Genomic DNA, 72089 nt, shown 5'->3' with positions numbered 1-72089 from the left:
CAAAAGAATTAAAAGCAATTGGGTCCCTATATTTTTTAAAAAGCAATTGGGTCCTTTCCAAAAAAAAATAAGAAACCAATCAGGTTGCGCCGGCGACGAGCTCGCCGGAGCCAACGAAGAGACCCACGCACGTAAGCCGGCCTTGCTCTGGTGTCGGAGCTCAAGGGTGTGCCGACTGCTGCACGTGGCGGAGCTGCTGGTCCTGTTGTTCCGCCGCCGTCGACTGGCCTTCCGTGGCAGCATCTCGAGCTCCTAGGCACGATGGCTGGAGCTCCTAGGCATGGCCGGCGGCTACTCCAGCTGCTGGATGTGGCGGCCCGAGCTCCAGGGCATGGTTGGTGCGCGGCTGCCCGAGTTCTTGGGCGCGGTGTACCAGCAGCACGTAACGACGAAGAGCGGCGGCGAGCAGCACACAACAGTTGCACGAGGGGGCGGCGGCGAGCAGCAGCACATACCGGTGGCGAGCAGCAATGGCAGCGGCGGGCAACACGTACCGACGGCGGACAGCGGCGGCGGCGAGCCGCAGTGGCGGTGAACAGCAGCAGAAGCACACAACTGTGGTGGAGCACGCCGCGACAGCCGGGGTGGGTGTGGGGCTGCTCGCCAGCGCGGTGCTCAGACGGCGGGGGCGGGGGTGCGGCTGCTCGACGGGGTCTTGAAGAGAAAAGGGAAGAGTAGAAGAAGATGGCATGTGGGCCCCACCCGGTCATAACGGTCAACTAACTGTCTACATAACGGTGTTGACTTTTTTTGCCACGCGGAGCTGACGAGCAGGCCCTTCATGTCATAATCATTCAGTCACTAAGGTTTTCAAACAGCCAACCAATTTTGTGATAGATTTTTGAAAAATTAAAAACAGTGATAGTTTTTCGTAGATCTAGCTCATAATATGGTAGTTATTTTTGCTATATACTACACACAGAACCAAACCATAAAAAACAGTCTGACACGGTAATGTAAACTCTGTCATTCCAGGTACGTATGAACGGATCCAAGCTAGCCACAGCTAAGACGATCAACTGATCGATGCACTACATTCTTGGTGTGATTCAGGTAATTAAGTTGTGGTTATGGATCGGCCATCCCGTTGCATGTGTCGTGGGCATGCGCAAATTATAGAGAACAAATATGAACACAAACAGATATATAGGTTGTACTTTACAGTGCTTCACAGTTCACACAGATAGATGGCAATTTTTGACAGATAGACGGTAAAAAAAAGACGTGGCTAGCGGGCGCCCGAGCGCCTGTTGGTGGGATCAAGCGCTTGTCCATATATGGAAGGAGCAGCCAAACGTGCATTATATCTTGTCCATAGGTGCATTTATTTGAGGATTTAAAAAGTTTAAAATACTGTAACTTTTGATGTAAGCGTCAAAATCCAGTTTCGCTTTCACGGTTAGGTTTCTCGTGACGAGTTCTTCAAAACTAGATCTCATATCAATAGGTTTCGTTAAACTTTTTTTTCGAGGCAACTTTAGGTACAATGAAGGCAACTTTAGTGTTATAGGAAAGCAACTTCATTTTCTTGCCTTGTAGATGTGCCTATAAGGTTGGTTTGTGTAAAAAAAAAAAAGAGAAAATCACACAAAACATGAGGCACCTTTAGTGCTACATATAAGCAACTTCATTGCGCACTATGTGTATCAATGAAATTTTGCTATCATTATCCCAACTTGCTTATCGTGTTTGCTCAGTTGCCTACTGTGGATGGTCAGTTGCCTACCACTGATGCCCAGTTGCCAACAATACTATGAAAATTGGCCTACCATTGATGCACGGTTGCCTGCTATTGGTAATTAGTTGCCTATCATTGCTGCTTAGTTTTTTAACTTTGCAAATTAATTGCATAGAATATTTATGGAGTTGTTATCACAAGGCAATTAATGTGTACACTCGGTCTAACTTGGTATCTAGACAAAAGCAATGATATAGGGAAAAGTCTAAGTTCTCCATTGATGAGGTTAGTGGAGGCAAAATAAGGACAATGACTTTCAGATTGTTATGCACTCGAGTACCACACAAAAATCGTTAGCAACTTTTGAGGTGTTTTTGTGCAACTCTAGTGCATTCCACAAGTAACTCATGTGTTTTTTCCATTATTATATCTGAAGATCTCAATAATTTTCGCGGGCAACTCGTGCAAAAATTATGAACAACTTGCATATGTTTGTGGGCAACTGTCTGATCCATCCCTTATATATAATAAATTCTCATCACCCTAGATGCAAGTTCTCATATGCCCCCACTTATGCAACTACTCAACACCCATGACCTGGATAGCCAACATTCACACGCTCAGTAGTATTGCGGGGAGACTCCCCTAGAAAAGGAATGCACAAGGCAACCATCCATCCCAATATAGTTTTAAAATTTGGAATCATGATAGATAACTTAGATCCCACAAAAACTTTTAAAGATTGTAGGCAAATGTGACGCCCGGGTAATTAGGCTACAGTAATCCCACGTTAATGATGCCACGTCACCACGGTTACTGTTGTTAATCTCGTGTTAGTTCAAAATCGATTCGAAATTCAAACTTAAAATAAAGTCAAACGGTAAAGATTTTAAAATATTGAAACTAAAATGTTGGGGTGTTGCCAAATAATGCATAGGTAATTATTGTGGAGAAACCACCCTTTTATAAAATGTTTAAAGGCTCTAAAGTAAATAAAACAGCAGCTATGACAATTAATTAAATGCCTTTTAAAAATAATAATAATGCAAACTATTTTAATTAGTTGTCAAACTTTTTGGGGCAGTAGAATAAATTATAACATTAATTTAGGAGTTGTATTTATATTTTATAAAACAGGAATTAAAAGAATAAAATAGAAAAGAAAATAGATAAGGAAAAAGAAAAACAACTCCCCCCCCCCGACTGGGCCTTGGCCCAGTTGGCCGTGTGGCCGAGCGGCCTGCCGGCCCACCCCCCGCGCCCCTGGCCTACTAGGCCCCCACCGGTAAACCCTAGCCGTAACCCCCACTTCCCCCACTCGTCTCCCCTCTCACTCCCTCGTCTTCCCCCTCTCGATCCCGATCTGGATCGGGATGGGGACGAACCACCGACGCCCGCCGCTAGACCCTGTCGCCCACGACGACCATCGCCACCCACCGCAGGTCGGCTGAAGCTCCTCCGCCGGACCGCCGCATCGCCGCCCCGCATCTGGCTCCATGCATCGTCCCCGCGGACCCCGATCCCGTCGCCCCCGTCGCTCGCCCGGAGCCACGTCGTCGACCATCGACAACTCGCCGGACCGCACCCTCGTCTCCGTCGCTCGTCCCCATCCTCCTCGCCGAACGGCTCGTCCTCGCCTCCTCCCCGGCTTGCTTCATCGCGCCTCGCCGCCCGATCCCCTGCAACGCACGTGAGGTTCCCCTCCCTTCTCCTCTTCTCGTCCGTCGCCGCGCACACCGTCCCGTCGTCGCGCGCCCCGCTAGCTCACTCGCGCGCTGCGCCTGCTGCTTCCCCGTGGTTCGGGCCCGCCTCCGACGTGGCCACCCCACATCCTGCCTCTGCCCGTCACGACTTCGCCATCGCCCGACCGCGCTCACCGTCGTCTCCACGCTCCGGCTACACCCCGCGCACGACCGCGACACGCCTTCTCGCCTTGCTGATCGCTGCGGCCCCGCTTACCTCTTCTGTACCTGAACGCCGAACCACGTGCGCTCGTTGTGGCCGCGTTCGGCCGCCGCAACTCCACGCGCCCCCTGGCCACCTCTGCCCAGCACCGCCGCCGACCCCTGCGCCGTCGCCGCCCGCCGGCGAGCGCGTACCCCGGCTCGCCGTGCCTTCCCCCCGTTGGCCGTGCCTGAGGCAGCGGACGGGCGCCTGTTGCGCCCGTTGCGGCTGCAACCGCACGCCCGTCGCCCGTTAGCCTGCCCGCTAAGGCCAAGTGGCCCAATGACATATGGGCCCCGCCCCCAGAACAAAAAAAATAAAATAATAATTATAATAATAAAAATTAAATAATAAAAATAAATTTAATTAATTAATTAACTAAATTAATTAATCCTGTTTAAATTAATCTAATTAATTAGTTAATTTAATTAAACAGTAATTAATTAGCTAAACCCGAATTAAACTAAGCAGTGTATGACATGCGGGACCCGCACGTCAGTTTGACCCAGTCAACGCCTTGTTGACTGCTGACGTCATGATGACGTCAGCATGCACTGTTCTGGATAATGCTGTTTTAAATTAATTAAATAAATGCTAAAATTAATTTAAATCTTTTAAAATTCATATAAAATAAACCGTAGCTCGGATGAAAATACTTTGTACATGAAAGTTGCTCAGAACGACGAGACGAATCCAGATACGCAGCCTGTTCGTCCGCCACGCGTCCCTAGCATAGTGAACCTGTAACATTTCACCTCCGGTTCATCTGTCCGAAAACGCGAAACACCGGGAATACCTTCCCGGATGTTTCCCCCCTTCGTCGGTATCACCTCCTACCGTGTTAGGGCACCCCTAGCACCGCATATTGTCATGTTACGCTTTGTGTTGCTTTGATTGCTCTGTTATTTATTGTGTTCCCCCTCCGTTACTTCTTTCCGGTAGACCCCGAGACTACCGGCGACCCCCAGTTCGACTACGGAGTTGACGACCCCTACTTGCCAGAGCAACCAGGCAAGCCCCCCCCCTTGATCACCAGATATCGCCTATTCTTCTCTATACTGCTTGCATTAGAGTAGTGTAGCATGTTACTGCTTTCCGTTAATCCTATCCTGATGCATAGCCTGTCATTGTTGCTACAGTTGTTACCCTTACCTGCTATCCTACTGCTTAGTATAGGATGCTAGTGTTCCATCAGTGGCCCTACACTCTTGTCCGTCTGCCATGCTATACTACTGGGCCGTGATCACTTCGGGAGGTGATCACGGGTATATACTATATACTTTATATACATGACACATGTGGTGACTAAAGTCGGGTCGGCTCGTTGAGTACCCGCAAGTGATTCTGATGAGGGGGCTGAAAGGACAGGTGGCTCCATCCCGGTAGAGGTGGGCCTGGGTTCCTGACGGCCCCCGACTGTTACCTTATGGCGGAGCGACAGGGCAGGTTGAGACCACCTAGGAGAGAGGTGGGCCTGGCCCTGGTCGGCGTTCGCGGATACTTAACACGCTTAACGAGTTCTTGGTATTTGATCTGAGTCTGGCCATTTGGTCTATACGCACTAACCAGCTACGCGGGAACAGTTATGGGCACTCGACGTCGTGGTATCAGCCGAAGTTCTTCTTGACGTCAGCGACGGAGCGGCGCGCGCCGGATTGGACTGGAACGCCTGCTAGGCTAGGTCTGCTTTCGGCCGCCCTCGCAACGTGTAGGTGTGCAATGGGCGATGGGCCCAGACCCCTGCGCGCATAGGATTTAGACCGCCGTGTGGACCTCTCTGTTGAGCCTAGGTGGGGCTGCGACGTGTTGATCTTGCGAGGCCGGGCATGACCCAGGAAAGTGTGTCCGGCCAAATGGGATCGAGCGTGTTGGGTTATGTGGTGCACCCCTGCAGGGAAGTTTATCTATTCGAATAGCCGTGTCCTCGGAAATAGGATGACCCGGAGTTGTACCTTGACCTTATGACAACTAGAACCGGATACTGAATAAAATACACCCTTCCAAGTGCCAGATATAACCCGGTGATCGCTCTCTAACAGGGCGACGAGGAGGGGATCGCCGGGTAGGATTATACTATACGATGCTACTTGGAGGACTTCAATCTACTCTCTTCTACATGCTGCAAGATGGAGGTGGCCAGAAGCGTAGTCTTCGACAGGATTAGCTATCCCCCTCTTATTCTGGCATTCTGCAGTTCAGTCCACCGATATGGTCCTTTACACATATACCCATGCATATGTAGTGTAGCTCCTTGCTTGCGAGTACTTTGGATGAGTACTCACGGTTGCTTTTCTCCCTCTTTTCCCCTTTCTATACCTGGTTGTCGCAACCAGATGCTGGAGTCCAGGAGCTAGAGATCCCGAGGATGATTCTACATGGAGTTCGGCTTCGAGGAGTAGTTAGGAGGTCCCAGGCAGGAGGCCTTGCCTTTTCGATCGTTGCTACTTTTCTGCTAGCCTTCTTAAGGCAATCTTGTTTAACTTATGTCTGTACTCAGATATTGTTGCTTCCGCTGACTCGTCTGTGATCGAGCACTTGTATTCGAGCCCTCGAGGCCCCTGGCTTGTATTATGATGCTTGTATGACTTATTTATGTTTTAGAGTTGTGTTGTGATATCTTCCCGTGAGTCCCTGATCTTGATCGTACACATTTGCATGCATGATTAGTGTACGGTCAAATCGGGGGCGTCACAAGTTGGTATCAGAGCCAACTGCCTGTAGGAATCCCCCTTTCCAACTCCTTGGCCGAAGTCGAGTCTAGGCATTGCAAAACTTTTACTAACATGGCTGTGTGTCTTACGGGCCCACATCGCCATTGGGTGGTATTAGGATCTTTTACTCCTTGCCTATACTCTGGGACTCTGATCTCTCTTCTATTCGGGTTAAGTGAATTTTGCTAAATCTAACATTAGGATCTCGTTATCACTTTCACCCGGAGAGCCCCTTATTACTGATGATCGTCTGCTGCACGTGAAGACCCTAAAGATACTCTCCGCTGATAACCCGAGAACTTGTGTTCATCGCTTTTGCAATTCCCTTTCATCGATAAACTCCTATGGATAACCGCGTATACTCGCCATTCATACAATGTTTCCCAGTTGATCTTGTTATTACAAGATACCCCGAAATTATCTCTGTTATTCCGAGAATCCTTGAACTTACTGCCTTGCTGTTCTTTGTCACCTGAATACCCCTACGGATAATTCTCGCACTTACCGAGTATCCGCTCATCCCCAGTTGAATTCAAGTATATCACAAAAGTGTTCAGAATACCATTCGATCTTTCGAAAATCCTCAGGAGCCTATTGCTCTTGAAATTCTTGCTTACTAGCATTATGATTAATCCCATAAGTCTCGAAATCTTATTGGCAGCCTTTGTCATTATCTTTTTGAGTCCATTGATTCAATATGTTGCGAATGCTCGCAATCCTCAATCAGATCCTAGAATTCATCCTTCCGGCTCAGACATCATTTTTAACATGAGCTGGATCTCGACCAATCAAATCGTCATCGATTGTACCCCTAAGCCTACTCAACTTATCCATCCTTGATCAGAGCGTTGCTTCTGACCCCCTGATTTGGAAATCATAATTCTTTTGCATTTGAACTTTGAGTTAGTCCGTTGTTTCTATAATCAGATCTCCTTGCATTCTTCCTCCTCTGGTTGAGTACCGATGCTCACATCAGATCCCTTGTGGACCATCGGTTCCTTTGTTGGATTTTATCCGACAGTGTCCTTCCTATTGAATAACCTTGTGAGCCTTTCCATGGGTATATAATGCCTTTGGTAAATTGTATCATCTGCTTTTGAACAATGCTCTTCTTTCGAGCTTGTAATATTTACTCCGAAGTTTGTGGTATATGTTCCTAAAATGCCCCGATGGGTTGAACCTATGCCTTTCATAATATGTGTGAACTCGAAAGTTTTCATGAGTCATACTCTTCTGGTATTTTGCCAGATAAAAATTTTCAACACTGCAACTTCATCAAACGCGAGAAGTGAATGAAAGGTTATGCATTGAAGAAGTGGGAGTCGACCTTGAACTTTGTGTTCATGCCCATGAAAATGATTTAGACCGTCTTGGAAGCTTCTTGCAAAATGATTATCCAGCTGTATGATTCTTTCGGTATTCTTGAAATTGATTCCTTACAGTTACGGTTTCGCCCATGCTGTCCTGATCTGGTATATCTGAGGGAAATCCATTTCCAGTGCCTCGTCTATTTTTGGCAATGTTGAAGTATCTACTGTCATAGGTCAATGACCCGGTTCTACCTCTATCATGTCCTACCTTCGAGTATTACCCCCCTGGTATCTCGGAAATGTCTTGCCATTGCACCACATCTTACTAACTTTGTTGAAGTAATGTTTTTCCTTGTCGCAATCACTCTACGGGTTCTGGGTTGTTATCAACCGAGGACACCAAATAGTGAAATTATTCCGCACTACAAGTCAAATACCCCTAGTAGTTTTACTAGGAAACTCTGAACTCAATCCGGTCATTCCTAGACTATCGGCTGCATCCTGGTCTTGCTACCTTGGACTGTGCTACCTCGTCCTTCTCTGGTGCACGAATTCTTTAGTGTGTGAGCACGACTTACGTCAAGCTTTCAACATCATGTTGCTTGACTTGAAAGGCAACTTTGGTCCCGAGCTTGCATCTTATATATTGATCCTATAAGTTGCCACTTCGTCATTCCCTTGCTGGTTGCCGTTGTTGTTTGATTGCATCCTCTTGAAACCTCCCGGCAAATGTGTCGGATCACCTTCAACACTTTGACTTCTTCCGAGATGTCAACTGTGTTCATGATGAGAAATACCCTCCTTGCCCTCGATGATTTTTATTATCATCGTCAACACCCTTGACTTCCTTTTCATCGCGAACTTGTCCACATTATGAATACAACTTGCTCTCCAGCTAGTGTTGTGTTCTTCCTTGAAGTATTACCGTCTTTTCTGTCGAGAATGCTGCGGGGATTGCTCCACCTCTTAGAAATTCTCGGTATGATGATACTTCTCACCATCAACATTCTTCCTTGGTCCCGGTGTTGCTTTTAACCAGGATACCAATATGCTAACGATGTTGTTTGAGTTCTGTACTTCTATTAACCCTATTGCTTTGAAGTTAACGATCTACAGTTCATTCTTAGACTGTTGGTTATTTATTCGTCACTCTAACGTTGATCTTGCTACCTAAGCCCATATCTCGCGTGCACCGTCAACCAATGTTTAATCATGTATGTTTCCTCGAGCATACCTCATTATATCATTTGAACTGACAAAAGCTATCTCCTTGTTCACATAATTGTGGAAATCCATCTTCTGGAAATCTCGATGAATTGTCACTGAGTCCATCAGCCACCTCCTAACCCTCCCCTTGAATTAATGATGAACTTTTGTTTCAGAACTAGCTTCCATGGTTCATTTCCTGAGAAATCTTACGATGTCTTATCGTCAATTTGTGTCGCACCTTTTTCTTCTCAGGCATCCTAAGTCTGAGGTATCGTGACACCAATCAGATCTGAATCTCAGTCAGATATGATGGTTGGAACATATTTCCAAGAGTTATAACATTGGTCTCTACATAACCCGGTAAGGTGGTGTCTTTGCTTAGCACCCCTAGCCAGAGGACCTTTTGTTATAATTTCCTTTTTAGCAAGGTTAACTATTCTTCCATGAGGAAATTGTAAGACTTACTCTATAAGTTGTTCCTGATGGATCCTTTGTGTATCCATGGCCTGATCTTACCTATTCACCATGTCAATGCTATCTCGAAGCATGTCTATGGTACTCTGATTTTCAACAGGAACATTTGAAGCCCAAAGCTAATTGTTTCCTGCTCAATTATCCAAACACCGTTGTATGGGTAATGTCATGAAATTTCTCTCCCGTACCTAAAGAGTTTTCTACATTATATCATGTCATGGATATCATGCTCTACTTGTCCTTGGGAAGGATATACCATTGAAATATGTGTTTAAACACATTTTCCTTTCCATTCTTCTGTTTAATCTGATAATCATATTTTCCTTTCCATTGTTTGGTTTAACCTTTCTGGTGATCTATATGATCTAAGCAGTAATATTCTCCTGCTTATGTAAACACCTCGGTGTACAACTCTGTCAGTAAGACCCTGTTACTATTGTTGGTGACATTTCGGTAACCACCGATGGACGAGAACTTTGCCTAATGGTCCGCCTCGTTTCAACGAGCAGGAAAATGGTTCTCTTCGTCCCTCACCCTTGGTACCGACGATGTTACTGACAGGCTACCCTCTGACATGCCGTGTTATCATGATCGTGCAAGATGTCACCGCCCTTCCTACTTTTAACCCACATGGTGGGCCCATAACCCACAGTTCCACAGGATCGAAACCTGACTCTCTTGTGCACCCCCTGTTCCCAAATTTATTCATCGCGCGTGGCCTCGTATGTAATTCACGGACCACCGTCCTACTGACCTATACTGGCATCAGACATAATACTTATTCTGATTGCTTTGAACCCCTTTCGCACTTTGTTTCAGGCTTCGAACGATTGCCTACCCGTTTGAAACTTCTCATGGTACTTTCTTACTTGCTCTCGGTTTTTCTTAAGATTTAGTTCGAGAGTTACTTTCCGCCACCTTCCCCGATGATATTGACCAGATAGTAAACCTTGCAGAGGTCCGTTCTTCCAGAATACCCCCGTACTCTGTCGTAAGTACGATGGAGTTCCCAAAGAAAGGACGACAACTTTATCATGATGACCTGAAACAGCAGAATGAAGACATCAATGTAATGGATCAACCTCTTCGAGAAGAACAACCAAGACCAAGAACACTCTCTAGAATTTCGTAACCAGATCCCTTCCCCCTTATAACCACTCCTAAATCTCGGGATGAGATTTCTTGAAGTGGAGGAGAATTGTGACGCCCGGGTAATTAGGCTACAGTAATCCCACGTTAATGATGCCACGTCACCACGGTTACTGTTGTTAATCTCGTGTTAGTTCAAAATCGATTCGAAATTCAAACTTAAAATAAAGTCAAACGGTAAAGATTTTCAAATATTGAAACTAAAATGTTGGGCTGTTGCCAAATAATGCATAGGTAATTATTGTGGAGAAACCACCCTTTTATAAAATGTTTAAAGGCTCTAAAGTAATTAAAACAGCAGCTATGACAATTAATTAAATGCCTTTTAAAAATAATAATAATGCAAACTATTTTAATTAGTTGTCAAACTTTTTGGGGCAGTAGAATAAATTATAACATTAATTTAGGAGTTGTATTTATATTTTATAAAACAGGAATTAAAAGAATAAAATAGAAAAGAAAATAGATAAGGAAAAAGAAAAACAACTGCCCCCCCCCCTGACTGGGCCTTGGCCCAGTTGGCCGTGTGGCCGAGCGGCCTGCCGGCCCACCCCCCGCGCCCCTGGCCTACTAGGCCCCCACCGGTAAACCCTAGCCGTAACCCCCACTTCCCCCACTTGTCTCCCCTCTCACTCCCTCGTCTCCCCCCTCTCGATCCCGATCTAGATCGGGATGGGGACGAACCATCGACGCCCGCCGCTAGACCCTGTCGCCCACGACGACCATCGCCACCCACCGCAGGTCGGCTGAAGCTCCTCCGCCGGGCCGCCGCATCGCCGCCCCGCATCTGGCTCCATGCATCGTCGCCGCGGACCCCGATCCTGTCGCCCCCGTCGCTCGCCCGGAGCCACGTCGTCGACCATCGACCACTCGCCGGACCGCACCCTCGTCTCCGTCGCTCGTCCCCATCCTCCTCCTCGCCGAACGGCTCGTCCTCGCCTCCTCCCCGGCTTGCTTCATCGCGCCTTGCCGCCCGATCCCCTGCAACGCACGTGAGGTTCCCCTCCCTTCTCCTCTTCTCATCCGTCGCCGCGCACACCGTCCCGTCGTCGCGCGCCCTGCTATCACTCGCGCGCTGCGCCTGCTGCTTCCCCGTGGTTCGGGCCCGCCTCCGACGTGGCCACCCCACATCCTGCCTCTGCCCGCAGCGCCCGTCGCCCGTTAGCCTGCCCGCTAAGGCCAAGTGGCCCAATGACATATGGGCCCCGCCCCCAGAACAAAAAAAATAAAATAATAATAATAATAATAATAATAATAAATTTAATTAATTAATTAACTAAATTAATTAATCCTGTTTAAATTAATCTAATTAATTAGTTAATTTAATTAAACAGTAATTAATTAGCTAAACCCGAATTAAACTAAGCAGTGTATGACATGCGGGACCCGCACGTCAGTTTGACCCAGTCAACGCCCTGTTGACTGCTGACGTCATGATGACGTCAGCATGCACTGTTCTGGATAATGCTGTTTTAAATTAATTAAATAAATGCTAAAATTAATTTAAATCTTTTAAAATTCATATAAAATAAACCGTAGCTCGGATGAAAATACTTTGTACATGAAAGTTGCTCAGAACGACGAGACGAATCCAGATACGCAGCCCGTTCGTCCGCCACGCGTCCCTAGCATAGTGAACCTGTAACATTTCACCTCCGGTTCATCTGTCCGAAAACGCGAAACACCGGGAATACCTTCCTGGATGTTTCCCCCCTTCGTCGGTATCACCTACTACCGCGTTAGGGCACCCCTAGCACCGCGTATTAACATGTTACGCTTTGTGTTGCTTTGATTGCTTTATTATTTATTGTGTTCCCCATCCGTTACTTCTTTCCGGTAGACCCCGAGACTACCGGCGACCCCCAGTTCGACTACGGAGTTGACGAACCCTACTTGCCAGAGCAACCAGGCAAGCCCCCCCCCCTTGATCAACAGATATCGCCTATTCTTCTCTATACCGCTTGCATTAGAGTAGTGTAGCATGTTACTGCTTTCCGTTAATCCTATCCTGATGCATAGCCTGTCATTGTTGCTACAGTTGTTACCCTTACCTGCTATCCTACTGCTTAGTATAGGATGCTAGTGTTCCATCAGTGGCCCTACACTCTTGTCCGTCTGCCATGCTATACTACTGGGCCGTGATCACTTCGGGAGGTGATCATGGGTATATACTATATACTTTATATACATGACACATGTGGTGACTAAAGTCGGGTCGGCTCGTTGAGTACCCGCAAGTGATTCTGATGAGGGGGCTGAAAGGACAGGTGGCTCCATCCCGGTAGAGGTGGGCCTGGGTTCCTGACGGCCCCCGACTGTTACCTTATGGCGGAGTGATAGGGCAGGTTGAGACCACCTAGGAGAGAGGTGGGCCTGGCCCTGGTCGGCGTTCGCGGATACTTAACACGCTTAACGAGTTCTTGGTATTTGATCTGAGTCTGGCCATTTGGTCTATACGCACTAACCAGCTACGCGGGAACAGTTATGGGCACTCGACGTCGTGGTATCAGCCGAAGTTCTTCTTGACGTCAGCGACGGAGCGGCGCGCGCCGGATTGGACTGGAACGCCTGCTAGGCTAGGTCTGCTTCCGGCCGCCCTCGCAACGTGCAGGTGTGCAATGGGCGATGGGCCCAGACCCCTGCGCGCATAGGATTTAGACCGCCGTGTGGACCTCTCTGTTGAGCCTAGGTGGGGCTGCGACGTGTTGATCTTGCGAGGCCGGGCATGACCCAGGAAAGTGTGTCCGGCCAAATGGGATCGAGCGTGTTGGGTTATGTGGTGCACCCCTGCAGGGAAGTTTATCTATTCGAATAGCCGTGTCCCTCGGAAAAAGGACGACCCGGAGTTGTACCTTGACCTTATGACAACTAGAACCGGATACTGAATAAAATACACCCTTCCAAGTGCCAGATATAACCCGGTGATCGCTCTCTAACAGGGCGACGAGGAGGGATCGCCGGGTAGGATTATGCTATACGATGCTACTTGGAGGACTTCAATCTACTCTCTTCTACATGCTGCAAGATGGAGGTGGCCAGAAGCGTAGTCTTTGACAGGATTAGCTATCCCCCTCTTATTCTGGCATTCTGCAGTTCAGTCCACCGATATGGTCCTTTACACATATACCCATGCATATGTAGTGTAGCTCCTTGCTTGCGAGTACTTTGGATGAGTACTCACGGTTGCTTTTCTCCCTCTTTTCCCCTTTCTATACCTGGTTGTCGCAACCAGATGCTGGAGTCCAGGAGCTAGAGATCCCGAGGATGATTCTACATGGAGTTCGGCTTCGAGGAGTAGTTAGGAGGTCCCAGGCAGGAGGCCTTGCCTTTTCGATCGTTGCTACTTTTCTGCTAGCCTTCTTAAGGCAATCTTGTTTAACTTATGTCTTTACTCAGATATTGTTGCTTCCGCTGAATCGTCTGTGATCGAGCACTTGTATTCGAGCCCTCGAGGCCCCTGGCTTGTATTATGATGCTTGTATGACTTATTTATGTTTTAGAGTTGTGTTGTGATATCTTCCCGTGAGTCCCTGATCTTGATCGTACACATTTGCGTGCATGATTAGTGTACGGTCAAATCGGGGGCGTCACAGCAAATTAGGTCCCTTGATGGACAACTTAGGTCTCATCTTCCCTCACTATGCAACCGGTCCTCACATTTTGAGCAACTCCTTCTCATTGTGCGAGCAACTCATTCCCATCTTATGAGCAACTCCTGTATGCGTCAACCTCTCGACCCCGCTCCTCTCCAACCCTGCTCATCACATGCGTGATAGTTAAAAAACCTGAAAGAACTCTAGCATTACTACTTTAGGCACAAAAGTAGTGAAACGTCACATCATAGAAAGAGTAAAAAATGGCATCACAAAAAAACATAGGGTTATCTAACTTATACTATTTTTGCAGGGAACTTCGTGCGAAAAATATGATCAACTTACATAGATTTGTGGGCAAACTTTCAGATATGCCCCCTATGCAACTCTTGATCCCCCCTAGCAACTCGATGTCACACTATGTGCAACTCCTACTCATCTTTTGTGTATGCAACTATACATATCTGCATATAAAAATTGTTCTTGCAAACTCTCAGCAACTTCCCCCTAGCAGAAATCCACACAATTTTTCTAGCAAAGATCCAAAGCAACTATTCCTATATACAATTATCCTAGCAAATCCTAGCAATTGTATTACCAAAAAACAATGCTTGTTTCTAGCAAACCAAGCACATGTATTAGCAAACCAGAATGCAAAACTGAGCAATTCTCCTACAAAACCAAGCAACTGCATTACTAAAAAACATATATGGGAAAATTGTCCTAGCAAAACCAAGCAAATTGTCCCTAGCATTACTACTTGAATTGTCTACTTCAGGCAGAAAAAACCTATGACCAACTTGAATAGGCTTTGTGGACAACTATCTGACCCCCACCCCCCTCCCAATGCAACTTATATATTCTAGCAAAAATCCAAAACAACTCAATTACAAAGAAAACACAAAAATGAAAATCTGTTCTAGCAAAAAAAAGCAACTGTTCTAGGAAAACCAAGCAACTGCATTAAAAAATGCAAAAACCTGTTCAAAACAAATCCGAGCAACTGCCTAACAATGATGCCCTCGCTAATTAGTTGGCTAATATACTAGGAGAAGTTGTCTATCGGCGTAGCTCATATTGCCTATACTCTGAAACATAGTATTAGCATACTTGATAGTGTGGTAGACAACTTATATGTCAATTTAGTGAACATGATAGTCATGGGAGGCAACTTATAAGGACTTCTCGTTGGTTGATAGGCAATCATAGTAGGCAAACAAAGAATAAGTTGCTTTTCTACAGCACTAAAGTTGCCTCATCAGCACTCAAAGTTGCTCTAAAAATAAAGTTTGCCTAAACATACCCATGTGAGATCTAGTTTTGAAGAACTCGTCGCGAGAAACCCAACCGTGAAAACAAATCTAAATTTTGATACTCGAACCAAAAGTTATGGCTTTTTAATTTTGTAAAACCCAAATAAATGCACATATTTTTTCATTCTTGACTGATTTATGTAAAGTAGGGAGCATTCGAAGGGATGGAGACAAGATACTTTCCTTTTTTATAGTGTAATGATGACAAGGGATGCTAATTACCTTTTATGGTAGGCCTGCTCGGACGCACCGCGTGCCATGTAAGTTTTTTTGCCGTATATAGCGTGCGCTCGCGAGGTCCATTGGGCGCAGCTGCACGATTCAGTATTTGGGTAAAAAAAAGCCTTGATGTTCAGATAACTAATTAATCAGCCAGACAGAGCTCAGGCAGCGGCTCGGTGCCAAACACCTTGAGGTAGGCCTTCCTGTATTCCTTGGTGTATTCCTCGTAGTCGGCGGGGAGCTCGGCGTAGCCCTTCTCCTCCACGTCCTCCTTGATCTGCTGCTGGTACTCGAAGAGTTCATCCCTCAACTTGTTGAAGAAGCCAGCGGACTTGAACATTGTGAAGCGGGGAGGCTTTTCCCAGGACAGGATGTCGTTCACCATCTCTGCAGGCATCTTCTTCTCCTCCTCCTCCGAACCCGCCTTGGGAAACCGCTTCTCTTTGCCACGGCGCGACGATCCCTTCTCGCCACCACGACGCGGCGGTGCTGCCTTGGGAAATCCCTTCTCTCCACCACGACGCGACGCCATGGGCACCTCCACCTCCACCTCCACCTCCTGCGAGCCGGCACTGGAAGAAGACCCCTTCTTGTTCTTCGCCGGTGGAAGGGGAGTAGTAGACTCCTCCTTTTGCCGCGCCGGTACGGTCATCGCCACTGCCGCCTCCTCCTCCTCCGGCACACCCGCCAACGGATCTTTCTCGCCGGCAGTTGCCATCGCTCGATCCAAGCAGGTTAGGTTGGGTGTTTTGCGTTCAGGAGTCTCCATCTTATAGACAATGTCGGACAAGGCGATCGTGGAGTCTGTCCCGTCATCTCGGCCAAGACTCCAATTGGTCTCCTCAGGCCGCACGAAGTTGGGTTAGGATGCGTCTGGGCATTGGTAGATTTTTTTATAAGGGGAATATATTAATATCGCAAAAATACTAATTACATCCAGCATCTGCATCAACAAGACATCAAAAGACATTAAGGATGCACACAGCTAAGAACAAAAATATAAAAAGAGAAATATAAAAAACAAAGACCCCGTTGCAATGATGAAACACTCACAACAGCAACACTTTAACCACCACCAAAAACAACAGCCGGACTACATAAGAAGTCTCCAAAAGCGACATCTCCAAAAGGAAAACAATGCACAAGCGTTGTCGTCGCCCGATCAAGGATCTTGAGTTTTCACGGAGGAGAGAGTCCGAGATCCCAAAACAATGCATTTACAAGACCATTGTCAGTAACAACCAATGAAGGCCAGACCTTGGGCTTTCACCCTGGAGATCGCGGCTCGGTACTCGGGAAGCACCCCCAAAAATGTTGTCCACCTGTGTTGCCGCCCCCTCCTGCCAAGGCCACCGCTGCAAGTCTTCACCACCCGACACATAGGAAAAAGGTTGTGTCGCCTTTCTTCAACGTAAACAAAGCTCCTCTCTGTCGTTACAAGTCTCCAATCGCAGCCACCATGACTTTCTTCACCATTATCAACGTCGTGAAAATCTATACTTAGACATGTCCCATGGAACTGGCAAGGCAGCGACGCTTCATGCCATGCCCTCATGAAGCCTCTCTAGCCGAAGATGAGGGCACGGCCGGCCGGATCAATTCTTATCTAGCTATTCAGTGGCGTCATGCGCCAAAAGCTGAGATCTCCGAGCGGAAGACCAGAACCCGTCAGTGTCCAGATCGAGGAGGCCGGCATGAAGCAGATCAAAATTTTGGAGCACAAAGAACAACAAGGCCAACCACCGCAGGACTCCCCTGGATCCTGACGGGTCAGATCTGGGTCGTGCCGCCGCCAACCCAGGCGAGAGCCGCCGCAGCGACCATCCCTCCATGACCGGGACGAAGAACCGAAGACCGGCCGCCTCCAAGCTCTTGGCCAGCGCCGCCGCGCCCCCGCCCGGGATCGCCGGCCTGCGCCAAGCCCCCACGTGCGGAGAGGAGAGAGGACGCCGCCGCTGCCAGCACCAGCTAGGCTTTGGAGCACGAAGTTCACTAGTCTCTGTCAACAAGTGTAGTTGATGTCAATCTTGAAGTATTCATGTCCAGACAAAGAAGATAGTGTTGGGTCGGTCACACCTAGATGTACGGTTTGCTCGATGGAATACCAAAATCGACGCCGCTGGTGCTAAAGCACCAACGGTCCAATGAACACACAACCCACTCCCCCTGCATTGTCCACTAGGGAAAGGCAAACATGTCCACCCGATTTCGTCGCTAGATTCGAGGACAAACACACCATCAAAGCCAGAGAAAGTCGATTGAGACCTATGGCACACCCCCACCACCACCGTGAGAAGGGCCAAAGTGAAAGACATATGAGACGTACATGTCCATCCGAACTAGCCGCAGGTTCCAGCGTCTCACGAGTCACCGGAATCGTAGAAGAAGTTGAAGGAGTCCTTATTAAGCGATGTCGTCACCACCCTAGGAACGGCCGAAGCGGTGGACAACGAAGACCTACCAAAAGATCCCTACCAAAAGATCCAAGATGGGAGGAAACTAAAACTCCCACTCAAATATTTTTAAGTGCAGATCATGCCCAGTCAAACATCGCATACTTTCACTTAATACACAAGTAAGGTGGTCGTGCGTCACAATGGATCACCCATTGGTGTGATGCCAATTACACGTTAAACTCACATGTACAGAATACATAATCTTAGACTACTTGAAAATATTAAAAATAAATTTATTTTTTCGATGAATCAAGGAGCGAATCAATTTTCCTCTGTGTCGTGATATGGCCGCCGCAAACAAAGAACATCTCCGGGGTCCCTCACCTCCACCGTTGTTTCGATGGCGGCGAGAGGAAGGGTAACCCGTGACTTTGTTTCCGCCCGTGTCACTACTAGGAAAACCCTTACCAGTAGCGCTGGTTTTTTGGCTAGCAGTAGCGCGGGCAGGCGCGCTACTGCTATGGTGCTATAGCTATTTTTTAGCAGTAGCGCTTGTTTGAACCAGCGCTACTGCTATCTATATCTAGCAGTAGCGCGCCTCTGCCCATCGCTACTGCTAATACTAGTAGCGTGCCCCTTCAAAAAAACGCTACTGGTAAGCAGCGCTGCTACTACTCCAATACCCCACGCTACTGCTAGTATTTCTTTTTTATGTTGATGTATTCGTATTTTTACAGGTTTTATATAGTTACAACATACACATACACTGGAACTATATGAAAAAGGAATGTCTCATGATCATCATCGAAGTGGTACAACATAGTCTCATCATATCAACATAGTCTCAACACAAATGATGTCGATCTCATCATCATCTCGAAATAGCGTTACAAGTTAATGATCACATGTCTCTTACATTGTCACCGTAGACACATGTTTCATCATCTACCTAAACTAAGACATACACGATAAGAGCGATCACGATGATCAAAAGCGATATTATGTAGTAGTTTTTGCAGCGGCGCTGGTTCTGAATCCCCTGTTGTGCTATGAACCTCAAGTAACTAGTTCGGCTTCCGCTCTGCTATCAAACCCTTTCTGGCTTCCGCCGGAGAAGCCAGAGACTTGGGCCTGACACTCTGGCCATGAAGGAAATATGCCCTAGAGGCAATAATAAAGTTATTATTTATTTCCTTATATCATGATAAATGTTTATTATTCATGCTAGAATTGTATTAACCAGAAACATAATACAGGTGTGAATACATAGACAAACAAAGTGTCACTAGTATGCCTCTACTTGACTAGCTCGTTGATCAAAGATGGCTATGTTTCCTAGCCATAGACATGAGTTGTCATTTGATTAACGAGATCACATCATTAGGAGAATGATGTGATTGACTTGACCCATTCCGTTAGCTTAGCACTCGATCGTTTAGTATGTTGCTATTGCTTTCTTCATGACTTATACATGTTCCTATGACTATGAGATTATGCAACTCCAGTTTACCGGAGGAACACTTTGTGTGCTACCAAACGTCACAACGTAACTGGGTGATTATAAAGGTGCTCTACAGGTGTCTCCGAAGGTACTTGTTGGGTTGGCGTATTTCGAGATTAGGATTTGTCACTCCGATTGTCGGAGAGGTATCTCTGGGCCCTCTCGGTAATGCACATCACTTAAGCCTTGCAAGCATTGCAACTAATGAGTTAGTTGTGGGATGATGTATTATGGAACGAGTAAAGAGACTTGCCGGTAACGAGATTGAACTAGGTATTGAGATACTGACGATCGAATCTCGGGCAAGTAACATACCAATGACAAAGGGAACAACATATGTTGTTATGCAGTCTGACCGATAAAGATCTTCGTAGAATATGTGGGAGCCAATATGAGCATCCAGGTTCCGCTATTGGTTATTGACCGGAGACGTGTCTCGGTCATGTCTACATTGTTCTCGAACCCGTAGGGTCCGCACGCTTAAAGTTCGATGACGGTTATATTATGAGTTTATGTGTTTTGATGTACCGAAGGTTGTTCGGAGTCCCGGATGTGATCACAGACATGACGAGGAGTCTCGAAATGGTCGATACATGAAGATTGATATATTGGAAGCCTATATTTGGATATCGGAAGTGTTCCGGGTGAAATCGGGTTTTTACCGGAGTACCGAGGGGTTACCGGAATCCCCCCCCCCCCCGGGCTTAATGGGCCATAGTGGGCCTTTGTGGAGAAGAGGAGAGGCGGCCAGGGCAGGGCTGCGCGCCCCTCCCCCTAGTACGAATGGGACAAGGAGAGGGGGGCGGCGCCCCCCTTTCCTTCCTCTCTCCCTCCTCTTTCCCCCTTCACTCCTAATCCAACTAGGAAAAGGGAGGGAGTCCTACTCCCGGTGGGAGTAGGACTCCACCTGGCGCGCCCCTCCTGGCCGGCTGCACCTTCCCCCCTTGCTCCTTTATATACGGGGGCAGGGGCACCCTAGAGACACAACAATTGATCGTTTGATCTTTTAGTCGTGTGCGGTGCCCCCCTCCACCATAGTCCACCTCGATAATACTGTAGCGGTGCTTAGGCGAACCCCTGCGTAGGTAGAACATCATCATCGTCACCACGCCGTCGTGCTGACGAAACTCTCCCTCAACACTCGGCTAGATCGGAGTTTGAGGGACGTCATCGGGCTGAACGTGTGCTGAACTCGGAGGTGCCGTGCGTTCGGTACTTGATCGGTCGGATTGTGAAGACGTACGACTACATCAACCGCGTTGTGCTAACGCTTCCGCTTTTGGTCTACGAGGGTACGTGGACATACTCTCCCCTCTCGTTGATATGCATCACCATGATCTTGCGTGTGCGTAGGAAAATTTTGAAATTACTACGTTCCCCAACAGTGGTATCCGAGCCAGGTTTTATGCGTTGATGTTATATGCACGAGTAGAACACAAGTGAGTTGTGGGCGATACAAGTCATACTGCTTACCAGCATGTCATACTTTGGTTCGGCGGTATTGTTGGATGAAGCGGCCCGGACCGACATTACGCGTATGCTTACGCGAGACTGGTTTTACCGCCGTGCTTTGCACACAGGTGATTAGCGGGTGTCAGTTTCTCCAACTTTAGTTGAACCGAGTGTGGCTACGTCCGGTCCTTGTGAAGGTTAAAACAACACTAACTTGACGAACTATCGTTGTGGTTTTGATGCGTAGGTAAGAACAGTTCTTGCTCAGCCCGTAGCAGCCACGTGAAACTTGCAACAACAAAGTAGAGGACGTCTAACTTGTTTTTGTAGGGCATGTTGTGATGTGATATGGTCAAGACGTGATGAGATATAAGTTGTTGTATAAGATGATCATGTTTTGTTGAAGTTATCGGCAACTGGCAGAAGCCTTATGGTTGTCTCTTTATTGCATAAGATGCAAGCGCCAAATAATTGCTTTACTTTATCGCTATGCGATAGCAATAGTTGGCGAGACGACCATGTGACGACACATTGATATAGATCAAGATGATGGAGATCATGGTGTCATGTCGGTGACGATGGAAATCATGACGATGCTTTGAAGATGGATATCAAAGGCACAAGATGATGATGGCCATATCATGTCACATATTTTGATTGCATGTGATGTTTATCTTTTATACATCTTATTTTGCTTAGTTCGACGGTAGCTTTATAAGATTATCTCTCACTAATTATCAAGGTATAAGTGTTCTCCCTGAGTATGCACCGTTGCAAAAGTTCTTCGTGCTGAGACACCACGTGATGATCGGGTGTGATAGGCTCTACGTTCAAATACAACGGGTGCAAAATAGTTGCACACCCGGAATACTCAGGTTAAACTTGACGAGCCTAGCATATAACAGATATGGCCTCGGAACACTGAGACCGAAAGGTCGAGCGTGAATCATATAGTAGATATGATCAACATAGTGATGTTCACCATTGAAACTACTCCATCTCACGTGATGATCGGACATGGTTTAGTTGATATGGATCACGTGATCACTTAGAGGATTAGAGGGATGTCTATCTAAGTGGGAGTTCTTAAGTAATATGATTAATTGAACTTAAATTTATCATGAACTTACTCCTGGTAGTATTAGCATATCTATGTTGTAGATCAATAGCTCGCGTTTAGCTCCCCTGTTTTATTTTTGATATGTTCCTAGAGAAAATTAAGTTGAAAGATGTTAGTAGCAATGATGCGGATTGGATCCGTGATCTGAGGTTTATCCTCATTGCTGCACAGAAGAATTATGTCCTTGATGCACTGCTAGGTGACAAACCTATTGCAGGAGCAGATACAGATGTTATGAATGTTTGCTAGCTTAATATGATGACTACTTGATAGTTTAGTGCACCATGCTTAAACGGCTTAGAATCGGGACTTCAAAGACGTTTTGAACGTCATGGACCATATGAGATGTTCCAGGAATTGAAGTTAATATTTCAAGCAAATACCCGAGTTGATAGATATGAAGTCTCCAACAAGTTCTATAGCTAAAAGATGGAGGAGAATAGCTCAAGCAGTGAGCATGTGCTCAGATTGTCTGGGTACTACAATCGCTTGAATCAAGTGGGAGTTAATCTTTCAGATAAAATAGTGATTGACAGAATTCTCTAGTCACCATCACCAAGTTAGTAGAACTTCGTGATGAACTATAATATGCAAGGGATAACGGAAACTATTCCCAAGCTCTTCGTGATGCTGAAATCGACGAAGGTAGAAACCAAGAAAAGCATCAAGTGTTGATGGTAAACAAAAACCACTAGTTTCAAGTAAAGGGACAAAGGGAAGAGGGGAACTTCAAGATGAACGGCAAGCAAGTTGCTGCTCAAGTAAAAAAGCCCAAGTATAGACCTAAGCCTGAAACTGAGTGCTTCTACTGCAAAGGGACTGGTCACTGGAAGCGGAACTACCCAAAGTAATTGGCGGATAAGAAGGATGGCAAAGTGAACATAGGTATATTTGATATACATTTTATTGATGTGTACTTTACTAGTGTTTATAGCAACCCCTCAGTATTTGATACTAGTTCAGTTGCTAAGGATAGTAACTCGAAACGGGAGTTGCAGAATGAACAGAGACTAGTTAAGGGTGAAGTGACGATGTGTATTGGAAATGGTTCCAAGATTGATATGATCATCATCGCACACTCCCTGTACTTTCGGGATTAGTGTTGAACCTAAAATAAATGTTATTTAGTGTTTGCGTTGAGCATGAATATGATTGGATCATGTTTATTGCAATACAGTTATTCATGTAAGTTAGAGAATAACTGTTGTTCTGTTTACATGAATAAAACCTTCTATGGTCATACACCCAATGAAAATGGTTTGTTGGATCTCGATCGTGGTGATACACATTTTCATAATATTGAAGCCAAAAGATGCAAAATTAATAACGATAGTGCAACTTATTTGTGGCACTGCCGTTTAGGTCATATTAGTGTAAAGCGCATGAAGAAAATCCATGCTGATGGGCTTTTGGAATCACTTGATTATGAATCAGTTGATGCTTGCGAACCATGCCTTATGGGCAAGATGACTAAGACTCCGTTCTCCGGAACAATGGAGCGAGCAACTGACTTATTGGAAATAATACATACTGATGTATGCGATCCGATGAGTGTTGAGGCTCGCGGCGGGTATCGTTATTTTCTGAACTTCACAGATGATTTGAGTAGATATGGGTATATCTACTTGATGAAACATAAGTCTGAAACATTTGAAAAGTTCATATAATTTCAGAGTGAAGTGGAAAATCATCGTAACAAGAAAATAAAGTTTCTATGATCTGATCGCGGAGATGAATATTTGAGTTACGAGTTTGGCCTTCAGTTAAAACAATGTGACATAGTTTCACTACTCACGCCACCTGGAGCACCACGGTGTAATGATGTGTCCGAACGTCGTTACCGTACTTTATTAGATATGGTGCGATCTATGATGTCTCTTACCGATCTACCACTATCGTCTTGGGGTTATGCATTAGAGACAGCTACATTCACGTTAAATAGGGCACCGTCTAAATCTGTTGAGACGACACCGTATGAACTATGGTTTGGCAAGAAACCTAAGCTGTCGTTTCTTAAAGTTTGAGGTTGCAATGCTTATGTGAAAAAGGTTTCAACCTGATAAGCTCAAACCCAAATCGGGGAAGTGCGTCTTCATAGGATACCCAAAAAAATATTGGGTACACCTTCTATCACAGATCCGAAGGCAAGATATTCGTTGCTGAGAATGGAACCTTTCTAGAGAAGGAGTTTCTCTCGAAAGAAGTGAGTGGAAGGAAAGTAAAACTTGATGAGGTAATTGTACCTTCTCCCGAATTGGAGAATAGTTCATCACAGAAATCAGTTCCAGTGATGCGTACACCAATTAGTGAGGAAGTTAATGATGATGATCATAAAACTTCGGATCAAGTTACTACAGAACTTCGTAGATCAACCAGAGCACGATCCGCACCAGAGTGGTACGGTAATCATGTACTAGAAGTCATGTTACTAGACCATGCTAAACCTACGAACTATGAGGAAGCGATGATGAGCCCAGATTTCGCGAAATGGCTTGAGGCCGTGAAATCTGAGATGAGATCCATGTATGAGAACAAAGTATGGACTTTTATTGACTTGCCCAATGACCGGCGAGCCATTGAGATTAAATGGATCTTCAAGAGGAAGACGGACGCTGATAGTAGTGTTACTATCTACAAAGCTAGAATTGTCGCAACAGGTTTTTGACAAGTTCAAGGTGTTGACTACGATGAGAGTTTCTCACTCATATCTATGTTTAAGTTTGTCCGAATCATGTTAGCAATTGCCGCATTTTATGAAATCTGGCAAATGGATAAACAAAACTGCATTCCTTAATGGATTTATTAAAGAAGAGTTGTATATGATGCAACCAGAAGGTTTTTTCAATCCTAAAGGTGCTAACAAAATATGCAAGCTCCAGCGATCCATCTATAGACTGGTGCAAGCATCTCGGAGTTGGAATATACGCTTTGATAAGTTGATCAAAGGATATAGTTTTATAAAGACTTGCGGTGAAGCCTGTATTTACAAGAAAGTGAGTGGGAGCACTACAACATTTCTGATAAGTATATGTGAATGACATATTGTTGATCGGAAATAATGTAGAATTATTCTGCAAAGCATAAAGGAGTGTTTGAAAGGAGTTTTTCAAAGAAAGACCTCGGTGAAGCTGCTTACATATTGAGCATCAAGATCTATAGAGATAGATCAAGACGCTTGATAAGTTTTTCAATGAGTACATACCTTGACAAGATTTTGAAGTAGTTCAAAATGGAACAGTCAAAGAAAGAGTTCTTGCCTGTGTTACAAGGTGTGAAATTGAGTAAGACTCAAAGCCTGTAACGCCCCGGATTCGATGCGCCAGGTGTCTTCCAGTTATTCGTCGTCGTTGCCATGTCTTTTGCTTGCGTGTTGCATTTTGCCATGTCGTCATCTGCATTTCATTTGCATGTCTTTCAAAACTTGCATCCGGTCCTTTTCCCCGTTGTCCGTTTCGCGATCCGACACTCCCACACGCACCCGTCGCCCCTCTCAGACCTTGTTTCGTGAGCGGGAGAAAAACGTTCTCGAAATGGGCCGAGATTTGCCGAGTGGCCTTGGTATAGCACCGACAGACCGCCGGTCAAATTTCGTTCCATTTGGAGGTCGTTTGATGCCTCAACGGTTAACCGGGTAACCGTAAAGCCCCTCTTGTCTTGCAGCCCAACACCCCTCCAAATGAGCCCACTAACCCAACAAAATCCCCTCCATGCTCTCGGTCGTTCGATCACGATCGCGTGGCCGAAAACCGCACCTCATTTGCACTCTCCTAGCTCCCTCTATCTATAAATATGCCCTCTTCCCCAAAATTTCGCGAATGAAACCCTAGCCATCGTCCCACCTCGCAGCCGGACATGTCCGTCCGCCGCCAGACACACCGCGCCGCCGCCCCGAGCGAACCACCGCCCGCCACATGTCACCTCCGCCGCCACCCGTCCCGCGCGCCGCCGCGGCCCGTCGCGGGCCCGCGCGAGCCCATCCGCCGCCGTCGCCCGAGGCGCCCCGCACCCGAGCGCCTCCCATGCCCTTCACCGGCGCCCACCTCCGCCGCCGCCGCCGCCTCGGGCGACCCCGCCGCCCGGCGCCGCCCCGACCATCGCCGGCGCGCCACCCTTCGCCGGACCGCGCCGCCCCGCCGCCAGCTCCGCCTTTCGCCGCCCTCCGGCCTCCTCTCGTCGCCACCCGTCCCCACTCCGGCCACCGTCGCCCTTCTTCGGCGGAGATCCGGTGAGATCCGCGTTCGCCTCGGGATCCGTGCCGCGGTCAAACCCCAGATCTGAAGGTCGAACCCCCCCTCGTTTTTTCCACTAAGTCATTTTCCTGTGATAGTTTTATGCCCTGTTCATCATGCCATAACTTTATGTGTGCTACTCTGTTTTGTGCGTGTAATATGTCAAAATGTTCATCATGATGTGCTCTTCATTTTGTTCCATTGTGACATGCTTGTTTAAGGTCATGTTGATGCCCTAATCATCGTTGCAAGAGTGCTATATGATGTTAACTGCTGCCTGTTATCAGAACTTGGTGATTTGTCTTTTTCATTGCATTTTGTGTGTGCATCCTATGCGCATGAGCCCTACATGTGTTTTGAACTACATCATGCCATATTTACAGTGGTGCTAGTCTTGTATTTTTAGGATCTCTGTGGTGACTAGCACAAGCATGCAAAGTAGCCTCCATGATGTTGCTGATTTCTGTGACAGTGATTTCTGCCAAGTCTGAGTATCATGCTCCAAACTTGCTAAATAATGTTGCTGTCAGCCTGTTAATATTAAGTTCAGTTTTGACATGTGTTTTGCTAGTGATCTGTGCACCCTATGAACTTGCTCTTGCCATGCTTAGCTTGACAATTATGCCATCTTACTGTTGGATTCCCTGCCATGCCATGTAATGCTCTGTGGTGAGTGGTTCAAGCTCACCAACATGCCTACTTATCGTTGTTTCTGCCATGAACTGTTATTTTCTGTAAGTCTGAATCTGTTTATGAAACTTGCTATGTTTACATGGGTGCCATCATATCTTCTGTGCCTTTTTGGCTCATGATCAGTAAGGGACTTTTGTTCTATGCAATTAGTAGATTCATTCCATGCCTTTGTTTGCTAAGATCTGTTTCTATAGCATGTTGTTTGATAGCGCTAAACTTTGCAACCTGATGTAATTTCTGCCATGTCCAGTAATTTCTGCAGTCTGTGAAACTGTTATTATATGTAATCTTGCCATGTCCTTTTGAGCATATTCTAGTGATTTCTGGAGGTAGCTCAGTGTTGATGTTTTGTAATGCTTTACCTGTACATCATGACCATGCCTTTTGTTTTCATGTTGGGGTGCTGTAGCATATGTTCATCATGCTTGCAAGATGCCTAGTTGCTGTTTTGGACAGATTGTTGTTATATCTTGTTTGGAGTGTATGTGTTGCACCGTTGCTCCGTTTTGAGCATGCTCTATATGAAACTTGCTTAGTTTTGCATGTAGTTCCATATTTTCATGTTGCATCCTTGTTTTGAGGGTGTTTGCTTAATGTTTGAATGCGTTTTGCATCAATGCCACGTTTAACTTGTTTTGCTCATTTCTTCTAGGCCGTAGCTCCGAACTAAATGAACTTTATATGTAACTTGACTAGAATATTTCGTGTAGATCATCTTGGTGCATTTTAACTTGCTGTTTAACAACTTGAACATAAGGCTTATTCAGATCTGGACCAATTTCGAAATTTGCATATGAGGACTTACCGGATTTGTTCTATGTTGTTTCCGGCCTCATTTAAACTTGCTTTGATGTGTTGTTCTTGTATGCATCATCTCTTGCCATGAGTAGCCTCATGTAACCTTGTCATGCATCATACTTGGTTGAGCATCATGCCTTGTTCATGTGTGGTGTGTTTACCATGTTGTGTGCTTCTTCTCGATAGTTCTTGTTTCGTTGCGATCGTGAGGATTCGTTCGTCTATGCTTGGTTCGTCTTCGTGGCTTCATCTTCTTCATGAAATCGTTCTTCTTCCTAGCGGGATTTCAGGCAAGATGACCGTCACCTTGGATCTCACTACTATCATTGCTATGCTAGTTGCTTCGTTCTATCGCTTTGCTGCTCTACCTATCACTTACTCTTCAAGCCTCCCAAATTGCCATGAACCTCTAACCTTTGTCACCCTTCCTAGCAAACCGTTGTTTGGCTATGTTACCGCTTTGCTCAGACCCTCTTATAGCGTTGCTAGTTGCAGGTGAAGATGAAGATTGCTCCATGTTGGTTTATGTTTATGTTGGGATATCACAATATCTCTTATATTATTAATGCATCCATATACTTGGTAAAGGGTGGAAGGCTCGGCCTTATGCCTGGTGTTTTGTTCCACTCTTGCCACCCTAGTTTCCGTCATACCGGTGTTATGTTCCTTGATTTTGCGTCCCTTACGCGGTTGGGTGATTTATGGGACCCCCTTGACAGTTCGCTTTGAATAAAACTCTTCCGGCAAGGCCCAACCTTGGTTTTACATTTGCCTCACCTAGCCTTTTTCCCTTGGGAGTCGCGCACCCCGAGGGTCATCTTTATTTTAACCCCCCGGGGCCAGTGCTTCTCTAAGTGCTGGTCCGAACTGAGTAGACTGCGGGGCCCCCTCATGAAAACTCGAGGTCTGGTTTTACTCGTAGGATGTCTCATCCGGTGTTGCCCTGAGAACGAGATATGTGCAGCTCCTATCGGGATTGTCGGCACATCGGGCGGCTTTGCTGGTCTTGTTTTAACATTGTCGAAATGTCTTGTAACCGGGATTCCGAGACTAATCGGGTCTTCCCGGGAGAAGGAATATCCTTCGTTGACCGTGAGAGCTTATGATAGGCTAAGTTGGGACACCCCTGCAGGGTATAAACTTTCGAGAGCCGTGCCCGCGGTTATGTGGCAGATGGGAATTTGTTAATGTCCGGTTGTAGAGAACTTGACACTCGACTTAACTAAAACGCATCAACCGCGTGTGTAGCCGTGATGGTCTCTTTTCGGCAGAGTCCGGGAAGTGAACACGGTTTCTGGGTTATGTTTGACGTAAGTAGGAGTTCAGGATCACCTCTTGATCATTGCTAGTTTCACGACCGTTCCATTGCTTCTCTTCTCGCTCTTATTTGTGTAAGTTAGCCACCATACATTGCTTAGTCGCTGCTGCAACCTCACCACTTTACCCCTTCCTTACCCATTAAGCTTTGCTAGTCTTGATACCCATGGTAATGGGATTGCTGAGTCCTCGTGGCTCACAGATTACTACAACACCAGTTGCAGGTACAGGTTTTGCGATGATCATGACGCGAGAGCGATGTTACTTGTTTTGGAGTTCTTCTTCTGCTTCTTCTTCGATCAGGGGATAGGTTCCAGGTCGGCAGCCTGGGCTAGCAGGGTGGATGTCGTTTGAGCTTCTGTTTGTGTTTCATCCGTAGTCGGATGTTGATCTTATGTATGATGTATTGATGTATTCTTGCGGCATTTGTATGCCTTGTATGTATTCCTTTCTATTATGTAATGTCGATGTAATGATATCCACCTTGCAAAAGCGTTTCAATATGTGGTTCTATCCTTGGTGGGACCTTCGAGTCTCTTTAGGATAGTATCGCATATTGGGCGTGACAAAGCCCGACCACGGCAGAAGATAGAAAGAGAATGAAAGTCATTCCCTATGCCTCAGCCATAGGTTCTATAAAGTATGCCATGCTGTGTACCAGATCTATTGTATACCCTACACTGATTTTGGCAAGGGAGTACAATAGTGATCTAGGAGTAGATCACTGGACAGTGGTCAAAATTATCCTTAGTGGAATAAGGATATGTTTCTCGATTATGGAGATGACAAAAAGGTTCGTCGTAAAGGGTTATGTCGATGCAAATTTTGACACTGATCCAGATGACTCTAAGTCTCAATCTGGATACATATTGAAAGTGGGAGCAATTAGCTAGAGTAGCTCCGTGCAGAGCATTGTTGACATAGAAATTTGCAAAATACATACGGATCTGAATGTGGCAGACCCGTTGACTAAACTTCTCTCACAAGCAAAACATGATCACACCTTAGTACTCTTTGGGTGTCAATCACATAGCGATGTGAACTAGATTATTGACTCTAGTAAACCCTTTGGGTGTTGGTCACATGACGATGTGAACTATGCGTGTTAATCACATGGTGATGTGAACTATTGGTATTAAATCACATGGTGATGTGAACTAGATTATTGACTCAAGTGCAAGTGGGAGACTGAAGGAAATATGCCCTAGAGGCAATAATAAAGTTATTATTTATTTCCTTATATCATGATAAATGTTTATTATTCATGCTAGAATTGTATTAACCGGAAACATAATACAGGTGTGAATACATAGACAAACAGAGTGTCACTAGTATGCCTCTACTTGACTAGCTCGTTGATCAAAGATGGCTATGTTTCCTAGCCATAGACATGAGTTGTCATTTGATTAACGAGATCACATCATTAGGAGAATGATGTGATTGACTTGACCCATTCCGTTAGCTTAGCACTCGATCGTTTAGTATGTTGCTATTGCTTTCTTCATGACTTATACATGTTCCTATGACTATGAGATTATGCAACTCCAGTTTACCGGAGGAACACTTTGTGTGCTACCAAACGTCACAACGTAACTGGGTGATTATAAAGGTGCTCTACAGGTGTCTCCGAAGGTACTTGTTGGGTTGGCGTATTTCGAGATTAGGATTTGTCACTCCGATTGTCGGAGAGGTATCTCTGGGCCCTCTCGGTAATGCACATCACTTAAGCCTTGCAAGCATTGCAACTAATGAGTTAGTTGTGGGATGATGTATTATGGAACGAGTAAAGAGACTTGCTGGTAACGAGATTGAACTAGGTATTGAGATACTGACGATCGAATCTCGGGCAAGTAACATACCAACGACAAAGGGAACAACGTATGTTGTTATGCGGTCTGACCGATAAAGATCTTCGTAGAATATGTGGGAGCCAATATGAGCATCCAAGTTCCGCTATTGGTTATTGACCGGAGACGTGTCTCGGTCATGTCTACATTGTTCTCGAACCCGTAGGGTCCGCACGCTTAAAGTTCGATGACGGTTATATTATGAGTTTATGTGTTTTGATGTATCGAAGGTTGTTCGGAGTCCCGGATGTGATCACGGACATGACGAGGAGTCTCGAAATGGTCGAGACATGAAGATTGCAATGTTGGAAGCCTATATTTGGATATCGTAAGTGTTCCGGGTGAAATCGGGTTTTTACCGGAGTACCGAGGGGTTACCGGAACTCCCCCCCCCCCGGGGGGGGGGGGGGGGCTTAATGGGCCATAGTGGGCCTTTGTGGAGAAGAGGAGAGGCGGCCAGGGCTGGGCCGCGCGCCCCTCCCCCCTAGTCCGAATGGGACAAGGAGAGGGGGGCGGCGCCCCCCTTTCCTTCCTCTCTCCCTCCTCTTTCCCCCTCCACTCCTAATCCAACTAGGAAAAGGGAGGGAGTCCTACTCCCGGTGGGAGTAGGACTCCACCTGGCGCGCCCCTCCTGGCCGGCCGCACCTTCCCCCTTGCTCCTTTATATACGGGGGCAGGGGGCACCCTAGAGACACAACAATTGATCGTTTGATCTTTTAGCCGTGTGCGGTGCCCTCCCCCCCCCCCTCCACCATAGTCCACCTCGATAATACTGTAGCGGTGCTTAGGCGAAGCCCTGCGTCGGTAGAACATCATCATCGTCACCACGCCGTCGTGCTGACGAAACTCTCCCTCAACACTCGGCTGGATCAGAGTTCGAGGGACGTCATCAGGCTGAACGTGTGCTGAACTCGGAGGTGCCGTGCGTTCGGTACTTGATCGGTCGGATCGTGAAGACGTACGACTACATCAACCGCGTTGAGCTAACGCTTCCGCTTTCGGTCTAGGAGGGTACGTGGACATACTCTCCCCTCTCGTTGCTATGCATCACCATGATCTTGCGTGTGCGTAGGAAAATTTTGAAATTACTACGTTCCCCAACAGGCCACTCATCATACACAACCGGAACATGCCCTACATACACGGCATACCACTTCCTCGCCATCGTTGATCTATATACCTGTCAGAGATGCACATATATATACCATGAAGCGAATTCAACAAAACAGTTACGAAACAGAAGCAACATATATAGTAAACATAGTTAACAAATTTCATCGTACCGAAAGTAATTAACTAGAGCGCGGCACCATACATCTAATAGTTTCGGCGTACTAAGAGATTCGAAGTTTCGTCGTACAGAAAGTAACAAGTAACTAAACAGACACATTGTTTTAAGCAGTGCACTCTTCCCATCTCTCCATATCCGGAAGGGTGCACCCAAGCTTAGTGAAAGGCGTCATGTCCTGACGCTGTAGGGCAATGTGGGTTCGGACGTCAGCTCGCGATATTGGGCCGCCGTAGAACATCCCATTCTCTTCGTGGACATCTTTCATGATGATGGATGCAATTTCCTGTTAGATCCGGTAGATATCATTTCGAAGTCGATTATCTGGCACAGCTCCAAAGGCTTCGGCCCATCTCTGGATATGGGTATCGGATGAAGATTTCATGCAAAGTGATTGCACATCCCTTCTGTACTCCATCATTAGATGGATGACGTAGAATCCATCATTCTCACTTCTTGCTGGTTGCTGGATGCAACAGAAGTCAGTCTTGTGGTTGAAACAAAGCCCGGCCTTATTTGTTTTTTTGCATTGGATGTAGCCACCCCGCATGCTGAAGCCCAGCATAGCTCTGTCCAGGACATACTTTATGTGTGTGTAATCTTTCTTCTGTATTTTCTTCGACGGGTCCAAATATAGAGCGCGGGAGTAACGCGGGTAAAGAACAATGAGAACGGCACAACACCCCCCGCTGCGCAAAATACACGATCAAGTTTAGCCTCCATGCGTGCAAAGTAACTATTGAAATGCACGAAAGGATGTATGTGTTATAGTGCTATCCGCGGATGACTTACCTGGGATGATAAGGTAGGAGAATCATTTCTTTGTCCTTATTGCTGACCAAGAATTCTTCGATGTACTGACTCGCATACTGACGGTTGGCGTCGTTGATTGACAAGAAGCCCTCATGCATGTAGTATGAGTCCGCGACCGCAAGACCGGTGACTTGCTCTCTCCTGACGATGTAGTTCATGTGCAGCGCATACAGGCGGACGAACGTAAAATCGAGTGTCCTCATTTGAAACATCTGGAAGATGTAATCAAACCTCAGGAAGAAGAGGTCCGCGGGGCATGTCTGGACATACATCTTGTAACTGCTCGGCCAGTGAACTCAGCCAATGGGTTTGGGATCCCCTGACGTTCACGTTCTGCGTCCTCCTTAGCCCACACGGGCCTCTTTCCCGTGTAACCACGACTTCCAAGGCGGTGGTTCCCCATGTTCTTTGCCTGCAGCTGCTTGCCTCTCTCCGATCTGGCCTTGGCAGCTTCATTGCAAGTCTCCTTGAACTTTTCAAAGTCCTCTATCATAATTTTCGGATTGTCTGCAACAATCTCGGCGTAGGTTTCATGGTCTACTTGAATCGCCTTTTTCACCCTAGTTTTCCAAGCGCTCAATGCGTTGCTGAACTTCCCTAGGGCTTTGTTGTTGATTTTTTTCATGGCATCATCATCCGATGGGTCGACTTCGTCATTCCGACCGGGGAACAGGAATCTTGCGTGCAACCTAGTTAGAAGCAGCTTCTTCAAATGTTCATTCTTCCGTATTTTGTGGTGTTGATGTTAGCGGTATCCCGTAGGATGCATGCTAGTTGGTTGCCGTAACACGCTGCCACTTCTCGCGGCTCTATTGGCTCGAACTCGCCAGGGTGCACCGCCGTGACCACCAGTCTTCCGGTGCTGAGCTCATTTGGGCGTCGTGTCCTCTTTTCCTTCTTTCCCTCACTGGCTTGGGAGGTCCCACCTTCCGTGCTATAGTTAGGAACATCATCAGCGCCAGTCTCAGTGCCGGTGTCGTTGGTGGCATCAGTGTCGGCGCCATCCGTCATGACAAGGCGGTCCGGACACCCATCTTCCTGTCTCTCCTGATCCGCCAGAAAGTCGAGGTAGGCGTGTGCTCGACCTAATTGGGACTGAGAACCTCCGGCCTCATCGGTGACGGTCATGTTTCCTAGGGTTCAATTATCGAGCTTTATATAATAAAGTAAATAATGAAAAAAAAGTGACCTTTGTTTTGCCGGAAATGTCGTTTCATTCCCTTCGCGACAAATCTCGAGCACTTGATATGTCCAACTTTCTAGCACAAGTCATGTCGAAATTCACGGAAAAATTCGGCATGACCTTTGCTAGTAAGTGCACATATAGAGCGCCTGAAATTTGACGGAATGGAAATGAATCAACATTTCCGGCAAAACATAGGTCACTCGCAATCGGGAAATGAATCAACAACCAAAGTCCGGTAGAACTACAGCAGCACAACAATATAGGATGCTCACTATAGCAGCACAACAACCACATGCACATGTACTCTCCTCTAGCATCTGCATGTACAGAGCTCTATATAGTGTGGGTTTTGGGATGCTCACTATCTGCCTGTCGAGGATGAGGGTGTGGTGTCGATGATCTTCGAGCGGCGTTGTCGAGCGGCACGTCGGTGATCTACCTGTGCGTCAAGCATTCACAAGATAAATTATTGTAGACACACAAGATAAATTATTGTAGACACACAAGATCAATTGTGGACCTACAATCTGCCTAATAAAATGTTCATTTTCATTTTATTTACTCTATAAACAAACTAAACACTCATTTTCATTTACTCTAGCAACAAAATCCAAAACAAGCATATTAACAACATTCTAACAATAGGCATTTTAACAGCAAGTATTTGAACAACATGCATTTTAATAGCAAGCATTTGAACACTCTAACAATAGGCATTTTAACAGCAAATGAACACTCTAACAACACACATTTGAACACTCTAACAACAGACATTTAACACTCTAACAACATGCATTTTAACAGCATTCAACATTTAAACAGCAAGCATTTGAACAAAACAAGCATATGAAAAGGGAGGGAAGAGGGGGTGGCACACCTCGTCCGGGGTTGGGATCAGGGTCGGGGTCGCCGGGGCAGAGGGGCCGGGTGCACCTAGGTCGGGGTCGCCGGGGCAGAGGGCCCGGGGTCCTTCTCCTCCTCGTCGATCTGCAGGGAGACCAAATTTGGTCAGAGAGAGAGCAGGGGCGACACGGGGGGGAGGGGTCGGGCCAGGGGTGCACCTAGGGCAGGGGGCAGCACGGGGGGAGGGAGCGTCGGGGTGGCCAGTGGCCGGCGTCGAGGTCGGGTGCGGCGCGCGTCGACGGCGGCGTGGGCAGGTGCGCGCGTCGGCGGTGGCGTGGGCGGGTGCGGGCGTCGGCGGCGTGGGCGGGTGCGGGCGTCGGCGGTGGCGTGGGGGGTGCGGGCGTCAGCGGTGTGGGCGGGTGCGGGCGTCGGCGGTGGCGAGCTCAGAGAAAGGGGAACGAGCGAGAGTGAGAGAGAGGAAAGAGATAGGATCTAGCGGACGGTGCTGTAGGCAACTTAGCTATAGCGCGTGTTGGCAAAACGTGATACAGCTAAGTTAGCTATAGCGCTGCCCCAGCCAAAACGCGCTACTGCTAACTTTTTTCTTTATTTATTTTTCTTAGCTATAGCGCTGCCCAAGCCAAAACGCGCTACTGCTAATTTTTTTTTATTTTTTTTTTCTTAGCTATAGCGCTGCCCAAGCCAAAACGCGCTACTGCTAATTTTTTTTTCTTTTTTTTATTTTTCTTTTTATTTTTCATATTCCACAAACTTTCTTCCTTTTTATTTTATTTATATTTCTCTTTTTATATCTATTATTCTTTTTCTTTTACTTTTTCTTTTTCTTTTTCATATTCCACAAACTTCCTTCCTTTTTCTTTTTTATTTTTCTTTCATTTCAGTTTCCACAACTTATTAGTTCTTTTTTCTTTTTTTCTTTCATTTTGCAAGACTTCCTTTCTTTTTCTCTTTCTTCTTCTTCTTCTTTTTCTTTCATTTGCACTTTTATTTTTCTTATCTTTCTTTTGCACTTTCCTTCCTTTAATTTGGTCTGTCGTTAGAGCAATACCACTGTTACCTTCCGGATAATAATTAGTATAATATATATTACATGATTTGACCGCTAACACCGGTATACAAAAAAGACACACATAAAATTTGTGGATTAGTTTGTCAGCTTGGGCGACGACGACGCTTTAGACTGATCTTCTTCCCTCTTTTGTTCGTTGTCGAATAATTGAGCCCATGGTCGTGACTTTTCCTTCTCCAGGGATTACGATCTTTCGTAGGTAATGTAGTCTTCATTCTTCTTTTGATGTATGTTTCATCGTCATCAGCATCATCTTCCCTCATCGGATCACCGTACTGGTCGTAGTCTTCCTCGTTGGCGACTCCATCCATTCCGGCGATGCTCCTTTCGCTTCTCCTCGCGACAAAACGGCTGGGATTGATCGGATCAGTTATGAAGAAACATTGTGTCACGTGTTTAGTGTGTACCCATGGCTCATTTTTGGCGATGGCGTTGACGGTACCGCTATCGGAGTCGGGTATACACATGGTAGTGAAATGTCGGTTTTCTCTGTGTACATTCTTAGCCCATCTGACACGGAACATCGTCGCGCTATGCAATCCAGAGTAGTTAAGCTCCCATATCTCTTCGACCCTTCCGTAATATCTTTCAATTACATTCCCGGTCATGGCTTCCATCATCACCCCTGAGTTTTGGTCATCACTGTTTATATCTTTCTCCTCCGTGTAGAACGTGTATCCGTTGATATCGTATGCTTGATAAGTCGCGAGGTTGGTCGAGGGGCCATGTGCTAAGGCGTATATGAGTGTTCCGTTCGGAAAACCGTCTTCCGGGGGATTAGCCAGAACTCGCTCTTTGAACCAACACACGAAAGTGGAGTTGTGCTCTCTAATAACTTCAGCGTCCGTCCTGTGCACCCCACAGTCACGGTACTTCTTTGCGATGGTCTCTTTGTGCAGTGTCACGAAATTTCTAGCACATCTAGGTGTTGTAGCACTACTAAGTTTGCCCTGTCAAGGTCGTTTTGTCGGCCCGAGCGTAACACATTCACATCCCTATGACCGTTGGTGTGACCTTCGCCTTCGAATCCTTTGATGACCCCATTCATTCTCTCGAACGGCATCATGCAATGTAGGAATGTCGGCCCTAGGTCGATGATGTCGTCCACGATGTGGACACATAGATGCACCATGACATCAAAGAACGCGGGCGGGAAGTACATATCTAGCTCATGCAGTATGACAATGATCTCTTCCTGTAGCCTATGGAGTTGCTTCACACTGATCGACTTTCGAGAGATAGCATCAAAAAAGTGGCATAGGTCAGTAAGCGTCTCACGCACATGTGTGTCCATAATCCCTCGAAGTGCAACCGGGAGTAACTGCTTCATCATCACATGACAGTCGTGAGACTTCATCCCACTGAACCTTTTTTTTCTTACTGTCCAGAATCTGTTTATCTTCCCACAGTATCCGGAACTAACTTTGATTCCGGCAAGGCACTTGAACAATTGATCGACCTCCTTCGGATCTAAGGTGAAGCAAGAGGGGGGCAATATTGTTCTTCCTTCTTGTTTACTTTTTTGCCCCTATCTTCCGTCTCCGTCTCCGTCTCGGTCTCCTCTGACGACCTTTTACCGGGCATTTGGAGATCTTTCCTGATTTTCAAAAATTCCAAGTCTTTTCTTGCCTTCGGCCCATCCTTGGTCCTCTCCAGCATGTTCATCAATGTTCCAAGCAAACTCTCAAGGATATTTTTTGTGATATGCATTTGATCAAGGCTATGAGGCATGTCGAGTATGGGCCAGTATTCCAAGTCCCAGAAAACAGATCTCGTCTTCCATACCTTCAGCAGGGGCTCCGGCGCCTTTTTCTTCGTCTTTCCCGGCGAGGGGCACTCTTCCTAGTTCTTCAATAACTCATATATTTCTGCACCGCTACGCTTATGTGGAGGACCTCGATGCTCAGCCTTACCATTGAATAGATCTCCACGCTTTCTCCATGGGTCATCCTTCTCGAGCCATCTTCGATGCCCCATGTACACGATTTTCGAAGACCCGCCATCTTTCGATAGCTGCAGAGAAGTTGTATCATCCATGGACCTCGTGCATCCGCAATATCCGTGGCACACCTGGCCGGAGAGATAGCCGTAACCGAGATAGTTCTGCACCGTCGTGATCAGCGCGGCTCTCATGTAGAAATACTCTCCTTTGCTTGCATCCCATGTCTTGGCCGCCGTTGTCCATAAGGTCTGTAACTCCTCTTTTAGTAACCCGAGATACAGATTTATATCATTTCCCGGTTGTCTCGACCCTTGAATAAGCATAGCCATGTGTATGTATTTTTCCTTCATGCACAACCAGGGGGGAGGTTGTACATCCATACAAACACGGTCCATGTGCTATGATTGGTGTTCTGGTTGCCAAATGGATTCATGCCATCACTACTAGCGCCAAGCACGATGTTCCTTGGATCATTTGCGAAAAATTCAAATTCGGCATTTAATGCTCTCCACTAGCTAGCATCTGCGAGGTATCTCAGCTTCGGCTCATCTCCGTCATCTGGCTTCACCCTCTCCGCGTGCCAGCGCATAAGCTTTGCTTCCTTAGGATCTACGAAATACCGCTGTAGACGCGGAGTGATCGGAAAGTACCATACAACTTTCTATGGAGCTTTCTTTCCGGCCTTTTTATATCGTGAAGCATTGCACTTTGGACAGATGGTTTTTTCTGCATGCTCGTTCCGATATATGATGCAATCATTGATGCATGTGTGATATCTAATATGTGGCAGATCAAGAGGGCACACGATTTTCTTTGCCTCCTCGACACTAGTAGGAAACAGGCTTCCCGCGGGAAGAACCTTCTTTAGGTACTTCAGAAGCTCATCCAGGCTTGTATCTGTCCATTTGTTTTTTGCCTTCATCTTTAGAAGTTCTAGTGTGAAACTCAAGCGGGTCACCTCGGGATTGCAACCATCATACAAAGGAGTCATCGAGTCTACCTCCAGTTGCGCCAGTTTGGCCTCCTCTCTAGAAGCAGCTCTATCACTAGTCGTCTTCTTGCGAAGCAGGTCTCGAACATGCGGGTCCCGCATGGCTGAACTTAGTAGCGACGAAGACGACGGCGTGTCCGCGTCTTCTCCGCCTTGAACTGCCTCTTCGCCATCGACATTTCCGAGGCCGTCTTCCTCTTCGGGCACATAATCGGTCATCTCTTCGTCTGGTGGCCCCATGTCGTTATTTCCTGCCCCGTCGATGTCCTCCTCCTCCTCATCATCATCTTCACTTATCCACCGAGTATGGCCATGCATGAAACCATGCATGAGCAGGTGCGCCTTGAATTTACCACCCTGAAAGGGGTCAAGCCTGACTCTTCCTTTGCATTTTCGATACGGACATAAAACATCCTTCAGTCTTTTTTCATACATGTCATCCACAGCGGATTGCCAGTATCTTTCCACCTTCCTTCCATTGACCTTCATGATCACCTGCGCGCGAAGCAAATATTTTAAACACGTATATATGCATGCATGGATCAAATTCATACAAAAATTCGGCATGACCTTCCCTAAACATAGGACATATTGAGTTTGCATGCCCGAAATTTGCCGAAAAGGAATTGAATCGACATTTCGGCAAAACATAGGCAACTCATGTCACTCACATGCCACACACAATTCGGTATATTCATATCGCACATAGTTTCGGTCCTAATCGCAAACACACATATTTCCATTCTTGCACAACCCTTTTTTTGCTCACCTATTTGTCGAGAGGAATATCGAGCACCTTCTTATAATTAGCTAGTAGCTCTAGATAGAGCTATGAGAGGGAGGAGGGAGGGCATTAATGGAGGGGGTGGTGGAGGGGCAAAGAAGAGAAGGGGAGAAGGGGCAAAAGAAAGGAAGAGGAAGGAGGGAGGGCATTAATGGAGGGGGTGGTGGAGGGGCAAAGAATAGAAGGGAAGGAGGGGCAAAAACAAGTAAGAGAAAGGAGGGAGGGCATTAATGGAGGGGGGAGGAGGGGCAAAGAAGAGGGGGAAGCATTGAAGGACAAGCAAGTGCAAGAGGGAGGGGGAGAAAGAAAGGGGGAGGAAGAAGGGGGGGGGAAGGTGGCAGATATTTTGGCCAAGGGGTGTGGTGTGGCTAACTTACCAGTAGCGTGTCCTCTAGAAACCAACGCTGCTGCTAAGTTCTACCAGTAGCACGGTTTGTAACACACGCTACTACTAATTATCAGTAGCCTGGGCTCCAAAACACACGCTACTGGTAAACTTCTATGTATAAGCCTTTTTCTAGTAGTGTGTCTAGTACTCTAGTGTCATAGTTAGGTCTCTTTGTCCAGTGTTTCGTCTCCAGAGGTGATGGTGGTGTTGTATAAGTTTCCTCTGGATCTCTCACCGAAGTTATGATTCTCTCGGCTATGGATGGTGCTGGATTTGGGAGACGATGTCTACGTCGTCTCGGGTCCTTCGTATCTGGGCAAGCGCTTCCCGTGCCTTTTGTGTTGTTTTTGAGCTAATGATCTTTTCCTTCCTACCAGTGGCGGAGCTTTCACAAAAAGGTAGGGCAGGCTCGGCTATAAGGACTGCTACTAACTGGCATTTTGTGATCCATGGGCTGGCTATAATAGGAGTAGAAGCTCCAAAGTTGGACAGGCCATGGCCCATTCGGCCTTGCCTAAGCTCCGCCAGTGTTTCCTACTCTTTGCGGTGGTGGTGTTGCAGGCATCCAACGGCTTCGATAACAGAAGGACGGCCCTTGGGGATTGGGTTGATGTTCTCCTGACTGTATTATGGGCAGCGACAAGTTGTGGCTTCATTTTCTTCCCTTGGGTATCTCCCTGATGCGACAGGTCGCTCTCTGGTGGTCCATGCCCTCTCTCCATATCGCAGCGACATTTCTTCTGCGTCGTTGCAAAGCTGGCGGAAGTTTTGTTCAGGAGATGGTTCGGCACTGCGTTTTCAATCTATACAAGGCTTCTAAATGGTGCCTTCTTCTTCGAGGTGTTGGTCCTACTAGACCTTAGTATGACGACTTCTGGACCGTAGGATACAATGTCAGGCTGACTTTGGTGATGGAGTGGTAGCGGCTGCACGCCTTCGGTTCATACTGGAGATTTAGTTTATTTGGCTTTTTGAGAACCTGGTTGTCCTTTCCTTGTTCTTTGAGATGTCTTATATCAATCTATATCTATACCTAATCAGTAATAAAGGGAGAAAGATTTCTTAATTCTCCTTCCATCATCCATTTATATTAGTTAATTTTGTGTTAACAATAAAGATTGATGGTTGAGATTTAGAAGGAGGAAGGCTTCTCTATACCTAAAAAAAGTTAAGGTTCCCTGTTCCGTTTGGTTTCGTCAATCCCTTCCCATGCGATACCGGTACCTCACATACGCCTGGTTTTCCTTTGTTAGTCCTTACTTTCGAACTCGGTTTATACATATCCCATGCACGCCTAATAATTTGGGCTAGCTGCAACATAATTTCATTGTTAGGAATAATAAGCATAGGAAAAGCAATAGATGATAGACAAAGTTGCTTGTAGATAAAAACGACCGAAGATGTACAACTGGATCCAAAAGAACAACAATGGAGCCGAAGAGGTACGGCCGGATCCAAAAGAACAACAACTGAGTTGCAAATTGAGGTGAAATTTGCACGAGTGTGATTTTTAAATTATGTGAGCAAATAAAGAAATTCATGACTTACAAAATTGCCTCACTACGCAAACCAGTGTTGATCAACTATGCCTAACTATGTCGTATAGAAATCAAACATACTCCCTCCTTCCCGTAATATAAGACGTTACGGAGGGAGTATTATATATTGCACATGAAGCAAACAGCATGTCTAGGCACAATGGAATACATATTAACTATCATTACTTTATATAAGGTGTATTTTTTGGACACGGTGAGACCAAGGTACATAATTGAAAAGAATTTTGGACGAAAATATCCTTCACTAATTAGGAAGTTAGCAGCTTAATTAGCGGCAACTAAACAACCAGCGAACTAATGAAAAGCAACTGCATCTCGAAGCACCAGAATAAAATCAATTGGTGGGATGAGAGAGAGAGAAATGTGAGTGCATGCAATGAGCGAGAGAGATCCCATTTTTACTACCTTCCTATTGGGGACTACGTAGTAGTACTTCTTATGAGAGGCATGTACTGGATGGTGGAAGGGCACGCACAGAAAACTGAGAGAAAAAAGAAAAACACACACCTTACATTATGAAAATTTTGGGGAAAAATACAACTTATTATATAAAGGAACAGAGGGAAATACACTTCGGAAGGGAGTAATAACATAGAGAGATTGCTCCAACATATGAGTGCATGACAGGCAGATAAGGTAGATGGAAATTTTAGTGCAGATATTAATAGTACATACAAATACTGCAAAGTGCAAACTATAGTTGTTCTCCAGTCACAACTACTAGGGAAACGTTTGAAACCGGCACGCCGGCCGAAAGTTCAGCCGGCCAAGAGCACGTCGTTAGATCAGATGCAAATCAACCGTCCTTATTGCTCCAGCAACTGCCCATCGCTTTGCCTGGACCTTATCTTATCTCTTCACGCGGAGAGTCCTCAGCCACTTTCTTCTCTCTCACACATGATGCATATCCTCTCTCGTTCTTCTCCCCGCCCACCTTTTTGGCTGCTGCAGATGCGGTCACCGGCGGCAACGCGGGACGACTACCACGGGTGCTACAAGGCCACCGCTGGCGCCGGCCTCAGCGACCATCGGCGCCGCGTGCAGAGGAGCAGCGCATACGCGTGGAGACAGGCAGTGGATGCAACTGGGGGCCTCGCTTCTGCGACGAGGTGCCATGACTTGATGCTCCCGGCGGCGACAGGACTTGCAACCCCAGCTTCATGGAGCTGCAACCGCGGTGACGAGGAGCTGCATCCGACAGCGATTTTTGCTGGAAGTAGTTCTTTTCTTTGCTACAATCGACACATATATTTGGTGATGAGATTTTTTTTTTGCTAGAACCATCATCAAATTTTGCTGGAACCGGCTTTTTCTGTTGCTACAATCGACCAGCAGTGTTTTTGCTGGGAAGAACTTTTTGCTGGAACCAGTGTTTTTTTTGTTGGAACTGGCTTTTTTGTTTGCTACAATCGATCTTTTTCCAGATTTGTTTCTCTGAGATTATTTTTGCTGGAAACGTCTTTTGCTATCATCGTAGTTTTTTTTTTGCTGGAACCAGCATTTTTCAAAGGATCCAATGGGACGTTGACTCACATCTACCTTGGGTAATTTTGTTGCCAGCGTCGCTGGCGAGCATCGACGACGAACATTTTTGCTACCACTGTAATCTATTTTTGCTACAACCATAGTCTGTTTTTTGTTGCGAGCGTGGCACAAGCGACCGGCGAGCGCGGCTGGCGGGCGTGGTGGCACGGGTGGCCGGCAAGCACGAAAAACCAAGGACAAGTGCGGGCGGCCGGTGAGCACGCGCGGAGTCCGGCCGGCTAGTGTGGCTGAGCTAGTTCGCTGCCTTTTTCCCCTCGATCCACTTTTCATTCGCGTTTGACTTTTTGAGGGACGGAGAAAGGTTGTATCCTACGGTTAAAAGAAGCTCTATCGTACGTTCGACAGCCGACCGGCCCAAATTTGGGCCGGTGCGCCGGCGCCTAGCACTGGCCCAACTACTAGGGATAGATAGACGGTGAAATAACAGTGCTCCTCCGATCTAGAGCTTAGCTGGCGGTTCGGTGCCAAACACCTTCAGGTACGCCCTCCTGTGAGCTTCATGGTTGATTCGCTTGTTGTCTTCCCGGAAGTTGTCAGGGATCTCCACGTAGCCCTTCTCCTCAAACTCATCCCTGATCTGCCGCTGGTACTTGAAGTTTTCGTCCCTCAACTTGTTGAAGAAACCGGCGTCCTTGCTCTTCTTTCGGTCGAAGGGGGCAGTCCTTTTCCACGACAGGATGGACCTCACCTCCTCTTCAGACATCATGTTCTTCGCCGGAGGAAGAGGGCAGTCCTTGCACTTGCCATGCCCCCCCTGCGAACCGGCCTTAGGAAACCCCTTCTGTCGACCATGACACCCTGGCATGATCGCTGCCTCCTTCTCCTGCGAACCGGCCTTAGGAGGAAGAGGAGCCTCCTCCTCGCAGCGCGCCGGCGTGGTCGCTGCCACCACCACCTCGTCCTCCTCGTCAGACGTAACGGTGAACCGATCTTCCTCGCCGGCAGTTGCCATCGCGCGATCTAGCTGAGCAATTTGGGGTACTTTTCGTTTTCGATTGGATTCATCGTCCCCGTGTTATTATAGTCGGTGTCCGACGAACCAAACCACGATCGATGGAGTCTGTCTCGTGTCTGTCCAGGGCTCCGATTGGGCTCTTCAGGCCGCACGAGCGCCATGACGCGACCCAGCCCAACGCGCATCGCCCACGGGTATTCCAAGAAGAGCCGGGGCAACACTATGTCTCGCTTACAGCGAGACCTAGCGTGCTCTCCCTTGAGACGCGTCCCTAAATGGCCGGCCCAGACGTGCACGAAGCCACAACCCCGTTTTTTTACGTTTTCTATTTTCGTTTTTCTTCTTTTCGTTTACTATCATTTATGCTTCCAAATATTTTAAGTAAATATATTACAAAAAAACTTCCCATAAAATATTTGAAAAAAGTACTAATCAGGAACTAAAAAAATGTTAAATGTGTATAAAGAAAACGTTTCTCATGTATAATAAAATTATATAAAAAAAAAATATGTGTGAAAAATTTGATCATGTATTTAAAAAATATTAATCAAACATTTGAAAATAATCTTGAGCAACTATTTTTAAAAAGGTGAAAAATTATTAGCATTTTTAATGAAGCATTTGAAAAAAAAATCAATGTGCATACAAAAAATGTCGACCATGTGTTAAAAAAATGTTATTCAAGCATTTAAAATAATAATAAATATGTATAAAAAAAGTTTTAACCACGTATTAAAAAAACATTAATCTTTTATTGTATTAAAAAAATGTTAAACTTGTATTTGATAATTTTATACTCAAGCATTTACAAAATGATAAATGTATATATCAAAAATGCTGGCTATTTATTCAAACCTAGTTAATATTTCATTTGAAAACAAATGAGCAAGCATTTAGAAAATGTTAAATGTGTATAGAAAAATGTTGACCGGGCATTAAAAAATAATATAAATCTTGTATTTGAAAAATGGTAATCTTGTATTTGACAAATGTAATCAAGCATTTGAAAAATGTTAATGCCCGTTATAGCATACTTAAAAAAACTGAGTAGAAAAAGGGAGCACACACAGATCGATCCCAGGATCTCTTGGTTGCTCTGTAGTCCTGCTAGCCACTGAGTCACCAGAGGGAATACTCCCTTCGTTCCAAAATATAGTGCTTCCTTTATTCACGTGCTTCAATTTTGACCATAAATTAAACAACGAAACCGACTGCGGTGGGAGCAAAAGTTATACCAGTGAATTCGTATTCAAAAGAAGTTTTCAATTACATAATTTTTTCTCCCGCCGCATTCGGTCTCGTTGGTTAAATTAATGATCAAATTTGGACCTCAGGAAGCGCGGGCGCATTATATTTTGGAACGGAGGGAGTATTCCCTCTGGTGACCGGGCATTAAAAAATAATATAAATCTTGTATTTGAAAAATGGTAATCTTGTATTTGACAAATGTAATCAAGCATTTGAAAAATGTTAATGCCCGTTATAGCATACTTAAAAAAACTGAGTAGAAAAAGGGAGCACACACAGATCGATCCCAGGATCTCTTGGTTGCTCTGTAGTCCTGCTAGCCACTGAGTCACCAGAGGGAATACTCCCTTCGTTCCAAAATATAGTGCTTCCTTTATTCACGTGCTTCAATTTTGACCATAAATTAAACAACGAAACCGACTGCGGTGGGAGCAAAAGTTATACCAGTGAATTCGTATTCAAAAGAAGTTTTCAATTACATAATTTTTTCTCCCGCCGCATTCGGTCTCGTTGGTTAAATTAATGATCAAATTTGGACCTCAGGAAGCGCGGGCGCATTATAGTTTGGAACGGAGGGAGTATTAAATTAGTAGGGCGCAACCTACTTGAAGGGAAAAAGTTGGTTTTCCACTTGTTTCCAGTTTTTCTATTTTGTTTTTCTTGTTTTTTCACCAGTATTTCTTCGGTTCTTTCTCTTTTTTACTATTTTTTCCTTTTCTTTGTTTTTCATCGATTATTTTGTTTCTTTCTCAGTCTTCACTGCCTTTTTTATTCCTCTTCATTTTTATTCAGCTTTATTTTTATTCGGTTTCGTTGAGACCCATGTAGAAACAGTAGATCTGAAAAGAATGAAAAGAACAGTCAAGAACAAAGCTTCAGACTAATTAACTGCACGAGTCTCCACCTAGTTTTCTTGGACGTCCTCCACATTTTTGCTAAATTTTAAAAAGAAACCAAGCTTTTCATATATCTCATGAGCAGGAAAACACATATGCTCCCCGTCTTTTGTGATAAGACATAGGGATCAAGCCGTTTTATCTAGAGAATTTAATCAGTCCAACGTGCTGATGATTAGAGCAGGAAAGTTTGCGATTTAGCAAAAAAGAAAATATGATGGGCTTTGAACTGAAATAGCGTTGAGGATGGCAAACCTGGCTGACCGATCATGGCTGACACTGGTTTGCTTTAAACCCAATACTGTGCATTTCATCAAATTGATGAATGATCCTGGGCATGGTTTGCCAAAAGTGATATGCCAACCGCAGCTAGCTTTGATTATTTGTGTTTTCGTATGCTGATAGCGCATGGATACGACCATGGAATTGACAACGATGTCTCCGCGGGTATCGACCGTGAGGACGTTGGATCGGTGCCAATGCCTGCCAAGCCAATTTTTGGCATTGGCTACCTGCATGGGCAACCGCTTGGACGAAGCCAATTAGTTGGCACGCCATCGAAAGCCCATCCCGCCAGTTCACTTTCACGTGAACTTTTGTGACTCATGGGCGGGCGAAAGCTTCGCCAATTTTTTGGCACGCCCATACATTGGCAGGGCTAACTTGGGCGAATTCCAAACACGCCCTTAGAATGCCGAGCACTCTGCGGGCCTAGCACCACCAGGTCTCAGAGTTGTCGTGCCGCCTTCATGCCACCCACGAACTCCGCAGCGGCAACCCGCTCGACCAATATGATCCCATCATGAAGCTGTTGGTCGGCCGGGTCTATCATGACCCACACGCGTTGCTTGTTTAGTCAGTTCTCCATGGACACATGCATGTATCACACGGTCACGATCTCCTAACCACGCTAATTAATCACAATGACCTCCCACGATTTTCCCCTGCCTTTTTATGAGGAAATTACAGTCAGGAAGTCGCCTCGTCGGCTCCCAGCACAGCCTTCGACGCACGGTGTTGTCCATTGCATGGTCCATTGGAGTGGGGTGACTGAGGCCACATCCAGCGAGCGACGCTGGCGTTTGCCTAAGGTGACAGACCGGCCTCTCCACCAACGGAGCACGCCAGCAACACGACAATCGGTGCAAGGAAGATGGTGCGGTGCGCACGCTCGGCTGTACGAGAGTTCACTGCCACAACGTGAAACACAGGGCGTCCCCGATTGAGTTCCCGCCTGTTGGTCCCACTTGGTGCGCTCCTTCGCCGACACAACATGTTGCTTGCTCCCGCCAGCCATGGCTAATCCTCCCTCGACTCCGGCCACAACAGATTGGCGAATACGGTTCACTCTAGATCTACGCCTTGCAATTCGGTGCTCATTGTTGGCCCACTCTTGATGTCGAGTACTTCAGGCGACGGCGATACGACCGGCAACGAACACGGCGAACAACTCGAACACGCAAACTGTTTCCTGATCGATCTACTCAGTGCAAAGCTAGCCTCCTGATCATCATCACCCAATCGATCTACGCGAAGCTGCCGTGAACCAATACCAAAGACCCGTACGTGCACAGCGGCCAGCCAGCTGGAACACAACACGCACGCACACGAAAGTTGGCTTGATTGCCAATGGCTCGTACCGAGCCTGTTGTTGATCTGTATTGCTACACACGGTCTCCCTAGTTACAGGCTGGGGTACATAGTTACTCCCTCTGTTTTAGAATAGTTGTCGCTGGAGTGAATTTCCGACCAGGTGAAAAGGGGAAATGTACCAAAGTACCCCTAACTTGAAAACAAAATTGTCTTAATCGTCGTCTTCCCTCTGCCAGGCTCCTCCCATCCGCCGTGGCCGCCCAGCCTCCAGGCCCCGTTGTAGCAGCACAGCCGTCGGCGACTCGTGCCCGTCGCGCCCGCACCTCCAGCCACCCGCGGCTCCTGCCCGTAGCCCCCGTTGTAGCAGCAGCGCCTCCAGCCGCCGGCGACTCCTGCCCGTCGCGCCCACTGTAGCAGCAGCGCCTGCAGCCGCCGGCGACTCCTGCCCGTCGCGCCTGCTGTAGCAGCACAGCCTCCAGCGCCTGCAGACACCTGCCCGTCACGCCTGCTGTGCGACTCCTGCGCCGGCGACTCCAGCACCTCGGCCTCCCAACGCTGGAGCTCCGGATCCGGCCAATTGACCTCGTCGGCGAGCAGCCAGGTCGCCTCGTCGCGCCTCTCTTCCTCACTGGTTCTCATGCTCTCGCTTCCTCCAAATTGTGACTGGCGGACCAAGCAAATCGAGCAAGAACAACGACAGGGGTTCTCCTGTTTGGAGGAAGAACATCAACATAGGTTTGTTTAGAGGAAGAACAGCAACAGGGACCAACCAAATTGTGAATTGCTACCTGTAACAGGGCTCTATTTGTGAACAGCAACAGGGACCAACAGGTGTATGTGTTTGGATTGATCAATTGCTTGGATTGATCAGAAGTGTTGCAGCAACATGGGTCCTCCCATTGTGTTACTCCACTTGATCAGAATTGCTTGGATTGACCATTGTCCATCTGTCCACCTGTGAAAACAAAAGCAAGATTGACAAATCAGCACAAAATTGACAAAGCAAGATCAACAGTAGGTTAGCTACTCCATTTTTAATCCAAGTACTTTTAATGATCAACAACAAGGAGTAGATTCTTGGGATACTAATTGGATTATTATCCTGAAACCAGGCTCATAATTCAGTTTTTGTCTGGATTGTTTGAAAGCAAACTGTACATGCTCACCAATTATTTTTGCTGTCTTTCAACATTGGCAACTCTCTCGTGTAAATTAACATAAAGAGAAAATGAAACTCCTTGCTGGAGTATGTGTAACTCCTTGATGCATCCTTGAATTTAGTTTGAATTACTCCAAGTTTTTTATCTTAGTTTTATTTAATTGATTTTTGAATTATGTTGGAGGAGAAGAGTAGAGAGGAAAAGGGAGGAGAGGAGGGGAGAATTTCCATTTTAAGTTTAATTAACTTAAAATTTCCATTTTAGTTTAGTTAACTTAAAATTTTCATTTAGTTTTAATTACCTTAAAAGTTTCATTTAGTTTTAATTAACTTCAAATTTTCATTTGGTTCATCTCACTCACCTTAATTAACTTAAAAGTTTCATCATACTGCACCTTAATTAACTTAAAGGTGAGTGGTTTCTTGTAACGCCCCGAGACCGACGCTCCAGACGGCTTCCATGTTCTTCGTGATCGTCGCGTATATTTATTTGTTTGTTGCATTCATCATGTCATCATTTGCATCCGCATGTTTTCTTAAACTCGTGGTCCGTTCGTAGTTCCTGCTTCTCCCTGTTGCCTTCGTTGTCCCTTTTGAGACCAACCGTTCTTTTGTTGTCCGACCGTTTGAGCCTCTCTGCACAATGCACAAAACCCCTTCTTGCGCGCGTCCGAAACCTGTCCCGAACCCGACCCGCTCAGTCATCAACGTTGGGTCTGGATCATCCCCAAACATCTATAAAACATCTCCGTTTTCTTAATTGAACTTCCCAACCTATATTTTTCTCGACCGTCCGATTTAAATCGGAGGGTCCTAACCTAATTCTATTTCCCTTTATATAGTCCACCCACCTACCCAAATTAGTCTAACCCTAGCCTAACCCTATTCCCCCTTGCGCCGCCACCCACTCTCGCATGTTCCTCGGGATCCTTCCCTGACCAGCCTCCTCCTTCCTCGGGATCTTGCCCGATCCAATCCAGCCACCACCGAACCATCCATCTCGTCCTCCATCCAATCGAACCAACCAGCCACCTCGACCCCCTCCTTCGTGCGCCCCTGTGCCGCGAGCGCCGAGACTCCAGCCTCCTCTCGTGCCCGAGGGGCTCCCCGAGCACCTCGTCCCCGCCGTCGCTAGTCGCCGGAACCAGCAGGCTGTCCTCGCCACCCCTGCTTCCTTCCCCTTTCTCTTTTCTTCGGTGAAGCTCTCAGCTCTCCCTCTCCCTCTCTGTGAACCAGGGACACAGCACCGAATCCTCCCCATGGCGCTGTCGCACGGGTCTAGGCGTCCCCCACCTCTGCGTCGCCGGAGTCGCCAAGTTCCTGGTGCCGTCGCCGCTCCCTGCGTCAGCCCCGCCATGAACGTCGTGGAGTTTTCCTCCGCTCCGGAGCTCCTTCCTCGACGCCGAGCTCGCCAAGCCCCGCCGCCAGGGACCTCCTCTGCGCCCCATTGACCTGCGCCCGTCCGCCTCGGAGCCGGCCTCCACCGCCTCCTCCGCATCTGCATCGCCTCACCGGAGCTCCGTACGCGTTGCTGCCGTCGTCTCCATGCCGCAGTCCCAAGCGCCGCACCGCGACGTGCTGCCTCCTTTTGTCGGGAGCAGACAAAGGAAGCCGCCCCTGCCGCGTTGACCGCCAAGTCCAATCGCCGCCCAGATCCGTCAAGTCCCGGCCATCTCCGCTGTTCTCGGTCCTCCCCGCCACCCAAGACCCTCGCCGGAGTCGCGCCCAAGTCCCTCGGCTCCGCCGCCTCGCCATCCCCTGCTGCGGCCTCTGCTTCCTCTACAATGAGCAGGTCGCTCGTACCGCGCCCGCTCGCGTTGACCAAGCCAGCGCCAGGCTCAGCCTGCTTCTTCGCCAAGGCCCCGCGCCTCTACATCCCCCAGCCGGCCAGTTTTGGCCCATGGGTGAGCTCCCCGCAGCCCCTCCTGTTCAGCCCAGCAGTGCACCAGATTCAGCCCAGTGCATGTTTTTTCCCCTGTCTGCGAATTTTCCCAATTATCCAGAGTGTGCAGTTTTACAGAAAAGTCCCTAGTCTTCATGCATATAATAACTCATTAACTGTGCATCATATGTAAATAATTTATATATGAAAAATGCTTAGAATTTCATCTAGTTTCATAATATGCTGCTTACATCCTTGTTTAAAATGTTTAAAATGCTGCTTGCATTTAATTTGCTAAATGCCATGTTAAAATGATTTATTTCATAACTAAATAACCGTAGCTCCGAATTTAATAAACTTTATATGTAAATGGGGTAGAAAAATGCATAGATTAACATGTTGCACTTTATTTTCCTGTTTAACAACAATAAAATATGGTTCTAGACAGAACAGTACCATAACCAAAATATGCAAATGGGGATTTTCCGGAATTGTTGTTTGTTGTTCCGGCCTCATTTAAACTTGCCTAGATAGGTAGTCTTACTATGCTTCACCTCTTGCCATGTTTAATAACATTTAATATTGTTGAGTACATAAACGAGAGAGAACTAAATAATTGATGTGGTGTTTCGTCAATATGCAACTCGTTGCATATTGAGCTCCACTTAATTTGTAGTGTTGTTTGTTGCACTTTGTCATGCCATGCCTCATTAAATCGGACATGCATCATACTTGATTTTGCATCATGCCATGTGTATGTGGTGGTTGTTTACTATGTTGTTTGTTTCTTTCCGGGTTGCTTCTCTCGTTAGCTTCGGTTTCGTTCCGGAGTTGTGAGGATTCGTTCGACTACGTCCGTTTGTCTTCTTCATGGACTCGTTCTTCTTCCTTGCGGGATCTCAGGCAAGATGACCATACCCTCGAAATCACTTCTATCTTTGCTTGCTAGTTGTCCGCTCTATTGCCATGCCGCGCTACCTACCACTTGCTATATCATGCCTCCCATATTGCCATGTCAAGCCTCTAACCCACCTTTCCTAGCAAACCGTTGTTTGGCTATGTTACCGCTTTTGCTCAGCCCCTCTTATAGCGTTGCTAGTTGCAAGTGAAGATGAAGTTTGTTCCATGTTGGAACATGGATATGTTGGGATATCACAATATCTCTTCTTTAATTAATGCATCTATATACTTGGTAAAGGGTGGAAGGATCGGCCTTATGCCTGGTGTTTTGTTCCACTCTTGCCGCCCTAGTTTCCGTCATACCGGTGTTATGTTCCTTGATTTTGCGTTCCTTAGGCGGTTGGGTGATTTATGGGACCCCCTTGACCGTTCGCTTTGAATAAAACTCTTCCAGCAAGGCCCAACCTTGGTTTTAACATTTGCCACCTAAGCCTTTTTCCCTTGGGTTCTGCAGACTCAAGGGTCATCTTTATTTTAACCCCCCCCCCCCCGGGGCCAGTGCTCCTTCGAGTGTTGGTCCGAACTGAGCTGCCTGCGGGGCCACCTTGGGGAAACTTGAGGACTGGTTTTACTCGTAGCTAGTCTCATCCGGTGTGCCCTGAGAACGAGATACGTGCGACTCCTATCGGGATTTGTCGGCACATCGGACGGCTTTGCTGGTCTTGTTTTACCATTGTCGAAAAGTCTTGTAACCGGGATTCCGAGACTGATCGGGTCTTCCTGGGAGAAGGAATATCCTTCGTTGACCGTGAGAGCTTGTGATGGGCTAAGTTGGGACACCCCTGCAGGGTATAAACTTTCGAGAGCCGTGCCCGCGGTTATGTGGCAGATGGGAATTTGTTAATGTCCGGTTGTAGAGAACTTGACACTTGACTTAATTAAAATGCATCAACCATGTGTGTAGCCGTGATGGTCTCTTTTCGGCGGAGTTCTTGAAGTGAACATGGTTCTTGTGTTATGGTTGTGCGTAAGTAGTTTGGGGATCACTTCTTGATCACTTCTAGCTTCACGATCGTTGCGTTGCTTCTTTTCTCGCTCTTATTTGCGTATATTAGCCACCATACATGCTAGTGCTTGCTGCAGCTCCACCTCACTACCCTTTCCTACCCATAAGCTTGAATAGTCTTGATCTAGCGGGTGTGAGATTGCTGAGTCCTCGTGACTCACAGGTACTTCCAAACAGTTGCAGGTGCCGTTGACGTCAGTGCAGGCGATGCTACCCAACTCAAGTGGGAGTTCGATGAAGACCTTGGTCGTTACTATGTTTCGTTTCCGGTTGATCAGTAGTGCAGCCCAGTTGGGACGATCGGGGATCTAGCAGTTGGGTTATCTTCTTTTCTTTTGGCTTTGACCATAGTCGGTCTATGTGTGTACTCTGATTAATGTATGATTTATTTATGTATTGTGTGAAGTGGCGATTGTAAGCCAACTCTCTTTATCCCATTCTTGTTCATTACATGGGATTGTGTGAAGATGACCCTTCTTGCGACAAAACCACAATGCGGTTATGCCTCTAAGTCGTGCCTCGACACGTGGGAGATATAGCCGCATCGTGGGTGTTATATTTCTAAGGAGTAGAATTTGTGTTTACTGCTACTGGAATTGCTACTGGAAATCCAAGAAAAGGAAGGAGAAGATAAGAGATCCTACACCATGCTCCTACTCCAAGAACTAAGTTTTAACTATTGCACTTGTGTTTCCCTAAATATGAGGTAGTTGCTGTCAAGCTTATCCTATCCAAAATTATTTGCAGTGCTCTTGTTAGCAGAGAAGAGAATGAGAAGAAAAAGAGGAGAAAAAGAAGCTGCAGTGTACTCCTTCAAGCTACTCCTAAGAATAGAAATTTTGTTTACTGAATTTGCAAAATTCTTCAATACTTCATTTGACAAAGTAGGAGTACCATTCTGAACATTCTCCAACTTAACAAAACTAACTGTTTTGATACAATCAAATTTTGCTATCACACAAAAGTACTCCAACATGTAGCTACTGAAACATGTACTCCAGCTTGTTCAGAATATCAAGCTTTTTTTATATCTAATGTATACCTACTGTCCTCACAAACTCCAGCATTCAAGCAAAACAAACATTCAGTAAACACACATTCAATCAAAACAGGTGTTGACTTAACCTACAACATTCTATGTAAACACACACTCAAGCAAAATACACATTCAGTAGACACACATCCAAGCAAAATAGGCTGAAGGAGTATGTTGCACATACCGGAGATGGCTGGTCGGCGTCGGGACTGCGTGGTGGTTTGGCGCCCGGAGGCCTTCAGACCACCACAATTGGCCGGCATTGCTCTCTTGCAGCTCCTGGGAGTTCTGCTGGAGCACAGGAGGAAATTCAGTTAAGCACAGGAGGAAACTCAGTTAAGCACATGAACTACTCCTGCAGTTAAACGCATCGCCGCCCATGAAATTCAGTTAAACACACGAAATTCAATTAAAGGCTGAGCTAATACTAGCAGCTGCTCACCGAGTCACCGAAGCAGAGGTCTGGCACCACCGCCAGGGAAGAAGATGCCGTCGTCCCACCCGTGCTCGCCGAACCCGCTGTCGTCTGGTCCATGGCCGCGCCTGCCCCGCTGGGCCTCGGCCTCGGCGGCGGTGATGTGCTGCCGAATGAAGGCCTCGAACTCCAGCTCCGACACGCTCTGCTTCGGACCAGCACCATCATCTTCCTCCCGCTGCTCCGGTCCAGCACCGGTGTCCTCCTCCCGCTGCTCCAATTCAGCACCGCCGTCCTCCTCCCTTTGCTCCAATCCAGCACTGTCGTCCTCCTTCCGCTGCTCCAGCACAGATCGAGCACTGCCGCCCATGGATCGAGCACCGCCGCCCATGGATCGAGCAACGCCGCCCACGGACAGAGCACAGCGGCTCTAAAAATGTTACCTTTGACCAAGAGCTAGCAGGCGGGATAATAGGGTTAGGGCCTTAGGGGTACGAATCGGGGTGGTAGAGGAGCAAGACGACGGCGAGGAAGACACCGACGAGAGGGAGTGGACGGCGACTGGCCGGCGAGCGATCTGGGCTCGGGAGGAGCGACTGGGGAGAGAGCGAGTGGTCGCCTGGTCGGTGCAGTGGGAGGGCAAAATGGGAAAGGGAAGAAAACTGGTAGCGTGACGGAAATTGTACTAAGATTCTAAAACGACAACTATTTCGGTACAGAGGGAGTATATATTAGGTAGCTAGCCAATACTAATCCTACTCGGCAACGGCTAAAAGCCTAACACGGACAAACACCTACACGTGCATCAAAATCAGTTGAAGGCGAGAAGAAAGTCAGACATGCCTTCTATTAAATCTCATCCATCAATCCTTATGATTAAGGATAAAATCAACGGATATAAAAGGATGACGTATGGAGATCTATGAAAGCCTCGTCTAGTTTTTCTTTGTTAGTCTTTATACTTTTGGACTCGGTTTATACCTATCCCACGCACGCCTAATAATTTGGGCTGGCTGCAACATAATTTCATTGTTAGGAATAATAAGCATAGGAAAAAACAATAGATGATAGACATAGTTGCTTGTAGATGAGAACGGCCAAAGATGTACAGCTGGATCCAAAAGAACAACAATGGAGACGAAGAGGTACAGCGGGATCCAAAAGAACAACAATGGAGATGCAAATCGAGAAAGGCAAATACTGGCTGTGAAATTTGCACGAAAAATTATGTGAGCAAAAACTGAACTTCATGACTTACATAATATATATTGCCTCACTACACGAACCAATGTTGAACTATGTCGTACTGAGATCTATGTCATACCGAAATCAAACATACTCCCTACGTCTCATAATGTAAGACGTTACATTATGGGACAGAGAAAGTATTATATTGCACATGAAGCAAGCAACATGTCTTCGCACAAGGGGATACATATTAAATATTATTCCCTCCATTCCTAAATATAAGTTTTTTTTTTGAGATTTCAATATAGACAACAGACGGGGCAAAATGAATGAATCTACGCTCTACAATATATCTATATACATCCGTATGTAGTTCATATTAAAATCTTTAAAAAGACTTATATTTAGGAACGGAGGGATTACTAGCATAGAGAGATTGCTCCAACATATGAGTGCATGAGAGGCAGATAAGATAGTTGGAAATTTTTGGGTAGATATTAATACAAATACTGCAAACTACAGTGCTCCACTCAATACTACTAGGGATAGATAGACAGTGAAATAACAGTGCTCCTCTGATCTACTCGAATTTAGCTGGCGGTTCGGTGCCAAAAACCTTGAGGTACGCCTTCCTGTGAGCTTCACGCATCATTCTGTTGGTGTCTTCCCGGAAGTTGTCGGGGATCTCGACGTAGCCCTTCTCCTCAAACTCATCCTTGATCTCCTGCTGGTACTTGAAGTTTTCATCCCTCAACTTGTTGAAGAAACCGGCGTACTTGCTCTTCTTTCGGTCGAAGCGGGCAGGCTTTTCCCAGGACAGGATGGACCTCACCTCCTCTTCAGACATCATGTTCTTCTCCTGAAGAGGACCCTTCTTGCACTTGCCATGGCCCCCCTGCGAACCGGCCTTAGGAAGCCTCTTCTGTCGACCATGACGCCCTTGCATGGTCACTGACTCCTCCTGCGAACCGGCCTTCGGAGACCCCTACTGTCCACGACGACGACGCGTCGGCTTGGTCGCCGCCGCCACCAACTCCACCTCCTCCGACGAACCGGCCGAGAAAGAAGGCCCTTTGGAACCCTAGCTTCCGACTCGAGGCGACTCAGATTTTTTTTTTTAGCATCTGTAACCTTTATTAAATCTGGATGTCCATAGGGATACAGATGATGTCGGGCGTATTAGCAAGCCACAGGTGGCGCCCGGGAGACAAAGAAACCACAGCTTTTGCAAGAGCATGCGCTTCGAAATTATGCTTCCTATTCTCATGAATAAAACGGATATTAGGAAAAAATCTAGCCCTATGATTTATCTCACTCAAAACCGAGGCAAACTGGCAGGGAACATCCGAGCCTATCATGGAAATAACAGCAGCACAGTCTGAAGCCACGCATATAGAGTCGAGATTGAGATCCATCGCCAAAGCAAGGGCTTCATTGCATGATTGTGCTTCCAACGAGGGCGGATCCGTGAGACCCTCAAAAACTCTGGCTGAAGCTCCAAGAAAAGCTCCCGCTCTGTCACGGCAGACCACAGCTACTGCGCCCCTTCTACCAGATCTGGACACGCCTTCATCAATGTTTAGCTTCACTTCTTCATCGGTTGGAGGAAGCCAACCAGATGATGTCGCTCTAGTCCTCGAGTTTCCCGCTGATACATGCAGGTCCTTTGGCTTTGCATGCATGCAAGTCCCTCAGGCGTGACTTGTGCACAGCCATACAATCAAGATCCACCAGAAATTTCTTGATGAAAACCGAAGTGCTCAGGGGGCTTTGGTACTGCTCATCATGGATAGCACGGCGTCGCGCCCACCATATGGCCCACATTGTGATCAAAATACGAACAACTTCCTGCTCTTTTAGAGTATGCAGTAACCAGAACATCCACAAGTCGAGCATCCTCTGTTCGGTTTGAGATCATTACTTTTGTCAGTTCCTCATCAGCCAGAGCCCAGACACAACATGACATATGGCAATCAAACAAAGAATGTCTCCACGTATCCACTGCCGCTTGGCAGAGCGGGCAAGCCGGTGAGTCTGTCATCTTCCTGTGCTTCCTAACCTCGCCGGTGGGGATCGATGTCTTGGCTGGCCGCCAAGCAAAAATTTTGATTTTGGATGGGATGCTCAAATTCCAGAGTTTGCCCCAAGACTTCTTATCTGCATCCGAATCTGAATGCCCCGGACCATGCTCCAACCAGTCTGTTCTTTGTTGCTTTGTGGTCGCCAGTAAACAGTATGCAGACCGTACTGAAAAAGTGCCTCTTCTGTCATAGTGCCAGGCCCAAAAATCAGATTGAACTCGTGTACTCAAAGGGATATTCAGTATCGCTTCCTTGTCCATTGCATAAAAGTGCTCATCGAGAACATCAATATTCCAGCCCGCAGTAGTGTGGTCAAGGAACATCGAGGCGATTCAGATTGGGGAGGAGACGATGCCGCGTCTTCCATCTTATAGGGAGCGGTGGAGGCCAGCCTAGTCGGTGTCGGCTCGCTCTTGGGCTCCAGCTGGGCTTCTCGTGCCACGCCAGGTAAGATGATGAGCGCCCGATGCGGCCCGGCCAGCCCAGCGCCCAGACGAACGATTCTCATACGAGACAGACCATCCATCCTCTCTCTCGCCTGAAGAGACATTGTAATGGGCCAGCCCAGTAGCGCTGTTTGTTCATCTCGTTTTAAGTTCGTTCGCTTCGTTACTATTGTATAAGTTCACTCACTTTTTTTTTCATTTATTACTTTTGCTTATATTCTAAAAAATATATCTAAATTCCTAAAGAAGTACTTAAGTATTGAAAATGATATTTATGCAATTTAAAAAAGTAGACATAAAAAAATATCTAAATACACATATTCCTAAAGAAGTACTTAAGTACTGAAAAATAATATTTATGCAATGTTAAAAAAATGCCGGTGCAACTTTAACCAAATTTTGATTGCATTTGAAAAAAATGTTTCAAATCCGTATTGGAAGAAAATGTTTAACACAAATTAAAAAGCATGTGTTTGAAAAATGTATAACCATATATTTTAAAAATTATAAACTTATATAAATAAATGTTTCAATGTATGCAAAAAGTACAATGTGTATGAAAAAAGTAGAAATCAAAACATGTATTTGACAAAAATTCATGGTCTTTGAAAAAAAAATAGTAAAAATATATTTTGTAATTGCTAAACATTTATGAAAAAATGTTTCTGACATATACAAAAAAAAGAACAACGTCTATAAAAAATAGACATCAAAACATATATTTGAAAGAGGTTAATACTGTATTTTAAAAATGTTAACACAGTGTAAAAAATTGTTAGCGTAGTCTAATCAAATGTGGATATGCTTCGAAAAAGTGTTTTATATTTTATTTGAAAAAAGCTTAACATTTATTCAAAAACATGTATTCGAAACAATGTTAACCATGTATTGAAAAAGAATTTACATGCAAAAACATTGTTTCAGGTAAATACGGAAAATGTCCAATCTATATGGAAAAAAGTAGACATGAAAACATATATCTTAAAACATGATTAACATATATATTTTTTCATGTGTACAGAAAAATAGAAAATACGTACAAAAATGTAGAAATCAAAACATATCTTCAAAAATAATGTTAATCATATATTTAAAATATGTTAAACATGCGTAAAAAATGTTTCTTGTGTACAAAAAAATGTACAATTTGTATGAAAACAGCAGGAATGAAAACATATATATTAAAAACCCACAAAAAAACCCAAAGAGAACTGAAGGAAAAAATCAAAAAAAAACCAAAGAAAAAAGCAAGCTTATGAGAAACATAAAGAAAACATGTAGAAAAAGAAGAGAAAGAGAAAACAGTGAAAACCGTAAAAGGAGTAGACAAAATAAAGAAAAAAATCAATATATTGAACGAGCCCAGCCAATGTACATTAAATAATAAGGAAAAACTAATAGAGAACAACGTCCGAGCGAGCGAACGAACCCAGCAACATAGCAAGCGGCCGAGCAAGCATTCACTCTAATGGGCCAGCCCATACCTGCCGATGCCATAATACGAATCACGTTAAGCGATATATAGCTTTTTCCAAACAAAAAAGACGATATATAGCTGTAGAGAGCAACTAATCAAGGAGTGCTCCTTTTGAAGGACAGTAAGGGTCACTTTTTGTGGGCTGGGATGCACCACTTAGCACGCTCTCATTCGCCGCCACGTGTCGTGGGCTCTCCCTTCTGGTTTTTTCTGTATGCATTGTCAGCTTTTAGACCAAAATTTTTGGGTTTTTGGGTTTTTCCCTGATTTTCCCTAGATTTTGGACAAAAAACAGTCGACGAGAGGCATAGTCGTGCCCCTGAGAAAAGAAAAAGAAAAACGTGTTTTCCTTTTTTTTCGCAAGAAGCACGGATTTACTTCCCCTGAAAGCACGGATTTTCTTCTGCGAGGGGCTCAGTCATGTCTCTGGGGAAAGATAAAAAACATGTTTTTCCTTTTGCGAGAGACGAGACACAAATTTACTTCTCATGGATGCATAGATTAACTTCCACAAGAGGCACAATTGTGAGTCCCGAAAAGGAAAAAAATGTGGGATTTGCTTTCGCGAGAGGCACGGTCATACCTCTTGGAAATGGAAAAGAAATGTGTTTTCCTTTTTTTACTTCCGCAAGAGACACGGATATACTCCTCGTGGAGTCACGGATTTGCTTCCGCGAGAGGAACAATCATCCCTCTTGAAAAGGTAAAAAAGACACATTTTCCTTTTTTTTTCCCTTTTCGCGAGAGGCAAAAATTTACTTCGCAAAGAGTCATGATTTTCTTCCGCGAGAGGCACAACTGCACCTCTCGGAAAAGGGAAAAACGTGTATTTGCTTTCACGAGAGGTACATATTTTCTTTTCTTGGAGGCACAGATTTGCTTTCGCATGATGCACAGTTGTGCCTCATTGGAAAGGAAAAAAATGTGCTCCCGGTTTTGTTTTTTTCATCAAGTTTTTTCGTGAGAAAAAAAATCATCGAAACATATCAACATGGGATCTAGTTTTACAGATCTCGACGCGAGGAATCCAACGGCGAAAACGGTTCGAGATTTGAACGCACGGTTTAAGAGATAAAATGTTTTAAATAAACGAATCTACGAAACGGAAAACTCGCAGGTTGCAACAAGACTTGTTGCAATCGTAAAAGATGGGAATGACCTTTGCAAAGAATACTCATTAATTAGTGATTTTGATAGCTATAACACTATATGTCGCCTGTACCGATTCCTAATAGGAATCGCCAATAGCTGACGTTTAGCAGGACGGCCTAGTAGCGCAGTTTATTCGCGCTCTGTAGGTTTGCTTTGCTGCAGTTTTGCACTTCTTTTTTCTTTGGTTTTATTTATTTTTCATGGATTTTTATTTTATATTTTGTTTTGTTTCTTCGCTTTTTCATCGGTTTTTGGGCTTTCTTTTCTTTATTTCACGTTGATTTTCTTTTATTTTTTCTTGGTTTTCTTTGGTTTTTTTTCTGTTTTAGTTTCTTTGTCAGGTTTTACCTGTTTTTGTCCAAGTACATGTCCACTTCTTTTCAGTACACAATGTACATTTTAAGAGCATCTATGAAACATTTTACGATACATATTGAACAATCTTCAACTACATAACGTATATTTTCAATACATTTTTTGATCACTTTTTCTAATACACGGTAACATTTTGCCAAATACATGTTTCACATTTGTAATGGCAATAAACATTTTGTAAACTACACAATTATTTTTGCCTTGTTTATTTTTTTTAAATATCATGGACAATTTTTTAAAACATGTGATATTTCATTAAAATATCATGTCTATTTTTTATAACCATCGCAAACATTTTATACATTGTATATAGCATTTTAAAATGTTTCAAACATTTTTGTGAAATGCAGGAACAATTTCCTAAATTGTCACGTACATTTTTTAATGGTATGAAACATTTGTTTTACATTACACAAACATTTGTTTTACATTGTATACACATTTATAAAAAGGTTTTTTTTAAACATGAAAAAAAAATTATTGGCATGAACATCTTTTTGAGAGTTTTATTAAAACTGTGCTCACTTTTTTATAGTAGTTTAACATATAATGAATTTATGTTTTTGAACTTTGTTAATTAATTTTAAGGTTTTGAAATATATGCATTAAAATATAATAGAATAAAACATATCGAGTGAAGTCCTCCTAACTTTCAAACTTTATAGAGCGCAACCATTCTTCTTGATATTCCAGTGCATATATAAATTTTGTTGGTAGTATTACAAATAACTAAGTGCATTGCCGATATTCTAACTTTGATTGTGGGAAGTAGATTTAAAACAGTGTCACCAAAAATGAACAAGACATTGATCGATGCATCTAAGAACATGTTATTAGCCCCTTTGCAACCTCTTACTTCCACAAATTAAATATATGTGAATTAGTCAACCACCATTACAGTTTTGATGGACCACATAATATGTACTCCCTCCGTCCCATAATATAAGAGCGTTTTTGACACTAGTGTAGTGTAAAAAGGGCTCTTATATTATGGGACGGAGGGAGTACTTCCTATGGATTTCAGGCTGCACTTTATGATATGTGAAATTCCAGTTCACCAGTGGTGCATAAGATCAAGACGACTGACTAATTTGCTTTGTTTTGGTTGTCTATTAGCAGCATGCACCAGTACTCATCACCTCAACTTTGAAATGACCACCTCAGTGACAAATGTTCATTTAACCAAGAAATTCTTTTTTTTCACTATGTTTACTTTAGTCGAGATATATTTGATCACTTGTATCAATAAAGGCACTTTTATTTGTGTATTTTTTTATCACTTGTATTTTTTATACTTATACCAATATATTTGATCGCTTGCACCAAAAAATGCTCATTTTACCAACAAATATGTGATAACTTGTACCAATAAATATTTTCATCTAACCAAATCTTAAAATATTATGTATGTACCAGCCCTCAAAAAAATATGATGTATGTACCTGATAGGTGCTCAACCTTTGTGTCTCTTGATCCGTTTGAATATTACGCATTACTTTATTATATGAACTTATGGTTGGTTGCTTCTCATCATATTTCGTATGGAATTTGAACTACCCTAGAATTTTGTCACATTTCTTGGTTGAAGAGAATGTAAGCATTCCTTGAGAGAGATAAAGGCGTGAACTTCCTCGGATGTATAACATAAATATATGAAACAAAATATTTATTTATCAAATACTTTCAATACACTATAGACGATGCCCTCACATTTGCAAGGGCCACTTTGCTTTTTTTAGGGGGAAATCATGCCGCTTTATTTAACCAAAGCTAGGAATCTCGTCTGAAATTACATCTAAAATAAAGTCTGGTGGCGAGCCCACCCAAATCTTCGAACGGTTCTCCCCTACCCCTACTTTTGCTAGCTTATGAGCGGCTACATTCCCAGACCGACGAATCCATGACACCTTGGACTCCTCCATAGAACGAAGCATCGCCTTAATCTCCTCCACCCAAGGACCGGCAGTAGACAGATTCTTCTGCGGGTCATTGAGCATCTTGACCAGGGCCAGGCAATGAAGCTCAACATGCACCCGTCGTAAGTTTAGATCAGTCGCCATTCGAACAGCTTGTCTGCATGCTAGCACCTCAACCATCTCAGGATCAGCATTATTTGGGAAGAAATGGCACCGCCCAGCTCGGAACGCTGCTTGGTGATCGCGAAGAACCGCCCCACCTCCTCCTTTCTCCCCGTACCTGTAGACCGCGCCGTCGGAGTTGATCTTTACCCATCCAGCAGCAGGGGGTGCCCATCGCTGAATAGTCTTTGGCTCCGGTTGTGATGCCCTCATCTCATGAGATGCTCTCCACTCTGCAACTTGCACCTGCACAGTAGCTATTATTTCATGTGGCGATATTATCTTCCTCCCATCTCTTGCCTCGTTTCTTGCCAGCCAGAGGTTATAGGCCGCCTGAAGCATCACCTCCTTCCCGTCGCCAGTCGCCCGAGCAAACCAGTCAAGTAACCAAGAGGCTAGGGCTCGCTGAGTCTTAATGTGTTTTGGTGGTTCTTCCAATACCAACCCCACCTGTGCCCTCAACATCTCCCAGAACATGACTGAATGTTGGTAGCCCCAGAATCTATGCATTATAGTCTCTTCCTGGGCGCACAGAACACAAAAAACGCCCTGCTTGATCCGACGTCGATGGAGTTCTGCACCCACAGCAAGCCCGTTGCGGATCATGCGCCACATATGAATTTTGACCTTGCCCGGCGCACTTGTATCCCGCAGCGCCAAGTATCCTTTGTGCATAGCTACCGAACTCGAGAACTCCGGCTGTCCGGTCCTCGCTCTGTTCAGAGACATTCTTAGGTGGTACGCCGACCTAACTCTGAATACACCATTACGCGTAAAGTTCCATGCAAGAAAATCATCAAACTCCGGTCCGCCAATAGCGATTTGCTTCACGTCCATAGCATCCTCCGAAGTGAACATCTGATCCACCAACTCCTCATTCCAAGACACACCATCGGGATTGAGTAAGTGAGCCACCTTGGTTATGCCCTGCATGTATACTTGACCGAGGGGTTTAGTGCTCCCGCTCCGAGGGATCCACGAGTCGTGATGGATGTTAATATTGACCCCGACCCTACTCTCCAAATCAGGCCCTCCCTTAGCAAATTCCGGCCATGCAAAATGCTCCTGAAGGTGAAAGAGCCCGAAGCAGGACATGAAGCGGAAAGAATTGAGTCATCTTTAAAGTACCTTGCTTTAAGCACTCTCGCACATAGAGAAGTTGGGACTTGTAGAATACGCCACGCTTGTTTCGCCAACAACGCTTGGTTGAAGGCCTCGGGGTCACGAAATCCCATGCCCCCATCCCTCTTGCTCGCACACATCTTCTGCCAAGCGACCCAATGGACCCTTCTCTCACCATTCATTGCACCCCACCAGAATTTAGACGAGATTGAAGTCAGGCTCCGGCACATCTTCTTCAAGAGGTGAAAACAACTCATGGTGTAGGTCGGTGTCGCTTGCAACACAGATTTGGCGAGAACTTCTCTCGCTGCTTTGGATAATCCTTGGCCCTTCCATTCACACACTTTACCCTTTGCGCACTCGGTCACATGTTTAAAAGTGCCGTCCTTGGACCTGCCAACCAGTGTTGGGAGGCCCAAATACTGTTCACTAAGGGCTTATGACTGAATCCCCACTATATGCTTCATCTGTTCCTTCATCACATCTTGGCTTCCTTTTCCAAAAAAGATCGAGGACTTCTGCAAGTTTACCTTTTGTCCGGACGCTTTTTCATACTTCTCAAGAATTTGTTTTAGAGTCTCCATATTCTCCTTCGTTCCCTCAAGGAAAACTATACTATCATCTGCAAACAAAAGGTGAGTTACATGGGGGCCAGTGGTCCCAAACTTCATCCCCGATAGCTGTTTGTCATTCTGAGCCTTCTTGAAAAGAGCTGAAAACCCCTCCACACAGAAGAGAAACAAATACGGTGACAACGGGTCCCCCTGTCTTAAACCTCGAGAGGGTATAAAGCTCCTGGATAGCCCACCATTTAATTTTACAGAAAAACGAGCTGAGGTGACACATCTCATTATCATCGAGACCCACTGGGGATCGAAACCAAAACGTGTCATAACCATCTCAAGGAAGATCCACTCCACCCAGTCATACGCTTTCATCATATCCAACTTAATCGCACACAAACTCTTCTTCCATTTTCTGTTCCGTATAGCGTGTACACACTCATATGCCACCAACACATTATCAGTGATCAGACGCCCGGGCACAAAGCGCTTTGTCCTTCGGAGATTAGGAGTGGAAGAATACCCTTCAACCTGTTTGCCAACACCTTGGTGGCGATCTTGTAGGGTGAGGGCCACTTTGCCAGTTGGTTTAATCAAAGAAAGAGCTCCCTTTCTCTAGCTGGCGTCCGCGTCTAGGAGAAATAGCTTTCCCGTGACTGTCAGGCAGAATTGTCAAAGATACTGGACCTCACCCTGCCGTCCCGTCCTGCACAAACTGAACGGCCTGACCAGTGACCTGGCAAGTTCCCTTCTTGGCTGAAGCCGGTCGGAGGCATATTAGGACTTTGCTTGCTGTTAGATACACATAGTTAGCATAAAATGATACTCCCTCCGTCTTAAAATAAATGTCTCAACTTTATTATAACTTTGTACTAAAATTAGGACACTTATTTTGGGATGAAGGGAGAGTATCCAATATTGTTTCAGGGTGCTGCACGTACCACTGATTCGAACCATGATTAACATGAGAAGCTGAGCACCGATACTTCTTTTTTTTGCGGGTACTTTTTCTTTTTAGCTGAGCACCGATACAACGACACGGGTATGGCGATATGGGATACGGCAAATTTTAAAAACAGCAATACGGCGAATATATATAAATAATTAATAAAATGTCATGTAACAAAAACAAAACCTAATAAAATGTGTGACATGAGATCAAAATACTACTCCATTGGTTGTCTAATTGCATCAATATACTATTGGTTGCATGCATGGTTGCAGTAATACTATTGGTTGCAGGACGTGTGTCACCTGTGCCTTCAACATCAATACTACTAGATGATACCCCGCGCGTTGCTGCAGGACTCTTAGCTGACATTTGAGGGTTTTGTAATAAATAGAATACAGTGCTAAATTATCACGGATAATTCTAAAAACAACAATTGATAATAGAGAGTATTTAACCCACTGGTAGTACAGTAGGTTTTGTATATGTCAATGTTCAATCCTATTGTACTACCAATGGTTGACTATACCTACGTTAGTAGAACTTTATTACCTGACGGTGCACTGTGTAGATGTATGTTATGTTAGAGGGTAAAAAGGGGTAGAAATAGTGCCATTTATAAGGCCTAAACTAAGAAAGGTGTACTCTAGCATATTTCCATTCAAAATGCTATGAGAGGCTTGCTATTTTCATTGATAAAAGAAGAACGTTAGCTTGTCAATAGCATACATTTTCATTGTACCAATTCAAGCAAGTGGTTTAACTTTTTCTCTAAATTCATCTACAAAAGATTGGACCAAGGAATAATAATGATTATATTCAGATAAAAAATGGTTAATAAGGTCAGTCATATAGCAATTTTTAATTTAATATATGCTAGCAGACATAGACCTATATGGAGATTAAAAAGTGTTAATTAAAGCAGGTCACTAAAATTCTAAAGACATTTGAAAAAAAATGGTGTCGCACCTGTTAGGTTGATCTCTCCCGTTTGAACCCAACGGGTCGAACGGGCCCCTGACTCGCGCCCTGATCGGGGGCGCCCAACCAAACCATGGTTGGTGGGCCCCTGTGACTCGCGCTATATAAACAGAGGTGGGGGCCGGGGCACGACGCACGAGGTTAATCGCTGCCACAATCCCCACCTACAATCCCTACCGATCTAGGGTTAGCGCGGTGCTCACGGGAAGCTCCACCACCTCGCCCACTCTCCGTCATCGCCGTGCGCCCCAGCACCACGATGGCCTCCGGCTCGAGTTCATCCACTGCTGGAAAAGTAGGTTCACCGGATCTACTAGCCTACTCCGATCCAGAGGTTCTATCAATGGTATCAGCCAGATCGGGCTAGTTGATTTCGGTACAAAGAAACAAAAACAGAAAAAGAAACAGAAAAAGAGATCCTCCTTCCCCAAAGAACCCTAGAAGGGCAAAGAAGAAAAGAGCGCCGCTGTAAGGCCGCGCCTGTTCCTCTCGATCCTGTCGTGCATCGGCAAGCCGAGGCGACAGGGACGAAGAACCAACCCACCACAGGGGCAAAGTACAGGCACCACCACCGATCCGTTTGACGGCGGCGCGTTCACCATCGAGGTGCTCGCGCACGCCGGCAAAGGGGACAGGGAGGGCGCCGCCGTATCGCGCACCGCAGCTCACGGCTCTCTCTCTCTAATAGAAGGAGGTGGTGGATTGGTGAAACAGAGAAAGAGAAAGAGAAAGGAAGGGGGAAAGGGAAGTCTCGCACAGCGCGGCTCGACGCTGTCGCCGGTGGCCGGCGTGGCTCCACCCGCCGCATCGGGAAGGCCGGCTGCGCCTCTCTGCTCTCTCTCACGCTCTCTGTTGCGCGCGGTGGCGCGGTGGCTTCAGCCGCCGCCGCCGCCGGCCAGACAGGGCGGCCGGGGCGCATCCCCGTGCTCAGCCAGTGGGAGCGGCGAGAACGAACCGAGCGGCGCGAGGGGGAGGAAATGACTAGGGTTCGCCTCGCCCCTCACCGCATCGATCGACTTTGATCAGGCGAAAACGACGCTGGTCCGTCAGATCGCTATGGACGGTCTAGATCGAAACCCTAGCCCCGCCCTGGGCCACTAGGCCGAAAGAGAGGGAGGTCGGGCGCAGTCGCTGCTGGGCCGTGGCCAGCCGCCGCAGGCGCGCTGGGTCCAGGCCGGCTGGGCCGCGCGCTGGGCCGAGGCCTTAGCCGCACGCCGTTGCTGCTGTCGATTTTGTCCAGTTTCTGGGCAGATTTTAAATAGCTTTCCTATGCAATTTTTTCCAACCAAAATTTTGTCTAGAAAATAGAAAAGTGACAGAAAAAGTTTCTGAAAATGCAAAAAGAAAATTTTCAGAAAATAAATGTTCATAAATTTTATAAAGAAAATTAAAAAAGTTCATGATTTCTTATTCGGTCAAAGAAAAGTTTCTGTAAAGCTTAAAAAGTTCGTGAATTTTTATTCATGTTTTTCCGCTGTGTAAATAATTAATGCTCTTTTACAAAGAAAATAAAAGTTTACATAGTATTAAGTTTTTAAGAGCATGTTAAAGTGATTATTAAAATGAATATGATTATGTTATTTTTATGACCAACGTTGTTAATAACATGATCATGTTTTATTATTGAAATTTAAAGGTGCATTTATTTCTAATTTTTGCCCAACGGTAATATAGATTTAATTGCATAGACAATTATATGTTTAATTTGACCAACGTTAGATTAATACATATGATTGTTATATTGATGTCACTTAAATTGTAATTACGGGAGGCTTTCACTTGATGAGTTGCCTAAAAGAAGTTCCGACACTCAGAGGTGACAACCACACTGAGTGGAGGAAGAAAGTTGAACTGGCGTTTGTTTGTGCTGATCTTGACTGGGTTGTGGAGAAACCACAGCCGGTCAGACCCACAGAGCCAGTAAGAGAGGCTACTGATGATGATGCTGCATGGGCTAAAAAGAAAGGGGACTATGCTCCTTTGGAGCAGTCCTACCTCATAGATAATCAAAAGTGGGTCAATGCAAACAAAAAATGCATGGCCTTTATAAAGAACACAATTGAGAGCGCCATTGTGGGCTCCATTGCAGAGTGCACTTCCGCAGGGGAGTTGCTCTCAAAGATAAAGAGCCAGTTCACTGGCTCTTCAAAGATATATGCCACCCAGGTGTTAGAGCAACTGGTGACAGAAAAATACACAGGTGGTAGTCATGGCATAAGAGAGCACATCCTCAGGATGAGCAATATGGCAGCAAAGCTCAAGCCCATGGATGCGGATCTGGAGATCAAACCAGCGCTCCTGGTCCACCTTGTCATGGCTTCACTGCCGAAGGAGTTTGAAGCTTTTGCTGTGAACTACAATATGTCACCTGGAACATGGGACGTTGAAAAGACAATAGAAATGTGTGTCCAAGAAGAGGAGAGACTCAAAGCCTCACATGGTGGTACACTCAGCTATGTGCAGGGTCACAAAAGAAAGAATTACAATCAAAACAACAAAAGTTCTCCTTCAAAGCCACAAGGAAAAGCTTCCTATGAGCATCAGCGTCAGCAACAGCCTTTCTCAGTGGACAAAGACACTTGTCTCCACTGTAAGAAGACCTGGCATTACAAGAAAGACTGTCCTGTTTGGCTAAAGTTGATCATGGCAAAAAGAGGTAACAATATAGTTTCATTTGTAAATGAATCCCTGTATGCACAGTTTTCAAAATCCACTTGGTGGATTGACTCAGGAGCAACTGTTCATGTTGCAAATTCTTTACAGGGATTCCATTCGACGCGGACTACGCTAAGAAGCGAAAGACGCATTGAAGTGGCGAACGGTGTTGAAGCAGAAGTTGAAGCTGTCGGTGATATCTCTTTGGAGTTAGCTGATGGATTCAATCTTCTACTTAGAGATGTTTTATTTGTTCCATCATGTCATAGAAACTTAATAAGTGTTTCTTGCTTGGACAAAGATAATTATGAATGTTATTTTGGACATGGCAAGTGTGCCATTTGGTTAAATAATGCTTATGTGGGTGATGCTTTACTACATGATGAGCTTTATTTGTTATCACTTCGTGAAAAAGTTTATTCCGTTTGCAATGTGAAAGAACATGTTTCTGCGTCGAATAAAGAACAAAAGAAAAGAAAAAGAACATTTGACTCATCGAAATTATGGCACTGTCGCTTGGGCCATATTTCGAAGGGGAGAATAGAAAGATTAGTCAAAAGTGAAATTCTTCCTCCGTTAGAATTTTCAGACTTAGAACAATGCATAGATTGCGTTAAAGGAAAGTACGTAAAGCAAATCAAAAAAGGTGCAATCCATAGCACAGGCACACTAGAAATCATTCACACTGATATTTGTGGACCATTTCCGGTGAAAAGGGTGGATGGATATGACTCGTTCATAACATTCACAGATGATTACTCTCGCTATGGTTATATTTATCCAATCAAAGAAAGATCGGAAGCGTTGGATAAATTTAAAATATTCAAAGCTGAAGTTGAAAATCAGCACGATAAAAGAATAAAGATAGTAAGGTCCGACCGTGGGGGAGAGTACTACGGTCGACACACTCCATATGGCCAAGTCCCTGGACCTTTTGCGAAGTTCTTGCAGGAGACTGGCATAGTAGCCCATTATTCAATGCCGGGCGAGCCTCAGCAAAATGGAGTAGCTGAAAGGCGCAACCGTACCCTTATGGATATGGTGCGCAGCATGATGAGTTATTCCAACTTGCCATTGGGATTATGGATGGAGGCGCTTAAAACCGCCATTCACATTCTCAATAGAGTACCAAGCAAGTCGGTGCCCAAAACACCGTACGAGCTATGGACAGGAAGGATGCCCTCCCTACAACACTTCAGGGTGTGGGGGTGCCCTGCTGAGGCCAAAATGTTTAATCCAAACATTGCAAAGTTAGATCCCAAAACAGTAAGTTGCCACTTCATTGGCTATCCAGACAGATCAAAAGGTTTTCGTTTCTACTGCCCTGATAGATATACAAAGTTTGTAGAAATGAGGCATGCAGTCTTCTTAGAGGACGAAATGATGAGGGGGAGCTTGGTAGCTCGGAAAATTGATCTTGAGGAGAAGAGAGTGCATGCACCTAATCCGATGATTCAGGAGCCATTTTTCTCACTACCAGTTGCAACTCCACCCATGACAGCTATGGGGGAAGACCCGGAACCTGTCCGTCAGGAGCCGACTGAACCCGTTGTTGAGCATGAAAGGGAGGTGCAACAGCAAATTTTAGAAGAAGTGCCAGAAGTTGAGGCACAAAATGTGCCAGAAAATGAGGCCCTTAGAAGGTCTACAAGACCAAGAAAGTCAGCTATTTCTACTGACTTTAAAGTTTATAACACAGAAATGGTTCATATGGAAAAAGATCCCACCTCATATGAAGAAGCCATGAGAAGCCCTCATTCATCGAACTGGATGAAGGCAATGGAAGACGAGATGAAATCAATGAGTTCCAAAGATGTTTGGGACTTAGAGGAAATTCCCAAAGGAGCCAAAACAGTAGGCTGTAAATGGGTCTACAAAATTAAGTATGACTCTAAAGGGGATATAGAAAAGTATAAAGCACGACTCGTGGCAAAAGGATTTACACAAAGAGAAGGGATAGATTACAATGAGACCTTTTCTCCAGTCTCATGTAAGGATTCCTTCAGAATCATAATGGCATTAGTTGCTCATTTTGATTTAGAGTTACATCAAATGGATGTTAAGACGGCATTTCTGAATGGTGATTTAAAAGAAAAGGTCTACATGAAACAACCCAAGGGTTTTATCATGGAAGGCAAGGAAAATATGGGATGCCGCCTGAAGAAATCCATTTATGGATTAAGACAAGCCTCTCGGCAGTGGTATCTAAAGTTTAATCAAACGATTAAAAGTTTTGGATTTAAAGAAAATATTGAGGATAATTGCATTTATGCAATGTTTAAAAATGGGAAATATATTTTCCTAATCTTGTATGTGGATGATATCCTGCTTGCTAGTAGTGATGTTAGTCTACTACAAGAAACAAAGAAATACTTATCCTCAAATTTTGACATAACAGATCTTGGTGAAGCATCATATGTTTTGGGCATAGAAATTCACCGAGATAGGAACAATGGAGTCTTAGGACTATCTCAGAAAGCATATTTA

General features: G+C 45.5%; 1 protein-coding gene across 1 annotated transcript; it reads right to left on the bottom strand.

Moving 5' to 3' along the window:
• Nucleotides 1-42775: 42775 nt before the first annotated feature.
• LOC109782963 (uncharacterized) lies at nucleotides 42776-44841 on the bottom strand. The gene has a single exon (XM_020341593.4). It carries the CDS (start codon nucleotides 44335-44337, stop codon nucleotides 43825-43827), a length of 513 nt encoding a protein of 170 aa, XP_020197182.1. The 5' UTR covers nucleotides 44338-44841; the 3' UTR covers nucleotides 42776-43824.
• Nucleotides 44842-72089: the final 27248 nt, after the last annotated feature.

This window comes from Aegilops tauschii, chromosome 5 (genome assembly GCF_002575655.3).
Source record: "Aegilops tauschii subsp. strangulata cultivar AL8/78 chromosome 5, Aet v6.0, whole genome shotgun sequence".
NCBI classification, from domain to species: domain Eukaryota; kingdom Viridiplantae; phylum Streptophyta; class Magnoliopsida; order Poales; family Poaceae; genus Aegilops; species Aegilops tauschii.
Note: the sequence above shows the minus strand (reverse complement) of the source record. Positions and strands in the feature narration are given on the sequence as shown.

Bases quoted from the DNA above. Each gene is read 5' to 3' on its own strand.
- LOC109782963 (XM_020341593.4), bottom strand. From the start codon at position 44,337: ATGGCAACTGCCGGCGAGGAAGATCGGTTCACCGTTACGTCTGACGAG.